The following is a 72,089-nucleotide window of genomic DNA, read 5'->3' as shown; positions in this document are numbered from 1 at the left end:
ACTCCATTCAATTGATTTAGCAGGGTTTCAAGAGCAGCATTTGTAAATTTCCAGAGAACAGCCAAGATGGTGGAGTAGAAGGACCCTAACCTCACCTTCTCTCATGAGCACACCAAAATCACAACAATCTGTAGAACGACCGTCATTGAAAAAGTCTGACACCTACTAGAAAAGATCTTCTACAACTAAAGACATAAAGAAGGAACCACAACGAGACTGGTAGTAGGGGCAGATTCATGATATAATCAAATCCCATACCCCAGGTGGGAGACCCACAAACTGAGAATAATTATATAACAGAGGTTCTCCAACAGGAGTGAGAGTTATGAGCCCCACATCAGGCCCCCCAGCCCAGGGGTGCAGCACTGGGAACATAAGCACCCAGAGCATTTGGCTTTGAAGGCCAGCGGGGCTTGATTACAGGAGCTTCACAGGATTGGGGGAAATAGAGACTTCACTCTTAAAGAGCACACACAAAATCTGACACACTCCAGGACCAAGGGCAAAAGCAGTAATTTCATAGGACCCTCAGCCAGACCTATCTGCTGGTCTTGGAGGGTCTCCTGGGGAGGCGGGGGGGGGAGTGGCTGTGGCTCACCCTAGGAACATGGAGACGCTGGTGGTGGACACCCCAATGTTCATTGTAGCACTATTTACAATAGCAAGACATGGAAGCAACCTAAATGTCCATTGACAGATGAATGGATAAAGAAGATGTGGTGTATGTATACAATGTAACTCAGCCATAAAAAAGAATGAAATAATGTAATTTGCAGCAACATGGCTGGACCTAGAGATAATCATACTAACTGAAGTAAGTCAGGCAGAGAAAGACAAATACCATATGATATCGCTTATATGTGGAATCTAAAAAAAAAAAATTATACAAATGAACTTATATACGAAACAGAAATAGACCCACAGACATAGAAAACAAATTTATGGTTACCAAAGGGGAAGGGTGGGAAGGGATAAATTAGGAGTTTGGGATTAACATATCCACACTACTGCATATAAAATAGATAACCAACAAGGACCTACTGTATAGCACAGGGAAGTAAACTCAATATTTTGTAATAAACTATAAGGGAAAAGAATCTAAAATATATATATATATATATATATATATGTGTGTATAACTGAATCGCTTTGCTGTATACCTGAAACTAACACAGCATTGTAAATCAACTATACCTCAATTAAAAACTAAACTTATAAAAAAGAAAACCATAAAAAATAAAATAGAAGAATGGAAATATGTTTAAAATATATTACCAAATGAAACAAATTTTTAAAAGACTAACAATAATAGGTATAGTATGCTCTATTTGTGTAACTGTTTTAAAAGAAGATGCCTGCATACACATGGGGGGATTTTAAATATTTTTAATGTATAAAAGACTACATGAGAAACTGTTGAGAGTGATTCCTGGAGGAGAGGAATAGATGGAGAAAGAGCTTTCTTTTTCTTTTCATACCCTATTGTACTTTTAACATATGTATATATTAATTTCAGCTATATTATTTTTATTTTAAATAAGTTTTTGATTGTTTAGAAATAAGTAGCTATTATTGTGTTTTTTCAAATACCTGTATAGATATTTATATGTACATATGTACATACCTATGTGTGTGTGTATATATGTATATATATTATATATACACACACAGATTATATATATGAAACAGACAAAAGAAGTATCGCTGGATCTGCACTAATAGAGGCATACAAATATTACACAGCATTATTGTGGATTAAATGATACTGACTTTAAACACTTGAAAATATAATTCTGTTTCTTAAACACTTTTTTCACTTCCCTTCCTTCTACCTCCATACATTTTGTTTGTGCTTTTAATTAGAATGGCAAAATATTTCTAGTGGTTAATATAAAGCCCAATGCAACTACTGTAAATTTCAAATAAATAGTCTAAATTAATCACATCTTAGAATGTTTCCTTTGTTATCCCACAAAATACCTATTATTATAGAGGCTTCTTGAAGGCTCCATATTATTATGGAGGCTTCTTGAAGAATATGAGTATTCAAAATAACAATTGATGACTAAGTGGGAAGGCAGCTGTAAGAAGAAGAAAGACTATTTGGGGAAGAAAGTGAAAAACTGAAAAAAAAAAAAAAGCTAGACAAGACAAGAAAACATTTCTGTGTCTGCTGGGGATAGCTGTGAGCATTAAATGTGATTACAAGGGAAGGGGTGTTTCTTTGTAACTGAAACTTGGCAGGAAGGACATTAAGATATGACAGAGTTTGAACAGACTAGACTTGGAAAGGTAAAATCATAAAGCTGTAAGAAACTCCAAGAGATTTCCTAGAGTGTTGAAAATAATAGCAATTATTTGATGATACAAGATTCTGAAGGGATCTCCCCGGTGTCCAGTGGTTAAAACTCCACACTCCCAATACAGGGGGGCCAGGTTCAATCCCTGGTCAGGGAACTAGATCCCGAACACCGCAACTAAAAGATCCTGAACACAGCAACGAAGATCCCATGAGCTGCAACTAAGACCCGGTGCAGCCAAATAAATAAATAAATAAATATTTTTTTAAAAAAGATTCTGAAAACATGTGAGGCAAAATTAAACATCATAAGAATATAAACCTATACCCTGGGTATATCAGTAAAAGCAATCTTAGTTAAAAGTAGAAAGAACAACTAAGTGAAGTGGAGATAGGCAAGCTTCCAGAAAAAGAATTCAGAATAATGATAGTGAAGATGATCCAGGACCTCGGAAAAAGAATGAAGGCAAAGATCAAGAAGATGCAAGAAATGTTTAACAAAGACCTAGAAAAATTAAAGAACAAACACCTAGAAGAATTAAAGAACAAACAAACAGAGATGAACAATACAATAACTGAAATGAAAAATACACTAGAAGGAATCAATAGCAGAATAACTGAGGCAGAAGAACAGATAAGTGACCTAGAAGACAGAGTGGTAGAATTCACTGCCACAGAACAGAATAAAGAAAAAGGAATGAAAAGAGATGAAGACTGCCTAAGCGGCCTCTGGGACAACATTAAACACACCAACATTTGCATTATAGGGGTCCTAGAAGGAGAAGAGAGAGAAAAAGGACCCAATAAAATATTTGAAGAGATTATAGTAGAAAACTTCCCTAACATGGGAAAGGAAGTAGCCACCCAAGACCAGGAAGCACAGAGAGTCCCAGGCAGGATAAACCCAAGGAGAAATACACCGAGACACATAGTAATCAAACTGACAAAAATTAAAGACAAAGAAAAATTATTAAAAGTAACAAGGGAAAAAAGACAACATACAAGAGAACTCCCACAAGGTTAACAGCTGATTTCTCAACAGAAACTCTACAAGCCAGAAGTCAGTGACATGATATAATTAAAGTGATGAAAGGGAAGAACCTACAACCAAGATTACTCTACACAACAAAGATCTCATTCAGATTTGACAGAGAAATCAAAAGCTTTACAGACAAGCAAAAGCTAAGAGAATTCAGCACCACCAAACCAGCTCTACAACAAATGCTAAAAGAAATGCTTTAAGTGGGAAAAACAAGAGAAGAGAAGGACCTACAAAAACTAACCCAAAACAATTAAGAACATGGTCATAGGAACATACATATCAATAATTACCTTCAATGTGAATGGATTAAATGCTCCAACCAAAAGACCTAGTCTTGATGAATGGATACAAAAATAAGACCCATATATATGCTGTCTACAAGAGACCCACTTCAGACCTAGGGACACATGCAGACTGAAAGTGAGGGGTTGGAAAAAGATATTCCATGCAAATGGAAATCAAAAGAAAGCTGGAGTAGTAATACTCATATCAGATAAACTAGACTTTAAAATAAAGAATGTTACAAGAGACAAGGAAGGCACAATATAATGATCAAGGGATCAATCCAAAAGAAGATATAACAGTTATAAATATATACATATATTTATATTGAGGTGCTCCTCAATATATATGTATTGAGGAGCACCTCAATACATAAGGCAAATGCTAAACAGGTATAAAAGAGGAAATCAACAGTAACACAATAATAGTGGGGGACTTTAACACCTCACTTACACCAATGGACAGGTCATCCAGACAGAAAATTAATAAGGAAACACAAGCTTTAAATGACACAATAGACCAGATAGATTTAATGGATATTTATAGGACATTCCATCTGAAAACAGCAGATTACACTTTCTTCTCAAGTGTACATGGAACATTCTCCAGGATAGATCACATCTTGGGTCACAAATCAAGCCTCAGTAAATTTAAGAAAATTGAAATAATATCAAACATCTTTTCTGACCATAATGCTATGAGACTAGAAATCAATTACAGGGGAAAAAACACAAACACATGGAAGCTAAACAATATGTTACTAAATAACCAAGAGATCACTGAAGAATTCAAAGAGGAAATCAAAAAATATCTAAAGAAAAATGACAATGAAAACACAACGATCCAAAACCTATGGGACGCAACAAAAGCAGTTCTAAGAGGGAAGTTTATAGCAATACAAGCCTATCTCAAGAAACAAGAAAATTCTCAAATAAACAATCTAACCTGACACCTAAAGGAACTAGAGAAAGAAGAACAAACAAAACCCAAAGTTAGTAGAAGGAAAGAAATCATAAAGATCAGAGCAGAAATAAATGAAATAGAAACAAAGAAAACAATAGCAAAGATCAATAAAACTAAAAGCTGGTTCTTTGAGCTTTAGCTCAATATTGATAAACTTTTAGCTAGACTCATCAAGAAAAAGACTCTTCAAATCAATAAAACTAGAAATGAAAAAGGAGAATTTACAGCGGACACTGCAGAAATACAAAGCGTCATAAGAGACTACTACAAGCAACTCTATGCCAATAAAATTGACAACCTGGAAGAAATGGAAAAATTCTTAGAAAGGTATAACCTTCTAAGACTAAACCAGGAAGAAATAGAAAATATGAACAGACCAATCACAAGTAATGAAATTGAAACTGTGATGAAAAATCTTCCAACGAACAAAAGCCCAGGACCAGATGGCTTCACCGGTGAATTTGATCAAACATTTAGAGAAGAGCTAACACCCATCCTCCTCAATCTCTTCCAAAAAATTGCAGAGGAAGGAACACTCCCAAACTCATTCTACGAGGCCACCATCACCCTGAAACCAAAACCAGACAAGGATACTACAAAAAAAGAAAATTATAGACCAATATCACTGGTGAATACAGATGCAAAAATCCTCAACAAAATACTAGCAAACAGAATTCAACAACACATTAAAAGGATCATACACCACGATCAAGTGGGATTTATTCCAGGGATGCAAGGATTCTTCAATATATGCAAATCAATCAATGTGATACACCGTATTCACAAATTGAAAAATAAAAACCGTATGATCATCTCAATAGATGCAGAAAAAGCTTTTGACAAAGTTCAACACCCATTTATGATAAAAACTCGCCAGAAAGTGGACATAAAGGGAACCTACCTCAACATAATAAAGGCCATATATAACAAACCCACAGCAAACATCGTTCTCAATGGTGAAAAACTGAAAGCATTTCCTCTAGCAGGAACAAGACAAGGATGTCCACTCCCACCACTATTATTCAACATAGTTTTGGAAGTCCTAGCCATGGCAATCAGAAAAGAAAAAGAAATAAAAGGAATACAAATTGGAAAAGAAGAAGTAAAACTGTCACTGTTTGCATATGACATGATACTATACATAGATAATCCTAAAGGTGCCACCAGAAAAGTATTAGAACTAATCAATGAATTTGGTAAAGTTGCAGGATACAAAATTAATGCACAGAAATCTCTCATTCCTATACACTAACAATGAAAGATCAGAAGGAGAAATTAAGGAAGCAATCCTATTCACCATTGCAACAAAAAGAATAAAATACCTAGGAATAAACCTACCTAAGGAGGTAAAAGACCTGTGCTCAGAAAACTATAAGACACTGATAAAAGAAATCAAAGATGACACAAACAGATGGAGAGAAATACCATGTTCTTGGATTGGAACAGTCAATATCATGGAAATGACTATACTACGCAAAGCAATCTACAGGTTCAATGCAATCCCTATTAAATTACAAATGGCATTTTTTACAGAAGTAGAACCAAAAAATCTTAAAATTTATATGTAGAGACAAAAGACCCTGAATTGCCAAAGAAATCTTGAGGGAAAAAAATGGAGCTGGAGAAATCAGACTCCCTAAATTTAGACTATACTACAAAGCTACAGTAATCAAGACAATATGTTACTCTGGCACAAAAACAGAAATATAGATCAATGGAACAGGATAGAAAGCCCAGAGATAATCCCATGCACCTATGGTCAACTAATCTATGACAAAGGAGGCAAGGATATACAATGGAGAAAAGACAGCCTCTTCAATAAGTGGTGCTGGGAAAACTGGACAGCTACATGTAAAAGGATGAAATTAGAACACTCCCTAACACCATAAACAAAAATAAACTCAAAATGGATCAAAGACCTAAATGTAAGACTGGACACTATAAAACTCTTAAAGGAAAACATAGGAAGAACACTCTTTGATATAAATCACAGTAAGATCTTTTTTGACCCACCTCCTAGAATAATGGAAATAAAAACAAAAATAAACAAATGGGACCTAACGAAACTTAAAAGCTTTTGCACAGCAAAGGAAACTATAAACAAGATGAAAAGACAATGGGAGAATGGGAGAAAATATTTGAAAATGAATCAACAAACAAAGGATTCATCTCCAAATATATAAACAGCTCATGCAGCTCAATATTAAAAAACAAACAACCCAATCAAAAAATGGGCAGAAGGTACAGATGAACCAGTTTGCAAGGCAGAAATAGAGACACAGATGTAGAGAACAAACGTATGGACACCAAGGGAGGAAGGGGGGGTAGGATGAATTGGAAGGTTGGGATTGACATGTATACATTGATTTGCATAAAATAGATAACTAATAAGAACCTGCTGTATAGCACAGGGAAATCCACTTTGCTGTACAGTAGAAGCTAACACAACATTGTAAAACAACTCTATCCCAATTTAAAAAAAAAAATGGGCAGAAGACCTAAATAGACATTTCTCAGAAGAAGACATGCAGATGGCCAAGAGGCACATGAAAAGCTGCTCAACATCACTAATTACTAGAGAAATGCAAATCAAAACTACAATGAGGTGTCATCTCACCCCAGTTAGAATGGGCATCATCAGAAAATCTGCAAACAACAAATGCTGGAGACGGTGTGGAGAAAAGGGAACCCTCTTGTACTGTTGCTGGGAATGTAAATTAATACAGCCACTATGGAGAACAGTATGGAGGTTCCTTAAAAAGGTAAACATAGAATTACCATATGGCCCAGCAATCCCACTACTGGGCATATACCCAGAGAAAACCGTAATTCAAAATGACACATGCACCCCAGTGTTCCTTGCAGCACTATTTACAATAGCCAGGTCGTAGAAGCAACCTAAATATCCATCGACAGATGAATGGATAAAGAAGATGTGGTACATATATACAATGGAATATTAGTCATAAAAAGGAACGAAATTGGGTCATTTGTAGAGACATGGGTGGACCTAGAGACTGTCATACAGAGTGAAGTAAGTCAGAAAGAGAAAAGCAAATATCACATATTAACGCATATATGTGGAATCTAGAAAAATGGTACAATTGAACCAGTTTGCAAGGCAGAAATAGAGACACAGATGTAGAGAGCAAATGTATGAACGCCAAGGGGGGAAAGCGTGGGTGGGGGGGATGAACTGGGAGATCGGGATTGACATGTATACACTAATATGTATAAAATAGATAACTAATAAGAACCTTCTGTATAAAAAAAAATTAAATAAAAAATTTTTTTAATAAAATAAAAAACTTCTGTTGGTTCCCTGTTGATTAAATGATAAAACCCAAACCGAACTTGGCAACAGGGCCCTTCACATGTCCTAGCTGACTTTCTTCTTGAGTTGTACACTCTCACACTGGCTAGGTTGAACTCTCAGACCTTAGTGCCCTTGCACATATTATTCATTGTCTTTATTTCTATGTCCTTCCCCCATCCTCATCTTCACTTGCCCAACTCCATCTCTCCTCCTGAGTTTGAGGGGTTGCTTCCTTGAGAAAGCCATCAGTGACAAACTCCCTACCCAGATAGCTGCCCATCCTCTCTACTCTTACAGCTTTCTTCAGATCTCTGAAATAGCACCTAAATATCTGTCAGTTCCCTCGGATCAGGAACAAGGACCACTTCTGGCTTCCTCTTAACCCCTGTGCAACAGGCATTGGATGACTAAGCAAACATGAAGCTTTCCATACTGCAAATCACTTTCCACTCTGTTCCTAAGAGCATCAGGGCAACTTCCCATATTTTAACTACAAGAGGCCCATCGCCCTCACTCAGGAGGCCTAAGAAATAGGTAATAAGAGTTCTGTAAGCCCATTCCTATAGAATTCCTATAGGAATTTCTATAGAATGAATGGTGTCCTCAGAAAGTATACTCTGGGACACTCCTGGGAGCCACTTGTCAAAAACATTCCTCTTGGATATCTCAAAACAAAATGTTGGGGGGAGGGGACAATAAAAAATATTTCCCTTTCTATTTTATGCAGTGATCCGTGGCCTGTTAGGAACCGGGCCACATAGCAGGCGCTGAGTGGTGGGTGAGCAAGTGAAGCTTCATCTACCGCTCCCATCTCTCCCATTACTGCTTAAATTACCGCCTGAACTATCCCCACCCCCCCTTCCATGGAAAAATTGTCTTCCACGAAACTGGTCCCTGGTGCCAAAAAGGTTGGGGACCGCTGATTTAATGCATCATCACAGAGCATAAAGAGAAGGTGAGAGAAAAACAGAGAGAGCTGGAGAGAGGAAGAGCAGTGCAAGGAAGAGAGAATGAGCTATTCAATGTCAGACTCTGCTGTCTGTCTGCCTATACCTCCTACTACTGCCTTTTCCTTGAGAAATCATCCCAGCCAATGCCTTACCCCTTTCCCATTGATCCTTCTATCTGGGATTTTCCACTGCTGACCAAAAATAAAAAGGAAAATTTGGGTTGTACCAAAAATCCAAATTGTGTGATTTTACTAGGATATTTACTCTATCTAGATAAATGTCTATCTTATTAATATAAGTGCCTATATTACATTAAGTAGTATTTATTTTGTTCTGGCAAATAAGAATAATGCAGGGTTTCTCTTGTCTCTGTAACCAGCAACATCCAACAAGTCAATTTGGTTTTTCCTCAGATTCTTTGAGAAATACTCTCACAATAAGATGGCTTATCTTTCTAATGTTTTAAATGTAGATTGTCTGAAGCTGCTTTTCCTTTCTTCAGCTGTTTACTCTAATGTTTGGCATCTGTGGATTTTAGTCCCAGAGTTAGATCAGCCTGGAGAGTTTCTAATTTCTTGATCTCTCAGTTCTGGCCTGATTCCTGCCCCCTGGGAAATATAATGCTGCTTCTGGAATCTTTCTAAATCACACAAGGACTGTTGTATAACAGCATATCAGTGATCAGAGTTTATGACTCAGAGCTTTTGAAAGTCTAAATTCTAGTATCTGTTCTTACACTGTCTCCTGGTCAGGGTTTAGGCCTCCCAGTTTTTCCCCACTTCACCTTATAGAAACTAGATCCAAGAACTGATGAGACAAACCACATTTGCAAAGATAATGTGAGATTATGATAAGGGCATAATTTAGAGAAGACAAGAATAGACATAAGAGGAGAGAAAGGTTAATGAATATTTGGCAGTCATTTATAAACTAACCCAATATTGAGTATCTACTATATGCCAAGTAATTTCACATATATTCTCCCATTTAATCATTAAAGTAACCCTGTGGCATAGGCATTAGTTGTCTCATTAAAAGAGAAAACTGAAGCTCAGAGGGGTTAGATGCCTTGCCCAAGGGTCCCACTGCTACTGAGTGTCACAGGATTTGAACTTATGTCCTTTGACTCCTGGTACAGAATTATTTTCACTGCACCACTCTGTTGAAAAGACTAGTACCTTCCACAGTTGGCAATTTGTCATCCTTTACCTGTGATTCACTTTTTAATGTAAGCTTTACTAAAATAAATTCATTTTTATTCTAGTACAACCTCAAAAGGTTACCTTGTCTAGAAAAGTGAAACTGAGAGGTTGTCCCTATTCTTAGAATAGTCTAAGCAAGAACTGGGAAAGGTGGAATTTGTAGAGAGTTGATACCATTCCCTGGATCCTTTACAAACAAGAATAAACCCCTATCTAATGCAGACTACTCAATGCTGCCTCCTTTTAGACTAAGTGGGGCTCTTTTACTGAGGAAGCTGCTAATATGGCATCAGGCTATTAATGGGAAAAGCATTTACTTTAGATTAAGAACAGTGTAAAGTAGAGCGGGGGCCCTCTATGACTGGCTATTAGGGATGTTAATTAAATATTTATAATGTCTAAATTAGCATAGTGAAAGCTCAATTCATCAATTTGTTCTGGTCTGTAAGGGGGAAAAAAATAACTCCAAATGCCCCTGAAGAAAGATGCTATGTGAGTCAATAGGAAGATGACTGAACAATTTATTATGATTGTGGTAAACTTTTTATTTTGATTTTATTTAAAGGTACTTGTTGCAGCACCTTACCTTAAAGACCATTTACCACAGTCAATATACTGGAGGGCCATGTATTATTCATTGTTATCCAATGAAAAATTTGCTAAGGTGCTTCAATGCTGAATGTCTGATTGATTAATTGATTTCTTGATAGTTACTTCCAAAAAGTAAAGACTAGGTTTAATATTGAGAAGTGGGGCTGGAAGCCAGAAGCCCCAGTTCCTTCCTCTATTACTAACTAGCCTGCTGAAGGACCTAGTTTTCCAAGCCTTGAAATGATATCTTGCTAATAGAGTTGTTTTCAGGCTTCATGGTTAATAATTGAGAGGAATAGTTGGAACTTCTGCTGAAAACTGCTAAGTATGTGGCTGCTTCTCCTGTCTAGTGTAGGGAAGCCAGGAATATTAACACCTAAATGCCCACAGCCTGTGAATGCTTAATGAATGTATTTTACGAATTCCTTTTAAAATTATTTTAACCTCATTTTATTATCAGAAAGTCCCAACCGTCCAATGTATTTTCAACTGTAGATGAGGCTGGCTGCAGTGGAGACTTCGTCACCAATACTTAAAGGAAGTTGTCTGTAGCTGGCTTAAGACTACAGGTTGTCTGTAGTGGCTCATCACCACTCACACGTTTGGGTAAATACACTTAATTATGGGTGGAGTTTGGAATTTTTTACAAATCCATTCTCCCCACACTGGCCCAGTAGTTCCCTGATCATATTTAATGAATGTACTTCTCCCCCAAAGCTAAAACTTAAAAAATAAAACTATTAAGATCTTATAGTTTTTTTTTGGCTATAATGAACTGTTTTCCTTCTACCTTGTAGGTTTTCTTCTCCAATGAAGAAGTGACCCGAAATACAATCTGACCCCTCTTTATATGGGTGCATCTAAGCGCCCTCTTTCTTTCCTCCATCAGACAAGCTGGCCTTCCCTAGAGGGCGGGCTGGCGTGAAAGGGTTAAAGGTTCTCTGGTCAAAATGACCCAACAGAAGGAGCCCGGCCCAGAGCTGAAATCTAAGTGCTAATGACCGCTGCCCTTCACCCTGCTGCTGTCCACCGGCCGAACCTGAGGCCGGGTGGGGGCCGGGACTGGGAGAGGGCACAATGTTCTGCATTTAACATTTGAACTTCTCCTATCCAAGGCAGCAGGCCGTTTTGTCCTGAGGTCGCTGACCCTGGCTCCCCCATCAGCTGCCCTGAAACCTTAATTGAATGACAGATGGTCATCTTCTGGGGCGCCAGAAGCTGCGGGCTGCCAGCCGCGCGGGGGCTGCGGCCCCAGGCCCCAGCGGTCCTGCCCCGGCCCTGCCAGCAAGGGGCGGGCCGGCAGAGGCAGCAGGCGGCCCGCTGGCGCGGCGGGGACGGTGGGCTTAGGCCAAACGCGCGGCTCCGCACCCGCTGAGTAACCAAGGGTCTAAGTGGCCGCGCAGGCGATAAACCTCTGGATCCTATAGCGCCCTTCCCTGCCTCCCAGGCAAACCGCCCGACACAGGGTAGGCCCAAGTTAGGCCTTGGGCCTTGGAAGGCGGCCGAAAAGGGTCAAAACTTCTCGCCGTCTGTGCCGGAAGGCCCATATTCCAGCAACCGGGGGCCCAGAGCGTCGAGGTCTGGGATCCGTGCGGCCTGAGACCGATAGGGCAGCGTCCAAGCCCAAGATGCCCACCCACAGGCTTGCCCATCCGCCTGGGCCGGCGATCGGGCCCGGAAAAGGCCGGATTCCACGCCGTATGCCCTGCCGTACGCGTCCTGCCCTGAGCCACCACGAGCGCCTTCGGGCGAGCGCCATTCCCTGCCTGAGGCCACACGAGCCACGCTGATGTTCGCACGCTGGGGTCCCGGAACTACCCCATTGCGAGGAGCTTTCAGGGCTCTAGGGTAAAAGATGGGCGCCCCAAAAGGCGCCCGGAGGCACCAAGGTACAGCCGCCCGCCCGCGCTCTAGTGTCCTATTTCTTTAAAATAAAAGCTGCGAGCCCTACAATTACTGGGATTACAGTGAGCGGGTATTGATCCGCAGCCGGCATTGTAGGATCAAGCAGGCGGGCGGAGGCAGACGTCGCCGCCCCCACCCCTCGCCGCCGCCTAGTCCTGCAAAGCGCTAGAAAACCGTTTCCAAATGTTTGATTTCAAACGCACCATCAACACCTGCTGCAAAAGAACGACCACCCCCCTCCTCCTCTTTGCCCCCACCTCCTCCCCTCCGCCCGTGGGCCTCCCAGGCCCGAGCCAACTACACAGCCACCTTAAGCCCTTTTTCCCCTTCTTTCTTTCTTTTTCTTTCTTCTTTCCTTCCTTCCTTCCTTCCTTCTTTTTTTCTTTCTTTCTTTCTTTTTCTTTCTTTCTGTCTGTCTTTCTTCCTCCTTCCTTCCTTCCTTCATTCCTTCCTTCCTTTCTCTCTTTTTTCTTTCTTTCTTCTCTCTTTCTGTCTTCTTTCTTTCTCTCTTTTTTTAAATTACTGAGGGAAATATACACATAAGCAAAAAAAAAAAAAAAGAAGAAGAAGCCTCCCCGGCAGGCGCGAGCGGGCGTATTGAGGAGGCCGGCGAAGGCGGTAATGCAATCCTAATGCATAGATAGCTGACATCAACTTCCGTCAGGCAGCTCCTGGAGATCGAACCTTTCGATTGTAACTGGGACAATTTGCATAGTGATTCCCTTTCAGTGCTTTCCCGGGTCCGTAACAAGCCCAGGCAGCTATTCAAATGCAAGATGCAACCCCAAATGCAAGACTGGCCCGACCAAAAAGAGCCATACGGCGCCCGGGAGAAGCGAGACCGTTGCTCTGGATCTCATCCTTCTCTCTTCTTCTTTCTTCTCTCTTTCTCTTCTCGGGTTCCTGATTTAGCTGGGAGCTGTTTATTTATGGCTGCAAATGTGTGCGTGCGAGAGAAAGGGGGAATTGATCTTTGCCTGGACTTAAAGATGGAGCCGAAGACGCTGGAGGGAATTTGGGTTTGTGCGCCTAGCTCAGACCCCGGGCGCCGAAGGGGGCCGTTTGGCACGAAGCCCGAGGTCTCTCTTTTCCGCACCCCTCACCTCGCGACCTTGCAGCAATCTGTGGGCCCTGGAGCTGCCTGGTTGACCCACCTGCCCGGGGCCGAGCTGCCGAGAAAGGCTTCATGGAGGGAGCCATCCCGTCCCTGTCTTTAAAATGAGAGCAATAAAAGGTATCACCGGCGACGTGTGCGGATCACTTTTTCTTACTGTGCGTTGGCTGAGGGCGGGGGGAGAGGGGTGGCTGATAGGATACGTGGGAGGGGGAAATTAGGGGACTAGAAATTGGGCTCCCCCGCTTCGTTTCCCGGTTTCTTTCTCATTTGAAATTACGCAGATTGACTCTCGCTTCCCTTCCTCCTAGGGGTCAAATCCTTAAACGCGAACCTGATCACTTGTCACAGAAGCAACTTGCCATGAAATCCGCTAATGCGCAGCGACTCGCCCACCAGGGTAAGCCAGTCTCACAGGCGCTTGCGGGGGTGGGGGTGGGGGGTAGGACGGGGCAGGGGCTCCAGGGTCCCGGCGTCGCTGGTCCTGCTGAGCCTGTAGCCACGCAAACAGGGTGGGAGCCGAGGGAGGAGGGCAGAAGCCGCGTCACGGCCAGCGAGCCGAACGAGGGCGCCCCCCTCCCAGCCTGCCCTCATGGCCTCGGCCGCTAACAAGTCCTCCTGGCAAATTTAAAGCAGCAAATGAGGGCGGGGAGGAGGCCTCCCAAACAGGGTGTAAATAATCCGGGCGTGCCCAGCGTGGTGGCGGGTATGCGAGCGCGCGTCTGCGGTTTGTGCGCGGTTCTCCCGCGAAGCCGCGTGAAGCGGCAGAACCGCACCTGCTGTCGTGCGCGTCGTAGAAGTGCAGCTAGCCAGATTCACTGACCCGAGGAAATCCCCAAATTAGAACTTGTCTACACTTCCCTAGGCCGGTTGCCGCTTTCTAAATCTCCCAGGTTGCTTGGCTGTCTCTCCAAATCCAGCCCAAACCTGCTAAGGATGATCACAGGCCACTGTCCTTGCAGCACTGACCGTTATCTCGATGGCAGAAACAGCTTCTCTGGTCAGACAGCTTAAAGCAGCAGCTAAATTCGTGTCTTTTTTTTTTTTTTTTTTTCCTTTAATGACGAAAAGAAGCACAGATTTCCTAATGTTCTTTGTTTATATCGGCTCGGGTGCTGCAAGCTGTCTGACCATGAGCTTTTTCGTTGTGCCTGTTTCATGCAGAGCACTCGGGATGTTTTTTAGTCTTGTATCTTAAAATATATATAGAGAGAGAGAACGCTTTCCCGATCGTCTTGCAATAGGTTTCTTAAGAACCAGACATGTAGGGAAGCTTTGGGGATTGGATGGTGAGAAAAGCAGACTGGAATGTACAAATAAACCCATTGCAAATTGAAAACAAATTGAACAGAGGAAATGATTACGAGAGAAGATGAGGGAATTAACTGGTCTGGCAAGAGCAATTTTAAGGTCTGAATTTTTCAGATTTAATGGCCACACATAACAAATTGAAAGGAATTAAATCTATTCTTTTACCGGTGTATTTTTTATTCACAACCAAAGAACACAGGCACTCCTGGGTTTCTCGGTCAAGTGCACATTCTGAGGCATTTCAAAGGACAAGTCAGCTTTGGGGTGCTTTCCTACTTTTTCCATAAACTACAACCAGTTTAATTCTGATGGAAAACAATTTAAGATTTACTTCCGGTTGTAGAAAGGAAGAAAAAATTTTAAATCCTGACAGTTAAACTATTACCAGATTCTAAGGGGTTAATTTGATGTAAATAACCTACTTGCCTGTGAGCACAGAATCTGGAAGTTAGAGGCCCTGGTGGCAAAAAGACTCTGTCTGGTGGTGACAGAGCTTTGTGCGTCTGAGGGGGTCTGGAGAGGCTCTGAACCTAGCTTTGGGTTTGTTGCATCCCTCTCACTCTCTTAAAACAGTAACTCAAGATGTAAGTAAAAGTGTTTTCATTTTTTATTGATCCCACTAACATCTTTCATTATCCAGCATGTAGCCACAGCAAATTATTGCTCATTTGATACCGAGAATTCTATTGACCATCGCTTTCGTTGGAGAGAGAATTCTAACTACTCTGGCTTCTCTGTAGTCAGAGCTGAGGCTGAGGACATTCCTCGGCTAAAACCCAAGTAAATTGAGCCCTCAGCCTCCAGGAATTGATGGAGATGTGTTCATTACATTGAGCCACATGAACATGCATAGAGATCTGCTTTTTACTCTGCCTGCCTTGCCCCCACTCATGCAAAAGGTCGGCCCCTTTGGAACAGATCTGCCTTCTTAGGAGGCTGGGCATTCGTTTCCCTCTCCTGGACCCCTTCTGGCAACTTCTTTCTAGCTCTGGCCAGGGTTAAGGCAAGGGAAATGACACAATGAAAGCCTGCTCTTGTGATCAATCCTGTGCTCAAAACCACCCCAATGTGGACACCTGCGGAAATCATTACCCCCACCCCCCCACCAAAAAACTCCTAAAATATCCAGATGAGTGACTTTATAGTCTCGATATAATTTTCTAAATTAAGCTGCCATCCCCTTCAAGACCCCATGTCATCAAAGAGGGCTAAGTACAGGAGGAGGGAGCTCTGAGTTCAGCGTCCGTTCTCTCTTTAGTTGGCAATGGGCGTCCAGCCCCGAATGATAGCCCGGGCAACTCACGTACTTGGCCAGTGCCTGAACGAGGATGTGCCCTCTCCCACCCCGGCCTGGTGAAGGCCTGACCTTTGACCCTAGGGCTAGCAGCTCCAGGGCACTCAAGGCTGAAGAGGGACGAAGGTAGGAAAAAGAGGCTGGAGACATGGTCCGGGAGAGGAAACGAGAGGCCAGGTTTCTTCCCCGAGAAGTTAGTGGCTAAATCTGCCTTCACGCCGAAAGGAACCCGAAGCTGCCCTACAGCAGGGGCCACCCGACGTCTCAACCCTCGGGCTGCCTTCCGCCTCCCCAGGATGGCTTCCTCGGACCTGCGTGTCTGGACCCATGCGCCTTCGCGGCCTCCCTTTGGGCGTCTCCATGAAAAAAGACTTGAGGGTGCGCTGACCTGACACTACCGGGGGGAAGAGGGAGACGTCGAGCCCGGCAGCAGGTGGGGCTCAACCACCGCTAGCGCACCGTCGGCGCCCAGCCAGGCCTGTCACATTTCCCAGTAATACATAATCCACGGCTGCTACCCCATAAGCCCTCGACCCCAAGAGAAGGCAAGGACGACCTTGGAGAAGCCATGCCCGTGGGGACTCGGTGGAGGAGATGGTTCGGTTGGGTTTCATTTCCACAACCACCAGGAGATAAGTCCCCTCGGTTCCAGAACAAAATGAGAACCAATTACCGACTTTAACAAATGAGTCGGCGTGTGCAACCCACCAAACAGCTCCAACTCCAAAGGTGAAGGCACAATTGGGGCTCTAAGGGATCCGTCTTGGCAGTTATTTTCCTAACGGTGCTAAGTGTGCGTGAAACTGTTTGCACTCTCTCGAGGGCCGCGCTCCATGAACCCTCGCGCGTTTGGGAGCTACTTTGTTCTAGAACAAGGTAGTAACGGGGTGGCAGCATGCTCTGCGCACGCTGGACTCTCACCCAAGAGCAGCGGCCTAGAGATGAGAGTAGATTCTAACTCGGCTTGTGGGGATGGGGGGATAGGGGAGGGGTATTTACGCTGAGAGTCACACAGTGGATTTTTAGTTGCTGTTGTTTTTTTTCTTTTTGTTTTTAACGTAGATAGATAACCCTGGCGTTGGTGTAACCAGCGCGCGCGCGCAATGCAATCGTGTTCCTCGAATGCGCGCCCCGCCGGCCACACTTGGAGAATCCAGCCCACAGTGGTTTCGGAAACCCCATTTTCCTGATTGCATCCCAGGCTCTGGAACCCCGCGAGCCTTCCGGGGGAGGGAGCCCCATCTGGGCCAAGTAGTGGATCACACACACACACACACACACACACACACGGAGGCAGTGCTTCGTAGGATCGAAGATCCAGGGTGGCTAGATGGGGGTCTGGGAGGCTACGACTGAGGGAGGCCCTGGCGCTGCCGGAGTTGTGCAACCACTAAAGCAGCGCAATCCTGATAATTATTTTGGGAAGAAAGACCTGGGACCTAGGTTTGAGCTAAAGAGGGTAGAGGCAAGTGACAAATGACCGAGCATTTCTTTGGAATGAGGGGGAACTGAGAACTACCCAGCTGGCCCGGAGTTGCCGCAATCTGGACATTAGGAAATATATTCTCCTCGCACACACAGCAGCACACATCTCTGATGGCAAGATCACCCCTGCCCAGGGAGCCTCTGGCTCGGCCACTGCACCTCCCAACTGCTTTTTCAGCCTCCTTCAGGTTTTACCAGGCAAATGAAACAAGAAGAACTCGATAGTAAATTATTTTATTCAGACTTCTGTCTTTTTATGAAAATAAAAGGCAACACTTTGTCATTTTTAATCATATAAGCAGACAATAAACCTAATTTCGATATTGATTTTTTCCAGAATCAAGTGATTTTGTGCAGTGTCTGTTGTATTTCCTTTCCGAGGAAGGGCCATTTGCTGGTAGATTGTGTGGCTCTAAGACTTCACTACATATAGTTGATTGTGGACTTTGAAGCCAGGTAGCTGAGAGGGGGCTCTTCCTGGGTGGCAGGAAGTTTGGTTTTTGTCTAATTATCTAGATAATGGTTTCAACTTGGCCTCGCCTGGTGCCCCAGGACAGATTTAAGGCTCAACTGGTGCTTTTCGGAGTTATGGCCTCAGAAATTCACTTTAATTTTTTTCAAAATCAAAATCAAATAAACAAAAATAAAAACAACAACCCCAAAAATCTTGATAATGTCAAGGGCCCAGACAACACCATGAGGAGCATTAGCAAGGGGAGTGCACTCTCCCAGCAGCCCCAAGTTCAGGAAATGGGCATGACCCCGAGCTGGCCAATCTTGGACTGCTGCAAAGGCCCAGCGGAGAAGTGTCAGGGGATGCCAGTTACTGCCAAAGGGCTCAGAGGCATGGATGATTCCTCCAAATTCTGATGCTCTCTTTCTTTTTTCAAAAACAATATTATATTTGATGTTGATGCCAAATGGAGTTGGCACCTCTCTTGTGAAAGTCTCGAGGTGCAGAGAGATCGGCCAGGCCTCCACCTAGCTCTAGAAGGAAGAGAAGGAGGGAGGGAATGAGAGGAGAAAGCTGCAGAGAAGAAAAGAGTGAGGTGGAGAGAGGAAGGAAAGAAGAAATCAAGAAAAGAGGTGGAGAGGAAAGAAAAACGGAAGGAAGAGGGGGAAGATAGAAATAAAAGGGAAAAGGAGAAGTGAAAAGGACGGTGAAGGAGAGGAAGAAAGGAAAGAAAAAGGAAAAATAGATTTTAAAAGACCTAATAAAAAATAAAAGTACCCCATCCTTAAGAGGGAAACTGTTTGCTCTGTGGACTACCTGGGACTTTTCCCGCAGCTCCGGGTGGTTTCTCCTCCCCACTGGAACACAGAACAAATGACAGTCCCGAGCATAAATTCAAAGACCCTCAACTCCTACTCCAATCCAAAAGGCTGGACTCAGGGCACACGGACCGCTGGGACCCACCTACTAACCCAGCGTCCGCCGATGCCCCCCATACCCCCCGCGGTGAATGGCAAAGGTCACCCTCTCCCCCCTACCCCCCGACCCCTGCCGCTGCTTCCAAGGGCCTAGGACCCTGGCTCGGGGGAGGGGACCTGGCGGTTCTATGCCTGGCAGAGGGGGATGGAACCTAGGGCCTTCGAGTGACCCTAGGGCTCTGACCTTTTCCGCCGTCCTCCAGGGTCAGTAGTTAACCTTTCGCTCCCCGCCCCCGCCACTCAGTGGCCCTCGGCTAGGGAGAGTGGGTCAATATTTGGGACCAGCATAGGAGCGGGCGGCGCCCAGGCCGAATTGCAAGAGGATGGGGCCCAAACCAGCGTGCTCATTCTGCTCCCCACGCCCAGAAAACCCAGCTTCATGGATCCCTCGGTTGCCCGGCGCTGGATGCCAAGGCCCAGTTAAACCCCGTACCTGGTAAAGAACCCGCTGAGGCACGTAGAAGAGAGTGGACTTCTTTCCCATTTTTCCTGCCCTGTTTAGAGCAGTTTCTCTTCTTTCAAAGCGTCACGCACCCCTCAGACACCAGCCACCCGTTTGCATTTTGGGGATACGAAGAGCTTTGGTCAGGTGGGAGGCAGTGCAGAGTCAGACTTGTGCCCCCCTCAAGCCCGAAGCATTTAACTCCTCTGTGGGAATAGGTGCCAAGAGAACCAGTGAAGAAATCGAGCCAAAGTCCGTGCTGCCGGGCCCAGCTGATTGCCTCACCATCCCTGCCGGGACAGCAGGAACCAGCCTAGCGCCTGCCCCGTTCCACTAACTTCCGAAAGCGCCTGCGACCGGCGCCCCAGAGGGCTCTCCCGGCGGGGACCGGGGGAAGGTGGGCGGCAAACCGGAGGCTGCAGAGGCTGGCGGAGCACCCCCCGCCCCCAGCTCCCCGCGGCTTGGGGTTTTCGCGGTCTCCCCAGCTGGACCCGGGGCCGCCAGGAGCCGAGAGCGTTAGGTTCAAATGCATCAAGGCTCTGAAGTCATTCATCCGGTTTCATAAATAATTTTCTTATTACACTTAAGCCCGATTCCTGCCCCCTTCCCGTTTTTACTGCGGGGTTTCAGCGGCTAAAAAGTTTCTAAGTCGCGTGGGCCGTTGTTTTCCTTTTTCCATCATTAACATCTTTAATATAAGCTATCAATAACCCTGTCGTTCGGAGCCGAGTTTCACGGTATTGATCCACGCGGCTATTCATCTCTGCCATGCAAGACACGGAATAATTTTCGCATTACAGTAGCTTGGATTTGCTTTTAATTCATATTTAAAGCTGCAACCGGCTCGGTGGAGCGCTCTGCGAAAGACTAGAGGCGCCTAATTAATAATAAGTTAGAAACGAAGGAAGGCACCGGCGAATAAATAATTAATACAGACATCTATGTCTCTTTGAATATTGCTCCTTTAAAAATTTAGACTTACCAGGACCATACTGTAAGTCTGCAATTTATATTGCAGGGATGATTTAAGAAAGCTATTTTTTTTCCTTGAAATACAATACTAAATTATTTACAGTGTTTTTGCAAACCTAAGTTCCTTCATTAGCCAGCCCCTCCGGTTTGTTCCTTCCAGGTGGAAAACACTAATTTTAAAAAATAATCATAATAAGAATCATAATAAACTCCCAGGAACCACTGTCTGCAATTAGCGAAGGGTGGCAAGGGTGGGGGCTGATTGGCTGGAAGAGAGGAGTATGGGGTCTTCAGCCCTCCGAGGGGCTGAGAGCTGCCCCGTGGTGGTGGGCGGGGGCGGGGGGTTGTTAGGAAGAGAAAACAACAAAATCCAAAATCATTGGGCAGTGACTTTGGGCATTCGATGGTTGCAGAAGAAACAAAGTTTTAGGTAAACTCAGAGTCCTCAAGGGGACTCCAAGCGGGAGGAGGCTATGATTGGGAGGGTCCCAAGTCCTTCCCCCTACACCCCATGGAGGAAAAAAATAGAATTTTTAGAGAAAAGCTATTCAAAGCCAGGTCTGGATTCCAGGCTATCCAGGAGCTGCCAGTGGGCTAGAAGAGATAACAAAATTCAAGTGGGTCAGAGTGACTGAAGATCTGAGGATCGGACGAGGTTTTGTGTGAGAGAGACTAGGATTTGTTTGCCATATTGTTAGCAATATTGATTTTTTTTGTTACTTGGATTAATGTATGTTAAACAGGGAAATGCAGGCATTAGTCAAGTACATTGTAATCATCTATTGTTAAGACCGACCTTTCTCAGGTGAGTGCTGGAGGCTCAGGACTATGAGGCACTTCCAGGGGCTGAAGACCATCCAGGCCCAGGTAAGGGCATCCGGGATCCCCCAGGGTCTGGCAGAGTAGGGAGAAGACAACCTCAACTCCAGCTCGCTCTCCCTCCCCCCTCCTTTTAGAATTACAGGTTTATTTAACCAACCCACTACCCCGGTATGTCGGGCTCAATCTGTTGCTGGGTTAAATGATGATTAGAGAAATTGAGAGGTGGAGGCATTCTTGACACCCAAAGTTCCTCACTTCTCCCCCACGCATCTTCCCCCACAGCCTCCTAGCCCCGCCTCCAGGTCTATTGGCCCTGGTGACCATCCCATCAACCCCCTTGGGTCTCGACCAAGAGTCCCCAGGGCTGGGGACTCGCACATGCCAGTCAGTGGCCTGAGGCTTGGAGGGGAGCACAGCCCCTGCGCCTACACAAGTACATCAAGTACATGCATAACATGCATCTACAACCTTAGGCCTGAAAAAAAGATAAGAGGTGGGGAGGGAGACGCCTGGAGACCCTCCCGGCCTGACTCAGGACCTTGGGTGCTGGCCCGGCCCTGAGAAGCGTGCTCAGAGACAACGCCCCTCCCCCCATATCGGTCCCCAGGGTCGTCTTCCCTCACCCAATCCCAGCCCCCGCCCTCCACCCCCGCAGGCCTTGCCGCCTCACCCTGCCATTGGGGGAGAGGGGTTCTAAGGTCACACACTCTGCTTTTCTTCCCAACCCCCCTCCCGCGCCCTGGGTCACCGCATTTATGGGGCAAGATACCTTCACGCACGAAGGTCCTGCCGCATCAAGGTGAAGGTCTTTTCCGAGCTCCACCGACCCTGAAGGGCTTGCACAGAATCCCTTGGGCCTTGGACGGTTCAGAAGGGGGCAAGAGGGTGAGCTTCAGGGTTAAAGGGCGGGGATGGGGGTGGGGGAGAGACTTCTGGGCGCCTGACGACTCCATAATCCTTCGCCGGAATGGCGCTCGGGCAGGCGCTCGCCCAGAGCCGGAGGGTCCCACAGCCAGAGGCTGCATCTCGTGCCAGCCACGAGGGTGAAGGGATGAGGAGGCCGAGACATGCAAGGCGGACAGGGCCGGATGGGCAAGAAAAGAAGGAAACGTGTGGAAAGTGTGAAGGGGAAAGGAGAGACGAAGGTTGGGAGGGAAAAAGGAGGCTCGGTCTGGAGAAAACACAAGGCCCGGCGCAGCCCGGGAGGGAGGCACAAACAAGGGATGGGGAGCCCAGAACACCGGCGTTTCATTTTTAAATCTTCTAGGTGTCTGCGGGTCAAATAAAGACAAGGGCCGTAACGATTATTCTGTTAAATCTATGGTACTTGACTTCGCAAACACTAATTGATTAGACACCAAAATGATTTGTTTAAAGAGTTTTCCTTCCCAAGGGCAGCTGCTTTCGGGCCCGGGTCGGCGTTATCCTGCGAGGCTGCGGAAGAGATCGGCCAACGCGCCGCGCGCCAGGCCGCGGAGGCCGCAGTCGGCCCGGGGCTGTCGGCGCGGGTCCACGCCCCTTCAGCCTCAGGCTCCCGGCTGGCCCGCACCCCGCTACCTCCGCCCTTCCTGTCCTCCGGGTCCGGAGCTTGCTCCACCTGGGGACCTTCTTGAGCCCACTGTGCCTTCTGCCCGCCCCCTTTGCTCTGAGTTGTCCACACTTTGGGTCGCTTTGATCTGCTCCAGAGAAAGGGCCCCCCTCTCCCTTGCCTCTGGCCTCCCCAGCCTCCAGCCCTGGCATTCTCTACCTCGGCGGCGCGCGGCTAACCCAGAGTAGAGCCCCAGAAGGGAGGCACTGGAAGAGCATTAACCACCTCCCCAAATCTGGTCAATTCTTTGCCCCTACCCTACCCCGCAGCCCGGATAGGTCTCCTTTGTAATATACTTCAACAGTACAAAGATAAGACCAAGAAAGAAAATCCACTGAAGGGTTGGCCAGAGAAGGTCACCTGCCCCGGCATCTAGCTGGCTGCGTCCGCAGCGGGGTCCTGAAGCCAGCGTGTCCCACCTGGGAGCCTTGGACCCCACCCGAAGCCCCACGGCATCAGGACACCCCTTATCCCTTCAGCACTCTCAGCTGGAGACCTTGAAAAGCCCTCGCCGAAGTGGGCAACCGTTGGAACGAATCTAAGTCCAAGAGAAGCCGCCTCTAGCTTATCGGATGCCCCAAGAATGGAAGTAACCGGAGATGCTCCCAGAGGGGTCTGAGGTCCTAGAAGCGCTGCCCCGACCGCCCTGTGCACCTCCTATAACCTGGAGTCCTCTGGGGTTGGCACCAGCTGTCAAAGAGCTCTTCACCAGAGCGTCTTCTCTGGGATGTGGAGGGTGTGGTTAGGAGATGGAACAAAGGAGAGTGCAAAACACAGAATAAAAAAATATATTGTTATGAGCAAAAACCGTAATTTACATTAAAAAGGAACAAAGGAAACCGAACAGATGAATAAAAAGTATATGAAGGTCAAAGGTTGATGAAGAGGGTTAGAATAATTGATTACTGCTTCCTTTGGCCCCCATAAAGTGGAGAGAAGCCATTGACTAATTTTTTTTAACTGTTGTCAATAATGAATCATCAGGCCACCCTCTTCTGAATTTTTTGGCGTTCCATTGTAAGCCAATAGCAATTTTCTGGGGGGAAAAACAAAAATCTGCAGAGGTGGGAAGAAGACAGGAGAACCTGGCCAGAAGCACCCAGGACCAAATCCTTCACCCACAGTTATCAAGTGCCCTACTGTGCCAGACACCAAAAAAATGGTTCCTCACGGAGAGTTTAATTCTAGACTTGCTACAGGCATCAGAAATGCTGGTGAGCGGACTTCCCTGGTGGCGCAGTGGTTAAGAATCCGCCTACCAATGCAGGGGACACAGGTTTGAGCCCTGGCCCAGGAAGATCCCACATGCCGCGGAGCAACTAAGCCCGTGCGCCACAGCTACTGAGCCTGTACTCTGAAGCCTGCGAGCCACAACTACTGAGCCCACATGCCACAACTACTGAAGCCTGTGCGCCTAGAGCCCCTGCTCCGCAAGAAGAGAAGCTACTGCAATGAGAAGCCTGCGCACAGCAACGAAGAGTAGCCCCCGCTCGCTGCAACTAGAGAATGTCCATGCGCAGCAACAAAGACCCAACGCCGCCAAAAATTAATTAATTAATTAATTTTTAAAAAAAGAGAGAGCTTTAAAAAAAAGAAAGAAATGCTGGTGAGTTACATTCTGAGGCCCTGGCCAAGGTGTCAGACTCTCCGTGGAGCCCTGGGTGAGGGAATCTTCCCTGACACCCAGGTTTGCTGTTTGTGCGGTCAACAAATGGGAAGTTAGCATTTGATGGCTCAGAGGGGCTAGAAACAGTTTTTTGGAATGGTCCTGAAAACTGGGACTGGGCCATATGTTACATCTCTGTTACTCACAAAAAGCACTAAAGCAGTAACTCTGAAACTCACGGAAGGTTCTCAAAGAACCTTGTGTGGCCAGCATTTGGAGGAAAGACCTTATTCTCATTCTCTTTTCTAAGCCTAGTGGGGTCACCTGGCAAGCTCTAGCCCACCCAGCATAGGAAGGATTGCACCTGTCTCACCACCACCAGCAGCACCCCAACATCTACAAAATAAGTAGTCTAAAATATTTGTTTCCACATTGAAAACATTGCCAGCCACAAGCATCCAGCCCATAGTCTTATTTCCCTTTTTCTTAAATATATACATGTATGAAATGGGGTGGTGACTGACATTATTTTTTTCTTTAAGTTCCCTGCAGCTACTCAAAATCTAACCAGCTGACAATGAGCCCTCCCCTCAGGCTTCTTGGCTGTGATAAAGAACTGTACAGTATCCTGTAATCACATACACTAGACCCACTGAGTAATTTCAAGAGACCCCTCCCTGGCCTCTTTAATCCTCCGTAGTGCACCTGATGTTATGCTGGGCAGTGGAAGAGGGAAGGGAAGAGAGGGACAAAATGACAAAAAGCTATCCTAGCCCTCCTGTCCTTCCCCCCCACCCCGCCACACACACACACACACACACACACACACACACACACACACACACACGCATACATGTGCATTCACCCTAACTAGGCCTAAGAGCATCCATCCCACCCATCATACATTCTTAGTATAGGAAAGTTTTCCAAGACATTGAATAAGAATAAAATGTTTCTGAGAAATTACTGCAATTCAGTCAACTACAAGAAAACAAAGGTTAAATGAAAGGAATGAACAGCCAAGAAAGATTAGGGAGATTTGCAAACTCCCCAAGCAAGTCCTGCACTCACGTTAGTCCACCATATACAATACTTATCCAGATTTTTACTTTGGCTACTCCTTTAGGGACCAGCACTGAACCAGACCCCCTTTTCATGGGGGGGTGGGGCTGGGGGGACGGAGGGAGTTAAGCTCACCTGATCCCAGCCCTCTTCAGGTAGACTCCAGGGGCTCAGTCGAGAGCCTCACATGAAGGAGCGTTTCCAGGATCAAGTCCCTAATTAGTTACACAAATAGAAAACCATGAACAATTTGTGCATTTGGTGGTATTTACTTCTTTCTTTTAACAAACTGCCTTTGGGAAAGAGAGTTGTCATAAGGGCAAATCGATCACTTCAGGGGGATTAAAATATGGGGGGGGGGGCAAACGGTTTAGCTCAAAGTCTGCCTTCTACGTTAACCCATTGTTTGGTCTCATATAAGAGCTACATGCTCTATGTTGTAAGAAATGAGAACAGAAACAATAAGGAGCCAAGAATTCAGCTTCCCACCAACATATTGTGATCCACTAGGCAGAAAATATGTTTTAAGTTTGCGTATATGTACTTATGACTAGAGAGATGTAGATACAAGAGTAACTTTAAATAGAGTAATTTTGTTTTCTGAGTTCCTTTTTGTCACTGTATTTTCCCCAAAGACCTTCTACTCTCTGGAGGTTTTAAATTCCTAAATATTCATTGTGCAAGCTGATGCTAAGTCCACTGAGATGGACCCCCATCTCCAGGACCTCCATAGGCATTGTTTGGACAAAACAGGAATGTCCGTGGTGATGAAACCAACCAGGTTAACCGATCTCAGGACATGACCACTTTCAAGGAAGGCAAGTTAGAGTAACCCACTGGCCTTGACCTACCTTGATCTTGATGTTGCCCAGGCGGTGGTAGGGACCTGGGCAGAGATTGGCCTGCTCATGCCTTAGCTGGTGAGAAGTTTCCCCCAAGGATAGACTGGCCCAAGCTTTTGCCTAAGGGACTCAGCCACCACTACTACTACCATTCCACCACCCTGACCTCTCCTAGAGTCTGGGAACATTCCCAGCAGAGACACCGGTGGTGGGCTCCGACCCGGTGCCCTAGGAAAGGAACATACAATCTGAGTTTGGCCACACTCACTTTGTTCCATATCCGAACCCATATACCCAGGTTCTGAGAAGCTGTCCCCCATTGTGACCACCACTCGCCCGGGGCTGAGGCTCGGCGCTGACCGGGTCATAACTGCCAAGGGCTGGACAATGGGCACATCTGTCCTTTCTCTGAGGGATGAAAGCACCTAAGCAGACACGCTCTGCCTTTTGTTACGGTTTTTTTTCCCCTTTCTTTTGTAAATGAAAGAAAGCCGCGGCATGTGGCGGCCGGGTATACGTCCCACACTGGGGGCCTCCCCACGCGTCCCCACCAAGCCCAAGGACCAGGTTCGATTCTGGATTGGACCGTGATTGTGGGAAGCGAACAACTACGCCCGAAGCTGAATTGATTTTCAAATCTGGAGGCTTCTCGCAGGGACGCCGGGAAGAGGGCGTCCCTACGGGCCAAGAAGAGACCGGCGCGCCTGGTCCACCCTGCCGGCGTCAGTCCTTCCCGCAAGCAGCGGCCTCTTGGTGTTTTACCAGGAGGGCCATGAAGAAACCGCAGGAATAGCCCGAGCCTCGGCGGCCCCACCAGAACCCACGAGTTAACATAGGAACCCACCAGGGCACTCAACACACACACACACACACACACACACACACACACACACACACACACGCGCGCGCCGAGTCATTCACGAAGCGGCGCGCTAATTATCAGCTGAGCCGGAGAAGGACCCAGGCGGAGGAGGACAGCGAGGTATGGCCGGGGCTGGGACTCTTGGCACTAAGCTCACCTCTTCGCAGAGCATGGAAGAGTCAGGGTGGGCAGAGAATTATCAGGGAAGACAGAGGTTGTTGGGTCAACAGCCACCAGGTTGACCAAGTCCTTTAAAATATTTGCTCCCCTCCCCCTCAAAAGGCCAAGCACCTGAAGATGGGGAGAGCGTGGACTCCCAGAGGCCCTCCCGGGAAACAAGCCAGGGTGGAAGGAGTGATGACACCAGCTGAGGCTCCCCGGGAAACCTGCACCGGGAGGCAGCAACTGGAGAGAGGGGCGATGGCTCTCCAGGCATACTGCGCCACCCGGGAGGCGAGCCCAGCAAGTGTGGCCGAGGGCTGGGAAGGGAGCCCACCCGAGCCAGGGAGCCGAGAGGGGCCCAAGTTTCCCAGGGTTGCGGTAGCAGCCCCAGATCGTGCTCTACGTTAGACACTCGCACGTGCGCACCGCTCCCCCGCAGCCCAGCGCCTTACGAGCGGTGCTGGGACCCCCACCTTCATTTGTACGGGGACGTCACCGGCCGCGCGCGCGGGGACTGAGGGGGCGGGGCTGATCCGCGCGCCTGCGCGCTGCGCCCGGCGGGCGTGAGGGCGGGCCGCGGCGGCGGCGGCGGCGGAACAGCGGCCACAGAGTCTGCAACAGTAACCGAGCCATGGCTGGAGCTGGCCAGCGGCGCGGGCAAGCAGCAGCCGCGGAAGGCGCAAGGGGTGCGTCAGGGGAGCCGGGGGCCTCACAATTCTAGGAAGGAGAGGGACGTGAGGGGGCCGGGGGCGGGCGGGCTGGGGGCACCGCGCTCGCCCAACGGCGCGGATCCTTTCTGGAAATTAATATTTAAAAAAAAAAAAAAAGCCGAGGACGCAGAGGGGAAGGTGGGGGCAAGAGGGAAGGCGAGACACACTGAGAGGGAGACAGAGCCCCACAGTGAGAGGAAGGAAGGAAGGAAGGCAGCAGTCGCCAGCAGCCGATGTGAAGACCGGACTGCGTGCGCCCTTCGCCGCCTCTGCCCGGCCTCATCGATGTTGTGTCCGCCGTCCGCTCGCCCAGATCACGATGAACGCGCAGCTGACCATGGAGGCGATCGGGGAGCTGCACGGCGTGAGCCATGAGCCGGTGCCTGCCCCTGCTGACTTGCTGGGCGGTAGCCCCCACGCGCGAAGCTCCGTGGCGCACCGCGGCAGCCACCTGCCCCCCGCGCACCCGCGCTCGATGGGCATGGCGTCCTTGCTGGACGGCGGCAGCGGCAGCGGCGATTACCACCACCACCACCGGGCCCCCGAGCACAGCCTGGCCGGCCCCCTGCACCCCACCATGACCATGGCCTGCGAGACTCCCCCAGGTATGAGCATGCCCACCACCTACACCACCTTAACCCCTCTGCAGCCGCTGCCGCCCATCTCCACCGTCTCGGACAAGTTCCCCCACCATCACCACCACCACCACCACCACCACCACCACCCGCACCACCACCAGCGCCTGGCAGGCAATGTGAGCGGTAGCTTCACGCTCATGCGGGACGAGCGCGGGCTGGCCTCCATGAATAACCTCTATACCCCCTATCACAAGGACGTGGCCGGCATGGGCCAGAGCCTCTCTCCCCTCTCCGGCTCCGGTCTGGGCGGCATCCACAACTCCCAGCAAGGGCTCCCCCACTATGCCCACCCGGGCGCCGCCATGCCCACCGACAAGATGCTCACCCCCAATGGCTTCGAAGCCCACCACCCGGCCATGCTCGGCCGTCACGGGGAGCAGCACCTCACGCCCACCTCGGCCGGCATGGTTCCCATCAACGGCCTTCCTCCACACCACCCACACGCCCACCTGAACGCCCAGGGCCACGGGCAACTCCTGGGCACGGCCCGGGAGCCCAACCCTTCGGTAACCGGTGCGCAGGTCAGCAATGGAAGTAATTCAGGGCAGATGGAAGAGATCAATACCAAAGAGGTGGCGCAGCGTATCACCACCGAGCTTAAGCGCTACAGCATACCACAGGCCATCTTCGCGCAGAGGGTGCTCTGTCGCTCCCAAGGGACCCTCTCGGACCTGCTGCGCAACCCCAAACCCTGGAGCAAACTCAAATCCGGCCGGGAGACCTTCCGGAGGATGTGGAAGTGGCTGCAGGAGCCAGAGTTCCAGCGCATGTCTGCGCTCCGCTTAGCAGGTGAGCGGGCCAAGGAGCTGGGCGCGCGGTGAGATAAGGTATTGGGGAAGCTGAAGGGACCCAAGGAGGCAGGGAAGGAGAGAGCTCTGTGCACGCTTCATCCCGTCCTCCTTTCACCGAGAGGGGGGTCCCTAGGCCTGGAAGAGCCAGAGCGTGGCTCCCGGGAGCAGACAGCCTCTTCCAGGACTCAGTGCATTGGGCTGTGGAAGGCTCCGGGAACTGAGCAGCGCGGCCTGGGTGATTGCAGAGGAGCATTTGTGCTGGGAGACAGCGCAGGAAGCTCGCACCACCGTAGGTGGAAAGAAATCCCAGCACCTGGCTGGATACGGTCTGTGCATCGCTTCTGGGTTTGGCACTCCAGGTTTGTGGGGCGAGAGAGGCGACGCGTGCGTGGAACTGCGCGCAGGTGCTGCCAGCCAGTATCCCTGGCACATAGCCGGGCGCTGTGCTGGAGCGTGCGGGAGCTGCCCGCCAATGTTTAGCTGAACTCGCTGCGGTGACCCCGCTCCCGCGCTCACTTTAGTGGCGCGGGGTGGGGTGGGGGGCTGGAGGGTGGGGAGCGCACTCTGGGAGTTCCAGCAAAGGTTCCGAAGCCGCGCGGCGGTGGGTGTGTGGCGCAGACGCTCCGTTAAGGTTTAGGACGCACTCTGCGCTTGTGACCGGCTGTAGAGAGGGAGGCAGATCGTGCCAAGGTCCAGGTGAGGGCGGCCGAGCAACAAGGGAGCTTCTAGCTTAGCCCAGAGACCGATTTCGCTGCCGACTCGCTTAGGGCTTCGCATTTTGTTTTATTCCTCTGCATGAATTTTCGTCTGAATCCCATGCAGGGGGTGGGAGTGTGAGGGAAAAAAACAAGTCTTCGAGCAGAGGTCTCCGGGCCCAAACACCCCGAGGGCCTGGTGTTTCCGAGTTGAGCGGGAAGGTCTTGGCGGCGCTGCGTAGACACTGCGCCCAGTTCCCCCAGCCTCTCTAAGCCAAGGTAAGGGGAAGGCTCTGGCCGGCCCACCGGCGGAGGAGACAACTGACCCCAGCCTGAATCACACGGGGGATTTCAAGCAGATTCAGCGACCCCCTAGGGCGGAGGACAAGCGGAGAGGTACAGCCAAGGGCAGTTGAGGGTGGACTCGGTTTGATGAGACCCGGGCTGAGTTGATTGACTCCTGGGGTACATGCTGCCACACCCCCACCCAATCTCAGCCCGGCGACCTAGCCTGAGTCCTGGCGAAGAAAAAGGTAAAAGCCGGAATGAGGGTTTGTTAATTAACTGATCGTTCTCCATTAATTCGTCCCTGGAGAACGAGAGACCGTCAATCCGCGCAGAGCCGTGGGCACTGAGCCGTTTCACAGTCTAAAATCAAAGCAAGAGGCCAGGGCCCCCTCCCCCACATCGTGCGGGCCAATGAGAAGCTAGAGGGAAGCGGGTGCCGGCGTCCCCGCGAGCCTGCGACTCCAGCCGGATGCGACCCAAAGCAGTCCTGGGGTCTGGGTTCTTGTGGCCTCCCTGCTGGAGCTCCGCACCGTCTGAGCCTCTGCCCCGCCAGGTTTTCCAGTCCAACCCCGCGCTCGTTGGCTCCAAAGTCCCCACGAGGACTCTTGCAGCCTGAGCCCAGAAGCCAGGAGAGGCTGGGGTAAGGGGACGGCAGGGGGAAGAAAGAGGTTGACAGGGTACCCTCTGGGGCTCCCGCAATTCCACTCTCTAGCTTTGTGTGCAGCCACCAGATCGCCCCATCCCATGGGTAGACCGAGACCCGAGGGCAGCTGAAGTTCTGGAAGGGACGGCCGAAAACGCTATTCCTCTCCCAGACTGATATGCCTATGCCGGCGTCCAAGGTAGTGCCTTTTCACACGCACACGCCAGCCTCGAGCCCGGCTTCAGGACTTTTTACCGAGGCAGTGCACACACAGGCAGGTTAGTGGGGCTGGGGGAATGGAGGGAGGGGATGCAAATGGAGAGCCGTTCCCCCCCACCCCCAGGGAAGCTCGTTCCAAACACCCCACCTCCTGAAGGCGCTTGCTCAGGACTTAAATGACTCTCCTTCCCCACTGCCTCCTATTGTCCCCCGGAAAGACAGACTGATAAATTAGGTTCAGGGACGACCCCGGAGCCCTGGATACCCGCCTTAGCGCCCTGCCCTGTACGAGCGCCCTCTCACCTCCTCGCATGGGCAGCCCTAGTACTGCTACCTGCACACGGGAAGTGCGGTGGACGTACCCGCCCGGGCTCACGGGACCCAGGAAGTTATCGAAGGGGCCGCTGCCTGGCACCCAGCAGCGCGTAGAAAGTCCTGCCCAGCCTTTGGACGGAGGCGCGTGGCCTTTTCCTCGAGAAAAAAAAAAAAGAAAAGGAAAATTGGAGACCCTGGCGGGACGTGAGTTTGGCGCCAAACCCCCAGCGAACTCGTTATCCTAAGACCCGGATGCGGGGTTGTCTCTCCCATTTTCCTTTCTTTAACTTCATTAAAGGGGTGGGGCGGGCTGGGATGAGCGCGCGTGCGGAGCCAGCCGGGATCAATCCCATTACGCAGCAAGAGCCAAGACGTGTTTTTAAGTCACCGAAGAACGACAAGACCTCCCGTTAACATTTTAATTTGGTGGTGGGGGCGAGGGCGGGCGGAACGAGGCCGTTTCCTGAACCGTTCAAGTGATCTCTGGTAGGCCCTGACTGCAGGTGACTAAAAACGGATTGCAGGGCATGTTGGACGCAGCTGTGAGACATTGCCCCCTCCTCCCCACTGCCAGCTCCCGTGCACGGAGGGAGGTGCCACTTGCAGCTCTTGCTCGCCGTTGCACTCAAAGACCCCTTAAACTCGTTTCTACCCCATGCGAGGCAAGGCCCATCGAGGTCGGCTCCTTCGCTGGGTAGCGGGAGAGTGGCTTCTTCATGCCCTCCTGGTACCCCGGGTTCCGTACAGCCTGGTGTGGAGGGTCAAAACCCTCCGCCCGCCCGCGGCTGCGTGTTTGGAGAGGCGCTTTCTCTTCACGAAATTACATCGGCTGGCGGACGACGGGAGACAGGAGGAAATTCTCACCAAATTAACTACCTTTAAAAAATCAATATATGTTCCCTCAATGTAACACTTGCTGCTTCCCCATTAAAGTGCAGCGCAACCAGGCTCACGCTGCGTCTCATCCCAGGTGGGGAAGGGGGGCTGGGCTGTGCCGGTGGGTGGGTGCCCCGCCTCTGACGTGGGCGCCTATTAAGACGCGGGGAGATTAGCTTCCAATTAAAGATTCCAGAAGGCTCCGGCCTCAGTAGGGGAGCTGCCGGCGCAGGAAGAGGCTGCCACTGCACACCCACCAACGGGTGCTGCAGAGACCCAGCAGGCGAGGCCCGGGGTCGGGCAGGGGTGGGTGGTGCGCCGCTTCGACCCTGCGGTACCTGGAGGCGAAGAAACCTCCCAAGAGCGGCGCCAGGGAGCCAGACGGGTCTCCAGCACCCGGGACTGCTCCTGTTTCCTGGACGGGATTTGCCCCAGGACCACCCGGGGACCGGGGGGCGTGGGGGGGGCAGTCTGACCAGGAGGTGGCCATGAGAAAGTCTCGCCCGGACCAACATGGGCCATGTTTGCCATAAGTGGCCTTGCTGCCTGGTTGATTGATAACTAACTGGCTCCCGCGCAAGTCCATTTGCTTTTTGTTAATATTTATACCAACGGGCGACGTTTCAACTGTCCCTCCCTTCTCTGGGCCATGGGAGCCAAGCAGAAGGAGTTCGATGCTGGGCCCTGGGAACTCCACTTCTCCAGTCCTCGAAGACTCTGGGCCGGGAGAAAAGCCACAACTGGGCGTGTGGAATGCAGGAACTGGAAGGGTTCCTGGGCCCAAGAGTCGGAGGAGAAGGTGCCAAGTGGACTGGTTCCCCGCCACGCCCGGCGTCTCTGCGGGGCGGTTCTCGGGCAGTGCAGCTGCTCTCAGCCCGCTGCGGCCCGAACAAAGGGCCCGCGGGGCGCTGCCGACAGCGTCCGCCTAGCAGCCTGGGGGCCATGGGGGCTGGCTGCCCCGGACGAGAGCCACCTCCGAAGCTTTATGCTAGACTCCTCCCAGCGTGGCCTGGGGGCCAGCCAGTCGTCAGGCGGAGGCCGAGGAGTTCCAGAGTCCCCTCACCAACTCAGGCCTAAGGGTCGCCCGTGCTCCTGGAGAGTTGGCTAGGGACCCCCGCCCACACATACACACACACACGCCAGCCGAACAGATCTGGCTGTTGGGGACAATCCCCAGAAGGCTATGCGTGGGCCTTTCTCACAGCCCATGTCTGACCCCTGGAGGGTGTGGAACAATAGTTCTCTCTTGCGGCCCCCACTGGGGAGCACAAACCTCAGGGAGGAGAGGAAGGGGCGCATGGAGTTAAGAAGTGTGCACGTGGTGAAGGTTGGAGCGGAGAGTTTGACTAGAGTGGAGGAGACCTGCTGCTGTGGCTTGAGGAGGCCTGATGGTTATTTTGTGGTGACCTGGTGTCAGAGCATCGAGCCCGGCTGCCTGAGACAATAAACCCTGCGGCCTGTCCCGAGGGTGGTTGGCTCTCCCGCCAGTGGGTGCAGCCCCAGGCCCTTTGGAAGCACCCAGTGGGCAATCGGGGTCAGTAGAGACCCAGTCCTGCCGTCGCTGTTTTGCAGCTGGCACTTGGGACAGTCTGTGCCAACAATAGCACCGTTGTGTTGTAGCAGCAAAGCAACTCAAAGCCCAGGCTGCATCTTTCTTTATCTTCAAGCGCTCAGCGCACCACAGGAAGCTAAGCTCGTGCCCTCACTGATGCCCTCCTTGTGGACTCATCTTCCCCAGTAGCTGCGCATGCCCCCTGCGGGCCGCGAGGCCAGGCACCCAGAGAGCCTCTGTGGTTCAACCCGCTGCGGAGAGGAGAGGCTTTGTTTTTAGAACATTGATGTCTTAGTGATTTTCAAAATGAGAACTATTTTGACAGGTAGAGAGTGTAGTGGAGGGAGAAAAGGATACCTAGCGGATCTGTCTTGCTCCTAAACAATTCCTGGGTATTACCCCACTGATGAGACAAAATTGCCATCCCCCCAAATTATACCCCAACTCTAACCTCTCAGGATGCATGTTTGGAAATTATATCCAAATTATACTTTTGCTGGCATGTTTTAGTTTGAGACTATCAGGGTCACAGTAGAGAAGGTGACCCTGGCAGTCTGAAATGGGAGGTTGGGGCTCGGGGTGTAGTGAAGGGAGGGTGGATTAGCGTTCCCTTTGTTGTTTCCCCTTCCAGCTAACTGATGGGAGTTAGAAGCCTGCCCTGAGGCTTTGAGCTTGAAGGTCTTTGTTTGCTGTCTGGTGGGCTGGGTGAAGTGCTCTGGGAGGCCTAGCGGCCTGGAGCCCTGGTGCGGAGTCAGGACCCTGGACAGGGCCTAGCCAGGCCTGTTGCAAGGGTTTCTCTTGCCCCTGGTGAGTGGCTAGGATGGCTTTGAACAGTTGTGATGAGGAAACAAAAACTAACAGCTAATATTTCGAAGTTTATGAGAAATCGTGAGGCCCCACCAGTAGTACACACGGGCACGGTCAAGTAATGGAAAAGATCAAACCTATCCTCGTCGATCAGGTGGTTGATCTTTTTCCTCCCTCTCCAGCAGCTTTCTGTGTGCGTCTGAGTCCATGGGCACACCTGCTTATACAATCGGAATTCGAGTCCCTATGGGTGTGACAGGGGTTGGATCATTAAGCTAAAACGTTCAATTCAGTCCCTTTGATCCGTGCTGGGGAAAATCTATAGTCATCTCTAATCTACAAGGTCTTTGAGGAGGTTGTTACATGAGCTGTTTTGATGTCATCATTTCCACATTCATGGCAAATTCAGCTAATCAAACAGACGCTGCTACCCAAAGTTCTCAGAAGAAATAGTTCTTACGGTGTATATCGGTAACATTTATTCTTGATTTCCTTGTAAGAAAGAAAATCCTCAAGTCTAATGAAGGTGGGTAATTAAAAAGGAGGTTCTCAGGTGTCTTGCTCCTCAAAATCCATAGTTAGAAGCCTCGCCCTTCAAGTAAGAGTGCTCAGTGTTCTTTGTAAATTCCATATATTGGAATAGTTAAACACCAATTTACTATTTTAAGCCAACCAAGGAGCCTTGACGGATTGGATGAGAAGTGACTAGTCTCATTTCAGTCCCCTTGAAAACAGCAGTTTCCACACTCTTGGCAAAATTGAATGGTCCCCAACCTAAAGTAGCAACAGAAGGAGGGTCCTATTGAAGTCATAGTAGTTAGAGGATAGATTTCCTATAATCTTAGATAAAGGATTCAACAAGTATTCATTAAATACTATTTTCATTTTGTGTGTATTTAAATAAGATGGGTAAGCACCTTTGGGAGAAGAAAGCCACATTATTTTTAAATGAAAAGTGTCAGCCTCACAGAGTTTAGCAAAAAGGAAAAAACTGATTTCTAATGTGAATGAATTTAGTGCATAATCGTAAATTACTGTCTTCTGTCAACAGATTTGCACAGACTTTTATTTTAATACAAGTATGTTAATACTAATGAAACTTAATTTTCTTCTGAAATTGTAGGATTGGCTTAGATGACCAGACCAATCACAGGGCAATCTTATTATTTTGATACAAACATATAAATTTATGTCTTATCACAGGGTCTTGCTATAGAATCATCCCCATTATGTTCCTCCCAAAAGATGTTACATGATCATAAAGTTGGAACAAATTAGCTTCTAGAAATTTTCTTCTCCTTTAGGTGAGACAATTTGATAACAGCTGAACAGAACCAGACCTTGAAGTACAACCCTCACATTTGTCTTGGCAAGTGATAAGGAAGGAGTTTGTGTCCGTTGTGTACATTTTATTAGTCAGGTACTGTGCTAGGCACATAGATGTTCTCATTTAATACTCACTGTCTGTGCTAGTGGCTCCCAAATCTTGCTATGCATTGGAATCATTTAGGGATCTTTTAAAAAAAATGATTCCTGGCTAAAACCTCAAATATCCTGGCATTAGTAGTATAGGGCATGACCTGGGCACTAGGATATTTAAGAGCTCTGAGGTGATTTTAATGTGCAGCAAAGTTTGGGAGCTGCTAGTTTACAGGGCAATTACCATTATTTTTCCTGTTTCTCTGTTCAATGAGGTTGAATAACTTACCTATGGTAACAGAGCTGGAAATCACTGAGACCCTGAACTCAGCTTTCCCAGCTCAAAGCTCAGAACACCCTTACCCTCCACCCTGTGCCTCGATTATGGGTGCAAGTCCACTAGGTCAGTGGACCCAGAATGTGGAAATGTCTGATCCACTGTCATAAACACCAATCTGGAAAGTCTCTGCATAATAAGATCTCGAAATTAGAAAATGTGTGTCTTCCCTCTGGGACTCTCAAAGAGAGTTACTTGTGGAAACTTATTTCTTTTTTACTCAAGACTTATAAGAGAGACTTTTTATTGCTCTCTTTTGAGGAAGCAGCCAGAGGGAATGTGAGGCAGTCACAGACCAAGTCTCTCCATCCATTTGTTCACTTAAACAATTATTCACAGGCAAGACCCATCTCATTAGATGTTTTCTGTGGGTAGGACTGGTCCATTGGGAGCCAGCCTGGAGGAGGGCCCAAAGGCCCAAACCTCCCATTCTTTCAGGCATTGGTGTTCTGATCTGCACTTGCACAGCAGTTATATTTCTTGGCTTCACATCAGTGCCTGTCTTGCTATTCCAAGCTTGCCTGTTACTCATGTTTTAGGACTCTGCACTAAAAAATAATAAATTGACTTAAACTCTGTATATATGTTGGCAATCATCCAGAGGGCAACTTACAATTTCCCTCAAGCACCGCAAGTTTCCAGTTACCCATGCGTTTCTCATCTCCCTTTGCATATGCCATAGGGTACGCAGAATCGACAGTTTCTGAAATCGCTGCTTTCATTTTGCATCTGGCGATGACCTCGTAGTCCCAAAGAGAGGTTATCAAAGGAACATAATAAACTCTATGCTTTTCGCTTTCTTTCCTGATGTCTTCTAAAACAGATCAATGGGGGAAATTAAATAAATAAACGAGCGAAGCGCGCCACCTAGTGACCCGTCTGCTCACTGCAGGTGAAGTGCGTGAGAGGAGTGGCTAACGCGATTCAAGTATTGATGGAGTCACAAAAATCGTTCATTAAGGCAATTTAATCTTTACTATTAAATGTCCTTTCAATTCATTTAGGGTAATTAAGATGCAGTTAAAGTGATTAAATTCTAATTACTTATGCTTCACAAAGACATATTTGTCACACTAATGCGGTTAACTAAGGACTCAGAAAGAAAGTTAACATTTACTTCAAATGATGCAACTGGAAAAATCAGTTCCTCTTTTCGTCATTAATCCAGTGAGCTGGGTGATTATGTAATGGCACTACAAGCTCATTAAATAGGGGAAGTGCTGATTAAAATGACTGCTGGGAGGAAAACCTGAACCAGGAGTACCTCGGTGCAGTTTGGTCAGCATTCCTAGCAAAATTACTTGGTGTCCTTTCCCTCCAAGCCCGCCCCCCGCCCCAAAGCAATAAGCAGCTCCTGAGTCTTATCTTGACATTAAAAGAGGGATGCCGGGCTTCCCTGGTGGTGCAGTGGTTGAGAGCCTGCCTGCTGATGCAGGGGACACAGGTTCGTGCCCCCGTCCGGGAAAATCCCACATGCCGCGGAGCGGCTGGGCCCGTGAGCCATGGCCGCTGAGCCTGCGCGTCCGGAGCCTGTGCTCCGCAACGGGAGAGGCCACAACAGTGAGAGGCCCGCGTACCGCAAAAAAAAAAAAAAAAAAGGGATGCCTCTTGGAAAGCTTTTATTGCCAGCCTGCCGACATTCTTAAACCAAAGATATTTTCAAATGGTAAATGGATTCTTGGGGTAGAGAGGAGCAAGGCATTTGGACAGGGGAGGTGGAGGGAGGGTTTCCTGTAGGAAACAGCTCCAGGATGAAGATTTCCACTGCAGGCTTTCGAAGCCACTCTCCTCCACACAGACACCCTTCCTATCAGGCAGTCTTCCTCTCCTCCCCAGTTGCATTTTTACTGCTTCGTATGTGGGGACAGATTCCTTTGTACACATCATGCTTCTTATGCACACTCTGAAGAGCACTAAGTACCTCAGCTGCAAACTGGTCTCTTTTCAGTTTTCCGACATTCACAAGTAAAGGCATCTAAGATTATATACCATCGGATTACTGAGGCTCTTTTGCCATAATATCCACAAACAGTTCCCAGCCTCCTACGATAGGTTAATTTTGAGTACTCAGAAGAGGAGGATGAATTGAAATTTCACTGCATTTGAAGTTGGCCTTCCTCATAAAATGGCTTCTTAAGCCCACGCCTATCATTTGCCTGGGGGGATGATCCAAGGATGAGGATGATCCGTCAAAAAATTGGGAATTAATTTCCCCAGGGGATCAGTGTCTTTTAATACTGTTAAATTTGCCCATTGAAAACCATTACTATGGAGATTGCATCTTTCCCCTATTTATCCCATTGAAATTCAGTATTACTGTTTACTTCACAAGAAGCTGAAGTTATCAAATTCATCAGTCACGGAAGTCAAATAACTACCTTTTAAAGATAAGTTGGCAGTTATTTGAATATTTACGGAGTCATTTTTAATTTACTAGGTTGTGTTATCTTAAATTACTAAACCAAATAAACACATTTAAAAAAAAAAAAAAAACAACCCTAGACTAAGCAATGAGAGCCCCAGAGACAGGTTCTTGTACTAATTAGCTCTGAGACCTTGTCATTTAACCTTTCTGGGTCTCAGTCTCCTTAAATGTAGAATGAAGGATTTGGCCTTAGGGTCCTTCCAGATCCCACATTCTATGAATGATTGCCTTCTATGATGACTGTGTATCCATGACAGTCTCTCTTCTCAATTTAATGCTCTGTCCCAAAGTCAGGATTCAACAAGGTGTAAGTCCCTGGCGCGCGCATCTCTTGGGCAGAGTCTCAGATCAGGCTCTCCTATCAGATGGCCAGTAGGAAAGAGCCTTTCCAGTCAGGAGCACTGCCTTCTGGCACAAAAATATTTCAGCTTGAGGTTACAATACCTGCGTTGGTAAGGATATGGATCATCAGGAATTCATGCACTGCTGGTGGGGATGTAAATTGCCACCGTTGCTTCAAAAGATAATTTGGCTTATAAACCTGAACCCACAGCTGAATGAAGTCTACCCCTTGGTATATACCCTAGATACCCCTTGGTATATACCCTAGATAAGCTCACAGGTGCTCCTGAAGATGAGTACAAGGATGGTCTGTAACAGCGTTGCTTCTAAGAACAAATAACCAGAAACATCCCAAATGCCCACTGACGAGGAATGCAGGAATAAACTGTGCTGTATTCATATAATGCAGGAGTATATTGGAGTGATGAAAATGAATGAGCCACAGCTATACACAACAGCATAGTTGAGTCTTAGGAACAGTGTTGAATTTCTTTTTTTTTTAAAAAAAAAAAAAAGAACAAGCTATAGAAAATCACACCAGAACAATACCATTTTTACAAGGCTTAAAAGCAAGAAATGCTAAACAACTTATTGTTTAGAGATACGTAAGTATGTGGAAAAAACAAGTTAATAATAAACTCAAGTTCCTAAGAGTGGTACCTCCAGTAGGGAAAGGCTAGAGATAAAAGGAGAGAACACCCTTGTAGCTTCACAGACAGCAGATGTTCTAGTTCTTTTGTCAGGTGCTGCCTTCACCAGTGTTCATTTAGTTCCTGTGCTTCCTATCTTAAATATACATGTTTTGTAACAGGTAAATATTATTTAATTTTAACTTTGGGGAGGAAAAAGATTGTTTCTGTCTGATTCCCCAACCCGAACAACTTGGACCAAATAAACCCCAGGACATTTCAGTTGTCATTTACACAGTTCTTAGCCCTGTACTAAATGTCAGCTCTCTTAGGAATTATATCTGGCCAACTGTGGACAGGGCATAAGATGTGAAAGAGGAAATTTCATTAGATATGGAAAGAGTGGTTTTTTCTTTATTCATTTGAGTACAGCCATGACAGTGCTGTGCTCAGTACTGGGGATGTACTGAGCACAAACAAATCTTTTGGAGCTCATAGTCTAGGGGGGAAGAGAGACAAATAGCTTGGTTGCTTTTTTGTGCCAAGAAGGAACGGTTTAGGGTGTGATGAAGGAATAGTTTTGAAGCTCTGGAAAAAAAAAAAAAAACAGGACTTGGTCAGAAATGGGGAAAGAGGTTTTCAGGCAGAGGGAACAATAGCATGTGTGGATGCCGTGGGTAAAACCCCTTTGCAGAAGATTTCTTGGATCAGAATTATTGTATAGCTGGAAGCTTGTTTCTTCCCCAGCACGGCTGAGTGAAACGATGCCTTCCCATCAGTAACAAAAGCTTTCTCCAAGGCTGTAGTTTTTTGTAGTGGGGAGGGGTGGGCGGAGAGTTTCATATTCCTCAAATCAGGTTGGTGGCAGAGAGGTGGCAAGAAAATATATGCTGATTAAAAAGCCTCCCAGGTGATTCTACTATAACTCCAAGTTGATAATTAGAATATTGATATTGAGCACTACTATGTATAAAGTAAACAACAAGGACCTACTGTATAGCACAGAGAACTGTATTCAATATATTGTAATAACCTATAATGGAAAAGAATCTGAAAAACTATATATATATATATATATATATATATATATATATATAACTGAATCACTTTGCTGTACACCGGGAACTAACACAACATTGTAAATCAACTATACTTCTATTAAAAAAAGAATATTGATATTGAGAATTTAAGAGCAAATGACTTATATTTTTGCCCCTTTGTTATTTATTTTACCCTTTTTCTGGAATAACCTATAGTTCCATAGTTTTATGTATATTTTTTAATGATATATAATATATATAAATATTATATCATTATATAATATTTTACTTCTTTTATCTCTTTTGAGGTTAAAAGTTCACTCAAAAGTTCAATATTCCTAATTACTTAGCTATAAAAAGAAACAAAATTGAGTTATTTGTAGTGAGGTGGATGGACCTAGAGACTGTCATACAGAGTGAAGTAAGTCAGAAAGAGAAAAACAAATACCGTATGCTAACACATATATATGGAATCTAAAAAACAAAAATGGTTCTGAAGAACCTAGGGGCAGGACAGGAATAAAGATGCAGATGTAGAGAATGGACTTGAGGACACGGGGAGGGGGAAGGGTAAGCTGGGGTGAGGAGAGTGGCATGGACATATATACACTACCAAATGTAAGATAGATAGCTAGTGGGAAGCAGCCACATAGCACAGGGAGATCAGCTCAGTGCTTTGTGACCACCTAGAAGGGTGGGATAGGGAGGGTGGGAGGGAGACGCAAGAGGGAGGAGATATGGGGATATATGTATATGTGTAGCTGATTCACTTTGTTATACAGCAGAAACTAACACACCATTGTAAAGCAATTATACTCCAATGAAGATGTTAAAAAAATTCAATATTCCTATAAGAATGATTGTATCCATACTCTCCTCCATCTGAAAAACTCTTACTGTTCTCTGGGTCCTTACTACTCAGTGTGGTCCCCAGACCAGCAGCAGAACATTAGGAAATGCAGTCTCTCAGGTTCCACCCCAGACCTACTGAATCTGAACCTGCACCTTGACAAGATCCCTAGGAGATTCATGTGCACATTCAAGTCACTGAGGGTCATATTACATCATTCAAAAGGTCCATTTTCCTTCATTTGCCCTCAGGCTGATGGAGTACCTCCTATGTGAAGGGTGCTGGGCCAAGTACTGGGGCTCAAAAGAGGCACAACGTGCCGTATCCTGGAGGAGCTCACGGGAGGATGTGTGCGGGGAAACAAATACGTACAATGTCCTTGATAAGTGCTGGGATAGGCAGGAAAACAGTTATGTGGGAGCAGGGAGGAAACTGGAAAGAAGACTGAAAAGAGAGTACATAGAATCTTGTATGCCTGTGCCATCCAAGGGACTTGGGTCTGTAACAGCAGGAGCTGAAGGAAGTTGTGACCTCTAGTAGAGTGAAGTTGTCAGGCTTGTGCTTTTGAAAGGCAGCATAGTGTGAGCCGATAGGAGAAGTAGCAGCAGCAGGGGACTAGCTAGGAGGGTGGCAATAGATGATGAGGGTCGGATTGCCTGCCATTGTCAGCAGAGATGGAGAAAATATATATTCTTTTTCAGATTCTTTTCCATTATGGGTTACTACAAGACACTGAATATAGATCCCCATGCCATACAACAGTTCCTTGCTGTTCATCTATTTTATATTTTGTAGTGTGTATCTGTTAATCCCAAACTCCTAATTTATCTCCCCCTCCCACCCCACTATCCCCTTTGGTAGTCACAAATTTGTTTGCCATGTCTGTGAGTTTATTTCTGTTTTGTAAATAAGTTTATTTGTATCATTTTTTAGATTCCACATATAAGCGATATCACATGATATTGTCTTTCTCTGTCTAACTTACTTCACTTAATATGATAATCTCTAGGTCCATCCATGTCACTGCAAATAGCATTATTTCATTCTTCTTTATGGCTGAGTAATATTCCATTGTATATCTATACCACATTTTCGTGGTTTTTGTGTTTTTTTTTTTTTTGTGGTACGCAGGCCTCTCTCTGTTGCGGCCTCTCCTGTTGCGGAGCACAGGCTCTGGACATGCAGGCTCGGCGGCCATGGCTCACGGGCCCTGCCGCTCCGCTGCATGTGGGATTCTCCTGGACCGGGGCACGAACCCGCGTCTCCTGCATTGGCAGGCGGACTCCCAACCACTGCGCCACCAGGGGAGCCCCTGCACCACATTTTCTTTATCCATTCATCTGTCAATGGACATTTAGGTTGCTTCCATGTCTTGGCTATTGTAAATAGTGCTGCAATTAACATAGGGGTGCATATATCTTTTCAAATTAGAGTTTTCCCCAGATATATGCCTAGGAGTGGATTGCAGGATTATATGATAACTTTTTTTTTAGTTTTTTAAGGAACCTCCATCTGTTCTCCATAGTGGCTGCACCAATTTACATTCCCACCAACAGTGCAAGAAGTTTCCTTTTCTCCACACCCTCTCCAGCGTTTATTATTTGTAGACTTTTTAATGATGGTCCAGTGCCTTTTAAAAATAACTTCTTTGTAAAATTATTACTACTGATCAAGAAAAAAGGCGACAAGGATCACCCATAACACCCCCAAACAGAGATAACCCCCTTTTTGTGAATATCTTTCCAATCTCTTCTCAATGAGATGATCCATACATACTATAACTTTTTAAATTAAAAATCCCATGTTATTAAATTTATGATAGAATATTTGAAAATACATAAAAGAAAACTGGAGACAATAAAAACCCCTGGTAATGCCACCATTCCTGACCCCCCCCCCCCAAATACCTCACCAGTAGCACTTATTCATTTAGCAGATATGTATAGATAGGGTATTTACAGTTTGCAAGACAGCAAAGAGGTCAAAGCCCTCCCTCTGCTCCTGGAGCGCTCTGGATCAAAAAGCTTTCTGCACATTTTATGTTTTACAGCTATGCTATAATTTAATGAATCCCCTATTTTTGGATGCTTAGGTTGGTCCATAAATTGATTGGGCAAACATAAATTTTATGACTATATAATATTTCAGAAGCATCATAATTTACATAACCTCTCCAACAACCTTTCATTGGACATTTCAATGATTTCAAGTTTTTGGTTTTGTTTTGTTTTTGCTATTATCAGTCAATGGCACAGCAGTCAGCAACATATGCAGAACTTTTCTGAATATTTGTTTTCCTCTTTCAAAAATAATTTTTCTCTCATAACTTTGGAAAATATGAAACACTATAAACATACGACAGGATCAAATCATCCATAATCCCATAACCCAGAGATGGTACCTGTTTATGTGTTGGTTTGTTTCCTTCTAGCTTTTTTAAATTACGTAAATAAGATACATTTTTAATTTTAATTTTTCACAAAATTGAGCTCATAAAGAATTTACAGTCAAACTTATCTCAGTGTCATTAAATATTATTCAAAAGCATGATTTAAGAAAATTTTGTTTGGAAGTTTTTTTCAAATTTTTCAAAAGGTGCAAAAATAAAATAAGAACATAAACCATTTACCCACCAGTTGACCAGTTGTTAATATTTTGACCCATTTGCTTTATCATCTGTGCACACATGCATGCTCGCTCTCTCTCTCTCAATCTCTCTTTCTCACTCTCAAATGCACAGAATTTTTTTTCATGAACCGTTTCAGAGTACGTTACATACATCATGGCCCCTCATCCCTACATACTTCAGAATGTATTTCCACGAGTATGAACCTTCCCTTCTGTAGCCACAGTTCACTTTTGTCCGTTGACCCAGTAATGTCCTTCACAGCACTGTTCTCCAGGAGAGGATCCAGTCTGGGATTAAGTTTTATATCTCTTCTTTTCTTTAATCTTAAACATTTCCACAGCCTTTTTTAACCTTTTATAACATTGAAATGTTTGAAGAATACAGTCCCTACTTTAAAAAAAATATTTCTCATTTTATGTTTATCTGATGTTTCCTCGTGATTAGATTGAGGCGGTGCTTTCTTGCCCAGAAAGCTGCATGGGTGAGGTGTGTCCTTCTCTGGGGATCACATTTGGAGGCCCATGAAGTCTGTCTGTCTCCCACTTAACTGGAGAGTTAATTTTGATCACTTGGTCGAGGTGTTGCCTAATTTCTCCACTGTATAATCACATATTTTTTTCTCTTTCTCTCTTACAGCTAATAAGCAGTCTGTGGGGAGATACTTTAAGATTATGCAGATATCCTACTCTTCATCAGAATTCCCCACAGATTTAGCATCTATCGATTCTTGCCTGACCTGTTTATCACGACGGCTTCAAAATGATTTTCCATCTCCGGCATTCCTGCCTTGTTTGACAGTCAGCTCTCAGCTTTCTTCTGTGAGCAAGAGCCCCTTCTCTCTCGTTTACTTTTCCATTTGTTATTGGATAAGATTCACACATTCCTTTTTTCCCAATGGTTTCTAATTCAGGTCTGTACTTACCTATTTTGGTGCTCAAGCTGTCTCACATTTGACAGTGGGAGCCCCTTTAATCTGGCTCCTCTGTTCTTGTGACTTGTTTCCATCGTTCTTTTCTTCCTCCTTCTCCTCCATTTTTTTTTTCTTTTACTTTCTGGCATCATAATAAGATGTTCCAAGCTCATCTGTTACCTACCCTGTCCCAGCCCTAGAATCTGCCCTTTCCTTGATGAGCCCTGGTTTTTTCTGGTGGGGAATGGTATGAGAGACCAAGAAGGCCTGGTCACTAGGTGTGCTCATGGCTAGTAGCATGACTTTGTTTTTTGGCCTCCTCAGAAAAATCCAGGAAAAATATGCATGTATATTTACACACACACACACACACACACACACCACAAATATACATATGCACTCATACATATATAATATACACGTGCACATAAACATGCTTACATACATATTTTTAAAATCATGAGTTCGCACAAGTACCTCCACATCTAATTGCAATATATCCCCGTAGGATTTCTTCTTGCCTACCCTCATTCCATAATTGTGTGTCCCTTCCTCTACAGTGAGAACCCTGGCACTCAATAACATATCCAGCCCCCAGCACACACACACACTTACTCATTTGCTCAATCCTAAAATACATCTAAAGTAATTTCAAAATTGCTTCAGCCATACCTGTAAAATAAACAAACCTGCTAAAAAAATTTTCTGTAACATTCATTTTCAATTCTTCCCCCATTCATATGCCCCAACATCACTTGGGAACTTGCTAGAAATCCTGCTGATTCAGAAACTCAGGGGAAGAGCCCAGTAATCTGTCTTCTTACAGGCTCTCTAAATGATTCTAAAGCATACTAAAGTTTGAGAAGCACAGCCTGAAATATGCAGAACAGGTTTGTGCTGTGTGTGTGTGTGTGTGTGTGTGTGTGTGTGTGTGTGCCTTTGTGCCAACATGTTATTATGTAAAATAATACTTTAAAAGATCCTAAATGTAGCAACCATAGAACAGGTGCAGTGCAGACTAATCACAGTCCTTTTGTCAGCATGCGTGTGGAGGTGTGATGTAAAAGAAGATAAGCCCCCAGTTATTTGTTTCTGTTCCGTTGCCAGCCTGGTGGATAATCAGGAGGAAGAGGGAGGCATGGGTGTGAAGTACCCTCATTTGCCAGAGGGGGTGCTCTCCAGCTCCACAGCGGCCGCCCCTCTGCCCCTTGGCATTAGGAAGTTCTATCAGTTAATGATAGAATCTCCTCCAACTTTATTCTAAATTACCTGGGAAACTTGTTTAAAATGTGTGTTTCTGAATCCCATTCTCTCAGAGAATCTAATTCAGTAGGGATAAGATAGGGTTCCGGAATATACGTTTTGAACAAGCCTCCCCGTCATGCTCCCAGGTGATGTTGATGTGTTTGACCCACGCCTTACAATTTCTGCTCTGGACTCTAGACCCTGTTTACTCAGAGTGCCATCCTGGACCAGCAACTGAGCAGTGAGCAACTGGGAGCTTGTTAAATGTGCAGAATCTCAGGCTCTGCCCAAAGCTGCTGGATCAGAATCTTCATCTTAACAAAATGTCCAAATGACTCAAGTTTGTACACTCAAGTTTGAGAAGCACTAATTTAGAATAGTGGTTCTCAGCCTAGCCTATGTGTTAGAATCACCCGGGGACTCTAAAAGGACTGTGTCTCGAATGTCTCCCCATGTTCTCTGGGGCCACATCTGACTTATTTATCCAACAAGGATGCTGAGTATGCCAAAGAAATAATCCATGGTCTACTCTTACAGAATCCATGGATTCCTAGTGAGAGAGATGGGTAGGTAATAACTAATTATCTGGGGAGCTCTATGGGCACAGGAGACCACAATTCACCCCAGATGAGAAGGGATGGAGAAGCCTTAATAGAAAATGAAATGCTTGAGCTGGGCCTTGATTACATAGGGACAAGAAAGAGAAGGAAGGACATTCTGGGTGAGGGGACAGCTTGAGCAAAGGAATAGAGGTGTGAACATTTATAATGTATTTAGGACTGACTTCTGAACAGTGTGGCTCAGTGTGGATGGTGGGTGAGCAGTTGTGGGAAGTGAAGTGGAAAAGGTGATTGGGGTCAGAGGGTCAAGGTCCTTGAATATCTTAATGGAGCGGCCAAGAAGGGCTTTCCTCTCAAGCTTACTAGAGACCCTTGTGAAGCCAATTGTATACTACATGTGTCATTGGGAGAACAGCATCTACAATTGACTCTACAGATGACTTTCCAGAAATGCAAACAAGGAAAACCACTAATTTGAAAGTAACTGTGAAAAACGTCTGATGACTTGGCGAAAAGTCAAAATTGTAGGTTATTTTTTAAGGAGTTCCATTTTATAACTTCCAATTGCTGTGAATATTATAAAGTGTTATATATGGCTATTAATTAAAGAAATGGGATCAATAAGCTAAGACTTACAATTCACAATAGGCCTGCATGAGATAATAATGCATAATAAGCATGTAATTCATCAGGTCTGCCATTTGTTTTGACTGTTTTGCAGAATCAACATCATAACTAGGGCATCGATATCACATATTTCCAATTATTATTATTATAGCCCAAACTATTGAGGGGCTCTTTAAGATGAGGGAGACTGATGTGATAAAACCCCAATGGATCAGGCATTAACAGAAGTTTAGGAATTTAAAAATCAGAATTCCTGAGCCAACCTTTCATTAAAGAGCCACATTACCTTTTGCTACTGACTGAAGGAGCAGGTGCGAGGCAGCAGCTTTTCTTCCCACCGGTTCTTCTGAAGCTGAAATGCAGGGAAAGAGCTTCGAGGAGGGAAGGGTCTGGTGGTCATGTCTCTTCTGATGAGTCTCAAAAAGCTTGGGCCTGTGCCCAGGAAAATGTGTGCATGTGACAGTGAATGGCCAGCAAGAGGATGGATGCAGGTATCACAGGGGTATGAAAATGCATTCATTTAACAGGATTCTCAGTTCACCTTTCTGTTTCATGTTCAGCCTGTACCACAGGGAACACTGAAAAAATGAGAGAAGACAAAGCAGAACTAAGATAGTCTAGAATCACACAAAAAGGGCTGTTTCAGGAGCCATGGAAAGTGAAAGCTGGTGTGATTCTCTGATGTCCTCCCAGTCTGTACCTGAGGAATACCTGAGCCCCAGCTCCTCCACACCATCACCACCTCCACACCATCACCTCCTCCACACCATCACCTCCACACCATCACCACCACCACACCATCGCCTCCTCCACACCATAACCTCCACACCATCACCACCACCACACCATCGCCTCCTCCACACCATCACCTCCACACCATCGCCTCCTCCACACCATCACCACCACCACACCATCGCCTCCTCCACACCATCACCTCCACACCATCACCTCCACACCGTCACCACCACCACACCATCGCCTCCTCCACACCGTCACCTCCACACCATCACCACCACCACACCATTGCCTCCTCCACACCGTCACCTCCACACCATCACCACCACCACACCATCGCCTCCTCCACACCATCACCTCCACACCATCACCACCACCACACCATCACCTCCTCCACACCATCACCTCCACACCATCACCACCACCACACATCACCTCCTCCACACCATCACCTCCACACCATCACCACCACCACACCATCGCCTCCTCCACACCATCGCCTCCTCCACACCATCACCACCACCACACCATCGCCTCCTCCACACCATCGCCTCTTCCACACCATCGCCTCCTCCACACCATCGCCTCCTCCACACCATCGCCTCCTCCACACCATCACCTCCACACCATCGCCTTCTCCACACCATCACCTCCACACTGTCACTGGACCCTGCCCTGGCACTTTTCTCAGATCCACCATTTACTATTAGGGTGACCTTGGGCCAATCCCTTAACCTCTGAGCCTCAGGCTGTGCATTTGTAAACAAACGTAAACTTTTTTTTTAACCACCACCACGATTTTATTCTTAAATAAATGCTCAGTCTAAAGCCAGGTTAGGCAGACAGGTGGGTGGAGATCAGAAGAGTGCAGATCGTGGGCACCTGTGAGCAGTGGGGCTGCCCAGGGAAGCAGCCTACAGCTGTAATAGCACCTGCTTCCCACAGTTGTTGAGTGACATCATAAGGTGATACATGTGTGTGGCTTAGCACAGGGGAAGCAGCTGTACATTTCAGCTGATCCTCTTCCATCCCCCCCAGGCCCAGGCAGCCTCTGCCCTCCTTTGATCATAAAGTCCAGTAGCCCTGCCTCTTGGGCTACAGCTGTGGAGCTGTCCCTAGAGAAGAGAGGTTGATGGAAATATGTTATATGCTGTCTCCGGAAGGACTCCAGGCAGCAGATGGGAGGGAAGGCAGGTCTCTGTCCTGGACAGCTCAGTTATAGAAGCAAACCGGGTGGGGTTGTGAGAGCTTCGGGCGACTCTTCCAGCCTGTGTGTGATGCAGCAGACCTCTCTTGGCTTTAGCTGCTCCCCATCTTTCCTTCTCCTTTGGGTCAGCTCAGTTTTCTTTTGCTTCCTCTCAGAGCCGATATCCACACGGAGACAGCGTCTAGTGCTCCTCTGTCCCCCTACTGAAACTAGACTCACTCTGGTCCCCCTCCCAGGCCAGCGTGGGTCTTCCGTGCCCTTCCCGGCCTGAGCTCCCTTCATGCAGTCCGATTTCCTGAATGGGCCAACTGCCATCCTTTCAGCCAGAGCCTTCTGGCTGACAACAGGCCTGCCGCCTGGCCGGCTACCTGCTCCTACCCCACGCACTGTGGCTCTGGGTTCCCGGGCTCCCCTCACCAGCTACTCCTGCCCGTGTAACCATCCTAGGGAAAGTTTTCACGATGTGTCCACCATGCTGGCATCTGCCTCCAGGACACAGTGGAGTTGGAGGTCACCCAATGAGCCAGCCTGCGTGCCCATAGGTGAGTCTCCTGACCTCTTTGACATTGTTTCTTCGCCTACAGAAAAAGACATAATACCCATTTCTACCTCACCTGAGTTTTGTGGGGATCACGTGGGAAGGTTTAATGGAGGTGATTTAAGTACCATAAAGCAAGATACAGGGGTGAGTTATAGTGATCATTCTTGACTAAGAACGTCTGCTCTTTGCATGTTTTTATTAGGTCTTTCACACTCATGCCCAGATGAGTTTCCATAGGTGCTTGAGCTACCCACAAAGTCACAGATACCAGAAAAGCTAGCTTGTGTCCAGCAGGTTGTATCGGCCCCACCTCCCTCTCCTGGGCATCACTGTTTCCAGATAGTCTGTGCAGGAGTTCCCTTCCCATGTAAAGGCTGCCCGTGGCCATATCAGTTAGAACTCACCGGAGTAGCTTTTCAAATTGTACTTTATACTGTGTTCTCCAAATTTGCTGCTTAAGAGCTGACAAAACAACTGGGGGCCTGGCTTATAAAAATATGCACAGGACAGCACAGTAAGTCAAGGCAAAGCAGATAACACTATGACCCAGCACTCCTGGAGTCTGAGCTCTAATCCTGAAGCTGTGGCAGCCCACCCACTGGCTCTGTGATCTCCACAGGATGGGTGCTGGCCTGTAAAATGGGCTTGGGAACCTGCCACGTTCACTTCCATGGTTCCTCCATTCTTGTTTTACTGAAATCTGTTTTATTTGTATGCTTGTTCCTCCACGAACATGTATTGTCTTGTAGAGTTTACTTTGAAAAGCAGTTTCAGCTGTCAAGAGACAGTGTTTGGGGGCTCAGTAGACATGAACAGCAACCCCCCTTGTCCCTGCCCCAGTCCAGAGGAGGTTTCCTCTCGGTGGCAAGTGGGAAGTGAGAGCAGAGGGCTCACCCTGTATGCACGCCCAGCTACTTCTTTCTTAAATAGTTTTACTAAGAAGTAATTTACATACCATACAATTTACCCATTTAAAGAGTATAAGTCAGTGGTTTTTAATATACTCACAGAGCTGTGCAACCGTCACCACAATCAATTTTAGAACCTTTTTATCACCTCCCCCAAAAGAAACCCCATACCCGTTAGCAGTCCCACCCATTTCCCCCCACTACGTACTCAGCCACAGGCAACCACCAACTTCTTTCTGTCCCTACGGATTTGCCTATTCTGGCCCCGCTGCTTTTTTATCCTTTTTCTCTGTCCCCGAAGCCCCAAGCTCCCCAGAGCAGGGTGTGCAGGAATGTTACTACCAAGTCGGTCAGGAATCTGGGTAGAATTTCAGAGTGTGCTTTGTGCCTTCCCAGTGCACCCTACCTTCCCTGGAGGCACTGGAGCAGCAAAGGAGCTGAGGGCCCTAGCAGCTGCCTGGACCCGCCTCCTCCAAATCCAGGCCGGACCTCCCCTGAGTGACTTGGGACATCGCAGGCTTACCTGTTCAAGAGCCCTTGGCCCTGCAGGTTGCAGTTTTCAGCACTGGCACCGGCCTTCAGGGGGAAGACACTGCGTCGCTAGCAGGCCCCTTGAGATGACAGGGCAGTTTCACCATGCCCTGGAATCCCAGCCCTTTCCCTTACTGCTCCCTGGCCCACCTCGCCTCAATCACATTAGGACAGCAGACCCTGGAGCAGTTGTATGGAGGAAGTACACGGCCATAGTGCAAGGACTCTCAGGGTAGAAGCCACATGTGATTGGGGAAGCTGCAGGCATACAGTCTCCTTCCTCAGTCCCTTAGAGTCAGACCACCAAATAAATGTGATTTGAATCACCCAGGCCTGGCTCTGTCTCAGCCCCGCCCGCGCAGGCCTTTCATCCTGCCTCTCTAGGACTCACCATCCAGACCCTGAGGCCCAAACTGTCCTCTCCTCAGGTTAAATTCCCAAATTTCCTATTAGATTCGATGCCTCACAGAGCTGTTGCTAAAATTAAATAATGTCTCTACAGTGACAGACCCATGGCTTACCATTCATCTGGCTGCATCCCCATCTTATTCTAGCAGATACTGTGGCTCCCCGGTCACTTGTCTGTGCATCCACCACACACACACATTTCTCCATATTCCTCTTCAGTATAACTAAGATCAGTGAAATTGTGATTACAGTTTATGAAGTTCAATTTTCGGGTCTTACCTGGTAGTATTGTTTACTAAGCACACAGGTCTTGTTCCCTTTCCTACCTCACCTGCAAGTGTTCCGCCCCAAAAGTCTTCTCTCCCCACTGCCTGCCAGGAGGGAGAAGGAGGTGGTGGCACAGGGATGGCCTTACAAAAGGGGGGAGGGGGCCCGGGAGGGGCCAGCTAGAGTGAACCGTTCAACGCTCACACTTCTCTGAGTGCCCATTTATGACATAGAAATCTGAACTGTACATCTTCCCTCTGGAGTCATGTTGACTTTACATACGTCAAGTCATAGAGCTGCACCTAGAAGGGGTTGTAAGTTATTTAGTCAAGTCCCTTCATTATACAGTTGAGGAAGCTGGACCCAGCCTGGTTAACGGGTTTAACCCAGCCATTCACCTAATTAATGACAGAGCCAGAACCCTAAACTTTTGACAACTAGAGCAGTGTTTTTACAGAACCTTCCTCCCTCATAGACTGGGAATATAACGTACACCCTCATTCTACCTGGACCCTTGGCGTTCCTTCCATAAGGGCATGTTGAAACATACACTACTGCCCCCAGGAAGACAGCCTCTTCTAATCCACAATTCCATCCTATGTGAAGCAGCCAACTCTGGGACAAATATGCCAAGAACCTCAGGAAGCAAGTTAAGCAAATTTTCCTACATTTTTAATGAAAAAGTAGAAACTAGTAAAAATATAGAGTACCTATTGTTTAATGGCTCAGAGTCCTAGGAGTGCAAATGCATAACTGTTCACAGGGTCTGTGGTAGTTGCTGTTGTTATTGTTTTAATCTCTAAAGCTTATGAGGTCGAAACAACTGTGAGGAATGTGAGTTTGTGTTTGATCACCTTCATTCAGGTGAACGTGGATCTGGATTATTTGCAGGACTGGCTGGTGTCCCTGCAGAGCCATTACCTGCTCTTTTTGAGAAGCCATAAGGATGGAGAAGGCGAAATGGAATAGTCAACATAGTGGCTATATATTCTAAAAGACAGAGTAAGGTTACCTTGGAAATTTTTTAACTGAGATAATATTAGACTTTGGAAACCAGGAAAGACACTACAGGGGTGTATTCATTGACTCACAGGGCTTTCAAGCCTGCCGGGGCCTTAGAATACTGCCTGCTCATTGAAAGGATGCAGAAAAACAGATCAAGTCATGTGTCCAAGTTTATACCACAGGCTAGAGACAGAGCAAAGACCTGAGCCTGCTGTGTAAATTCAATGTTTATACTTGCATCTTGACCAAAGAAAAAAGGAAGGATCTGAAAATTAATTTGCAAACATCTAAAACACTTCTTAAGCGTTTATAGTTTTAACAATCACTTCAGCATAGCTTATCTTATTTAACACTTATTATAATCCTGTGAGGAAGGAAGGCCATTGTCCTCTGTTTTGCAGCTGGGTAAACTCAGGCCCCAGAAGGCGATGGGCTTGCCCAAGATCACACATCTATCAGTGGCCACAGAGCTAGGCCTTGAGCTTGTGTCCTGTGAGCCCAGGTTCATCTAAGAAGTTGTATTGTAAGTCCGTCTGGCTTTATAAATGTCTCCCAGGCCCACATGTCTGTGCCTACTTATTTTTTTTTAATTTGGTACAACAGATCTTTTTTTGGTAATTGTTATTGAACTATAGTTGATGTACAACGTTGTGTTGTTTTCAGGTGTAGAGCAATGTGCCTGCTTGTTCCCAGACAAATTCTTGGCAGACTTTTGCATAGTTCAATCAGCAGTTTAGATGTTGTAATGTGCTTTGTGACGTTAAATCAGGAAAATGAACATAAGTTGATATACAAATGCTTGGCTGACAGCCGATTCTAGGATGTTACTGTATATCATGTTTTATAAAGTGTATTCTAAGACAGGGCTTCTTAAACAGTGAAGGAGTAGTTGTTTGTTTCCAATTTCCATCTGTTCTGGACCAATAGTTTTGATAATACAATAAAAAATGTATTACTAAAACAATAATCAGAATGTTGGAGCAATGTCAAACTGCCACAAAACTTTCTAATTGCTTATTCTCAATTTTCTGATCTTGCCGCAGGTCAGTAACAGTTTACAGACCAACATAGGTCTGGCAACCACATTTTGAGAGACACTGTTCTAAGCAACACCATTCCTGAGAGAAATTCCCTGAATAAAGAGTTGCTTAATCAAATAAGTTTGGGAGACCCAATACGCTAGAAAGTATCAGTGCACATTAGCATATTAAAGGCTCTGAGAAGTCCTGCATTAAAGAAGCTTGCTTAATCATTAATTAACTCAGCATTTCCCAAACTGCCTGACCTTGAAACTCAATATTCATGGAATGCCTTTCAACATCCTGCAGAATTCATATTTCTTGAAATACCCTTGGCTCTGTCCTGCCAACTATGGGCAAAGCATAGACCCCAGTCATGCCTGAGATGAAAGCTTGTCCTTTGCCCACAGCCTCATGCATTGCTTTTTTAAAAAAAAAAATTCTTTATAATCTTTTATTCTTGTGGTGCACAAAATCATTCTCTGCCTTTTACCGTATTCCACGTCTGCTTCTGTCTCCCATATAGTACTGACTGTAGGTGACCTCATTCCCAGAGAAGATCAAAGTCACCTGAGACAGCCCCACTACACTTTGCCACTGCATCCTGCAAACATCTGCTTGCCCACCTTCATGGAGGTGACTCATGACGGGTCTTCTTCCTCTTCAGTACTACCTTACACGTGCAACAGGAATCTTCTTCCCTTTAATCCAGTTCTATAATAACTATTCTATCTTTAATGAAAACTGTACACCCACACAAAAAAGTATAACTTACCCATAAAACACATGCAATGCTGTTCCCTAAGCAGCAGTTCCTGTTGTCAGACTTTGCTCCCACTCTCTCTCTCTCTCTCCACTGCACACTTGTGTGGACCAGTTGCTGATTTCCTACCTTATAATGGGTAATCTCTACCTTGAAATGAATTCCATGGGAATGCCAAAGCATTGCTCTCATTTATATTCTCTTAACAGGTCTCACAACTATAATTCTGTAGAAGCTTCTAGAAGCATGATTTTATTTCTGTGGGTTGCTTCTCCTGGGCACCTTGTTGAGGTTACCCACTGACTGTCAACAAGCTTTAGTCCACTCTCCATTCTACAGATATCTCTGCTTCCTTATTCAGCCACTCCAACTTCTGCACAAAGTTCTTTCCAGGTAAAACCACACACATTTAGTCACAGACACCACCCCATCCAGCACCCATATGGGTACTGAGCTTCCCTTATAGCCAGGCACTATGCCAGCCTGCCCTGGAGAGACAGTCTCCTTGCTCCAGGAGAATCCCACTTTCCAGGTTCTAACATTGAGAGCTCGGGTCAGGAACTTCCAAACTGCATCTCCACAACATTAGTATTATATGAGACACTGATAGACAGTCTCTACCAAACAAGGTTCTGGAATTAAATAAATTTGGGAAACAAAATTATATTTGTTAAACACATATTACACTTTTCTTTTTTTTTTTGCGGTATGCGGGCCGCTCACTGCTGTGGCCTCTCCCGTTGCGGAGCACAGGCTCCGGATGCGCAGGCTCAGTGGCCATGGCTCACGGGCCCAGCCGCTCTGCGGTATGTGGGATCTTCCCGGACCGGGGCGCGAACCCGCGTACCCTGCATCGGCAGGCGGACTCTCAACCACTGCGCCACCAGGGAAGCCCACGTATTACGCGTTTTGAGGAAGAGGCTATATAGTAGGTTTTTCTAAATGTACTTGGCCTGCAAACCGTCTTTTCAAGTAACTCCTATTTGAGGCAATATCATGCCTCTGATGCCGTTTGGGAAAGGGTGGCTCTGGAGTAGCTTCAGCCCACTCAGTCCTGCCAAATGCTAAGGACCACACTGAAGTCATTCAGATACCCTAGTTATGTAGAAAGTAGATATCTCTTTGTGATTTCCCTTAGTTCTGCCTTTTTTTAAAAGATTTATTTTGATGTGGACCATTTTTAAAGTCTTTGTTGAATTTGTTACAATATTGCTTCTGTTTTATGTTTTGGCTTTTTGGCTGTGAGGCATATGGGATCTTAGCCCCCCGATCAGGGATCGAACCCTCACCCCTTGCATTGGAAAGCGAAGTCTTAACCACTGGACCACCAGGGAAGTTCCTGTTCTGCCTTTTGAATGATAAATAAGTTGAGTCTGCACCCGATGCTCAGTTATTTATTTTTCCATAGGTATGTGTTCTGTGCAATTTTCCATCTAGGTCCCTAATGACTTCCCAGTCTGTATTCCTAACCCAGATCTCTTCCCTGAGCTCCAGGCCCCATATATCCTGCCGTCTGCTGGACAACCCCCTACTGGAGATCTTTAATAGGATGTCCAACACGCATTTCAAATGGATTTGTCCCACATAGAAGTGATTACTGCTCTCATAAAACTCATTTCTCCATCTGCATTCCCTAATGGCCTTATTACTACCATCCAATCAGAAACCTGGGAGATGTTCCGAACTCCAGCCTCCCAGCCAGGTTGTTATTACTGATTCCTCTTGATTCTACCTTCCAAGAAGCTCTTACATTTGCTTCCTATTTTCCATCTTCAACTGCCATTGTCTATCTTGGGGTCCTCGTTACACTGATTTTCTAGTTGGCTTCTGTCTTAGGTCAGGTTTTCTGAGAAACAGACTCTGAGGCTTGCATGCAGGAACGTTATCGAAGAGGGCTATGGAGATTAACCCCTGTAGGGGGAGTGGAGGAAGTAAGACCAGGCAGATGGATTTGAACTTTGATGTAGCTGCAAAAATAGCCTCAACCAATCCTACAGGGTGCTCTGGAACTAGATAACCCTTCAGAGTTGTCCCCACTTGATGCAAGGGTTTGGGGTGGGGGAGCCTTAAACCAACACATCCCTACTTTCTTCAGCCTCCACCATCCATACTCCCATCCCCTACTCCCCCCATCCCCCACTAGGTGTGGCTAGTCCCCCAACTGCACCCCAGGGTGGCATAACCTTTGGCCAAGGGCAATTCCCAGTATGGACCTCAGCTGAGAGCCACCAGCCTCTTCCAGCAGGTACAAGAATGAGTGAGTGCCTTAGTCCTGAAGGGGGTCAGAATGGCATACACAGCGTACTGGTCCTGAATCTTCATGCTTTCCAATTCATCCCCCACACCACCACCAGAGGGGTTTTTCTAACCCCACATTTAATCACACGACACTCTTACTCAAAACCTTACCTACAAGATAGTTCAAATTTGATCTCTGTCTACCTGTGAAGTATGTATGTGCTTGCGTGTACTCTTGCCCCACTACCAATCTACTACTACTTATCAGTCCTTCACGAATGCTGTTCCCCCTGCTGGGAATGAGTTTTTCCCACTTTTCTCACTAGCAAACTCCTATTCATCCTTTAGGGCCTAGTGTAAGCACCCCTCTTGTGTGATGCCTTCCTTAATATCCTGAAGCAGAGATAATATCCCATATACTCTTTTCATGCTTTTGCAATTATTTGCTTACATAACCACTAGACTGACCTCCTTAACAGAAAGGCTTGTGTTATATTCATCTTTGAATGTAAGTGAATGAATCAACCAGCCATGTGTATCAGTATTATATAAAGCTGTGTCTACATGGGCTGACTCAAATTAACTAGGCTTGACTTCAGCCTAGTCAGCTTTTATTTTCAGGGACTTAATCTAGTTGCCCAGTGAAGGCTATGGGTTCCTGGTGGGGAGGGACTGTATTTGGGGACTCTCACCTAGTTTAGTATATATAGCTCAATGCTCTGAGGGAGCTGGGTGTTTAATAAATCTTTCCCATTATGTTGATGCTTTCCATCATGGTGGGCAAAGGGCATAGCCAATGATCTATGGAATGTGTTATAAAGGAGACCTGACTAGCCTAAAAATCTCTCTTTTATGACTGAGGTCTCCCCTCATGTCCATTCTGAAATTCTTATTCTTATATTTCCTGATATATTGGACCTGTGGTCCCTGGAGTTAGGCAAATGCACTCTGGGGCCTGGGCAAGCTGATGCACCTGTAGAAGAGAATTTCTATATCTATTTATGTTATTTTACCCCTTTAAAATTTTCTATATTTTGTGTATGCTTTTTAATTATACTACTGTATAATAATACAGTAGTATAGTAACACATGCATATCATTTATAAAGAAATAATGTAAGGCAATGTAATACTCAAAACATTTTTTACTAAATAGCACATGATTAAAAAAACCTGGAGGGCTTCCCTGGTGGCGCAGTGGTTGAGGGTCCGCCTACCGATTCAGGGGACGCGGGTTCATGCCCCGGTCCGGGAGTATCCCACATGCCGCGGAGCGGCTGGGCCCGTGGGCCATGGCCGCTGGGCCTGCGCGTCTGGAGCCTGTGCTCCGCGGCGAGAGAGGCCGCAGCGGTGAGAGGCACGCGTACGGCAAAAAAAAAAAAACAAACAAAAAAACAAAACCTGGAGACTCCTAGATTGAACTCCAAAGACTGGAGGCTTCTTCAACCTTTACCCCTTAGCTTTTTAGCTGCTCCGATTGCCTAGGTAATTTGTGCTAACGGGCACCTAAGGCCTTAGGGGAATCCACGATGTGGAGCAACTGGGAATGAAAGGTAGGGGCAGGCTGAAGAGCAGGGCTACCTGGGGAGAGTACAGAGGCTGAATCTAGCCAGAGCTGGTGAACCATCTAAGGAGGAATTGAGAACCTGGGATACAAAAGGACGGGGTGGGGGGTGGGGGCGGAGCAGGAGAGAGCAGTAGGCAGGGCAGCCAGCTGGAGGCGACATGAAAGAGCGACAGTCCCTGCCAACGCCAGGAAGACGCCCTGCCCTGTTTGCCTTTCGCTGTGGTTGGAGCGCACATCAGAGTGTAGCCAGCCAGGTGTGACGGTAGCCACGGCTGCTCCAGAACCCCTACACAGGGGAGCTGCGGGACAGGAAGCTGATTGGAGTTAGGGCGTAGTAGCTAACCAGAGCACTGTTCTTACTTGAGTTGCATGGTTATTTGGGGATGACTGGCAGGGATCCATTGATGGTGGAGATTGGGGACGGGGAGTGGGAGGGAGTCATTAGCAATTCAGTGCCCCTTTGGCAGGTGGAAGCTAGTGATCTACATTAGGCGAGAAAGAGGAGTACAGCACCTGAGGTGAGGAGACCCTGATCCGGCACCAAACCCTGCGGACGTGAGGACCACACTGAGATGATGCACCAGAATAGCTCTAGCAGCCTAGAGGCAGCTTCATGATACAGGACCAAAAGGCATGCGTAGGGAATGGGCCTTCTCAGTGGAGATGAGGTGAGGGAAGAGGGGGACTCCAAGAGTAAGACTCTCGTGAAGAACAAAAGAGAGGCACACGGAGACCCCAAAGGTGAATGAGGCTAATGTCACAGGTTTTGCCTCAGTGTCGAGGAAGTGGGTTTCACCACAGCTCCCCAAGTCCTGGTTCCACTGAAGAATCAGTGGAAAACTGTTTGATGGGCATGGTAGGACACTCTGTACAGAGTTTTCTTACATACAGTTTCTTAGGAAACACAAAAAATCAGAAAGGGAGCAAATGCAATTCCTTTTTATTTGGTTTTTACACCCTCACGTAAGCTCTTAGTATTCCACTAGCAGCAGACCGTAAATCCTTTGAGGGCTACAACCACGTCTAGGTGATAAAACTTTGCATTTGTAAAGCACTTTAGTTAACATTATCTTTTACATATTATTTCATATATGCTTAGCACACCCAGCAAGGTAGATGTTCTTATATCCACTTTACAGATAGTGATATAAAAATTCAAACAATAAGTTCATTTGTCTAAAACCCAACATTCTGCAGATGAGAAATCAAGGCCCAGGTGTCGGTTAATTGATTTACCACCAACAAAATACAGATACTCATCAAAGCCAGGACCCATGCCCAGGACTCACAGAACTCCACCTTCTTCTCACTCTCCATGCTTTTGGTACACTTCCCTCGCAGACCACGATGGTGCTAAAGTCAGAGGTCAGCAGATGTTATGGGCTGTGCCTTTCTACTCTCGATTCTCCCAGGCAGTCTCTTCTAACACCCTCTGTGCTTCTTTGCAGCATGCAAAAGGAAAGAGCAAGAACACGGGAAAGATAGAGGCAACACACCCAAAAAGCCCAGGTTGGTCTTCACAGATGTCCAGCGTCGAACTCTACATGCAATATTCAAGGAAAATAAGCGTCCATCCAAAGAATTGCAAATCACCATTTCCCAGCAGCTGGGGTTGGAGCTGAGCACCGTCAGCAACTTCTTCATGAACGCAAGGAGGAGGAGTCTGGACAAGTGGCAGGACGAGGGCAGCTCCAATTCGGGCAACTCATCTTCTTCATCAAGCACTTGTACCAAAGCATGAAGGAATAACCACAAACTGAAACCTCGGTGGAAAAGCTTTAAATGAAAAAAAAAAAAAATTTTTAAAGACCAGGACCTCAAGATAGCAGGTTTATACTTAGAAATATTTGAAGAAAAAAAAAAGTGTTATTTATAGTCCAAAGAAACCAAAGACTTAGCTCACCTGCATTCGGACATTGTTTGGAGACACACACTTCAGCCAGGTGATGACTTGGCAAGAAAAATTACTAGCGGGAAGACACCACTGGATCTTACAGCTTTAGTCCACGATCATCCTCGCTGTGCTTGGCTGTTTCGTGGTGTGGAGCATAGTGATTTTGAGCCATTGAGTGGACATCTTTAAGATCAGACTTTCTCATCCACTCCACTGCGCCACGACGGTGTATGGTGTCTCAGTACTGTGTGTGGGTATGTGCATGAATATACACACATACACACACACACCACCACCACCTCCACCACCACCACCATCACCACCACCACCATCACCACCACCACCTCCACCACCACCAGTGGTTAGGGACTTAGGCAGGGCTGGTCTTCAGGAAGGGTTGTGCTGTAGGGGTGCAACCAACATAGTGTGGGGTTGTCTGAGTTCATTGGCTTAGGAGTGTGATTTTGCTCGTCTAGCCTAGCGTTTGAACCTGCAGGCCCGCGACCTAAATGCAGATTCAAACTCAGCAAAGAAATTTGAATGACACCTAAACCAGTGCATTCTCTTTGTTTGTTAAGGACTGTTCAGATATTTTTTAAGAAATGAAACAAGAGTCCATCCATTAAAAAACAAAATCACCTAGGTACCAAAGAACACAATATTATAGTGCAGGTATTTTATTGCAATGATTTTAATAACCAAAGCTATTTTTACACAAGATACTATGTAAAGTTATACGTATGAACTGATCTAGCTGTAATACACATACCACGTAGAATCATGACTATTATTTATGACTCCTGAAGCATTTGAAATATTACTTTGCAGAACTGGCAAGAAAGAATGTAGCTTCAGGGAAGCAATATCATAACAGAGAGGTCAATGCAGTATACATATACATCCAGATGGCTCCCTCCCTTTCGGGATCCATAAATGTCACTTAAGTAAACATATAGACATGATTCCATGGTCTGTTCATAGCTGAGAAAACCTAGGGATTCTTCTGAAGTAGGACTGATTTGTAAACTCAGAAAACTAAGTTTAACAGGACAGGTAGCTAAATTAGAAAATTCGTTCAAAGTAATGCTCTTTAGTAAAAGGCCACTGAATAAAGGACCCCATACTTAGGTTAATTCGACTTAAGTTTGCTTTATGCATTTGACACCAAATACCTATTTGAAATACTTTACAAACACACAAAGTAAGCAGACCAACATTATTGTTAAAATGAACTATGCAGTTCATTATATCCTGAAAATATAATCAACTGATTTTATTGCCAACCCCAGACATTTTGTGACTTGGACACCAATAAAAATAGCAAGTGCAACAGAGAAATGGTGGAACTGAAGCAAGAGTTCTAGTGGAAGACAAGACCTTGGGTTCCATAGGTATTAAGCTATTTATTTCACTAAGCATAGCCTCTAAAGAATACTACATTCTTTCTTGCTACTACATTAAGCTGGAAATTTTATAACATAGATTCCACTTTCTAACAGGGACAGATTAAAAACTAGACCTGAACTTACAAATAGAAAATTTTAAATTTCTATTTTTCCAAATCACTTAACCAGGGCTATAGAAATCAAGGCAAAAATAATAATAATAATAATAATAGTAGTACAGTTGTTCTGGTAGTACCCAAGTGAATTGCTTGATTCCCAGGAAAATTCTCTCTGGATTCAGTTGAACTGTAACTCACGTAAGTAGATGCCTTTTGTACTAATAGGTAAAGAATTGGGTACTCTTAATCACCACACCTAACTAGAAATATAAAATTAAATATTATCTCAACAGTAAGCTGTTTATTGAGATTTTTTAAAATGCTAAAGAAAAAATTAAACTATTTTGACACAAAACCTAACTCCTTAGGATCAAATCTCAGCATCTTGTCCAGGTCTAGAAGCAGCAGGCACCTGGAGAGATGAGGCTAAACCCACAGGCCATCTGTGTCTCCTTCATGTCTGCTGTGGGATGAGAAAAGGAAACCAAGACATACTTCTCCTTTGATGAAATAGTGCATTTGCCTTGACACGTTTTGTCTTAGTATTATTTTTAATCTCGCCCCAAATTCCATCTTTAAATTTTCCCTTCTAAATATGGCACAATTATAGTTCAGCTATTAAAAGAGATCATTTAAATGGCCACCCTTCGAGATTTGCTAAAAATGTAATCTTGTCAATGACATAAATGAAAAAGAAAAAAACTGATGAACTTTTTCTCTCTCTCCAGGAAAGGAAGGGGCCAGGGTACAGCTGTATAATGTATTTATCTTGTAGGAAGGAGGAAAGCCTTATTTATTTAAAACATGAGCATTTTAAATGCAGGGAAATTCAAGTTGTGTCTACACACAATCTTACCAAATTCAATACCCCAGGAAAAACAAAAGTTGAATTCAGACAACCATGTCTTTTGCTTTGTTTTTCCTATATAACCCCCTCAGATTAATCTGTGATTTACATTTTCAACCAATTATTTTGGTACTGTGTAGACACAGTCTCAAAGAATATTGCTACATTTTTAATATTCCCACCATAATGTGGTTTTTTTTTTTTGGCTCCGCCTCCCAGAATTCAGGATCTTAGTTCCCCAACCAGGGATCAAACCCGTGCCCCCCGCAGTGGAAGCATGGAGTCCCAACCACTGGACCACCAGGGAAGTCCCCATAATGTTTTTCTTTCTTTTTGAAAAATAACCAGTGATCCTACTTGCTAACACCAAAGATAATTTTCATACCAGCATTGAATTTGCACCCATTATGCAACTTCAGGGCCTAGAGATATATTTTCTCATAAACAGATGCACAAATCAGAGCCTGAAAAGCAGTTTTTTTTACTTGACTGTTTAAGCATACCCACAACCTTTGCTTTTTAGAAATCCTAGTGGACAAACTCAGCTTCTCACAAGCAATACATGTATTACATCATGTATGAGTGACTCTTTATTGCTTCTGACTTGGCACATAGAAAATGCTTCTATTCTTGTTTAGTCTAGCGTTAATTTATGACTCAGGTTTCTTCACCTACCACACTCTACAGAGCAGATCCCGTGCCATTTGTTCATGCATCGTTTCTCAATCCTTTAGCAAAATTCACCTAAAAAGATATCTCACTCTTTTCTTTGTATGCCTGTTTATTCCAAAACTGCACTCCAAATAACACATTTTGGGTTTTTTTGGTAGAATGGAAGTTAGACTGGTTTGGGCCATAAATCATTCAGGTCCTCTCATGACCGGAAGCTTCCCTGAAAGGGGGCCAAGAGAAAGAGTGGGAGGTGTGATGTCTGGACATTCCAAAAGCCCAGACATCAGTAAATGTTCAGGTAAAAGGATTCTGCATGTCAGACACTGAGTATTCCTGTTCCTGGGTGCAGCTGGAACAGACCCCCAAACCCAAAGGAAATGTGTGGGGAAATTTAGAAGTTCTAACTGAACATGTCACTCACTCTGCCCCTCAAAAGCATAATTTTCCAGGAAAAAAAGTAAAATCTCTGTGCTGTTTTTGGATTCATGCCACTCCCATTGCTACCCCAGGTGAACGACCGGTCTTTGCAGGTTAAATGCAAACTTTGCTATACCAAAGAGTCCTAGGACATTTTCACATGAGCTATAAAGGCATTTTCCCTAAGAAAGGTTCTCCCTTCTTTGTACATAAAGGATGAAAACTATGCATTTAGCAAACAAAGAGAAAGCACTTCTCCCTTTCCTATCTAGTTGTTTAGGGTGCGTTCAAACACCAGAGGCCGTTTTGAGATGCGACTGGCCTTCTGGATTATTCTTGTGGTGTGGTTAGCTTTACAGTACATTTGGTAACTATTTCCTGAATAGTTAAGGACAAAGAAGCAGAAGGTAAGAAATAGCTACTTCCATGTGTATTAAAAAAAAAAAAAAAATGTGTAAAGATCTACTATTTATAGTGTGAACCAAAGACGCTACCTCACTCGATTTCCATTGGTGATTTTAATCACATTGATGATACCAAAGAATACCAAAGATATTTTCATGCACGGCCTTGGTCTGCAGAGGGAACTCCGCCCCTTCTCCTCCCCCGCCTCTTCTCCCCGCCTCACTCTTCACTCAGTGTGTAATCTTGTCTTCATTCTTAATAATAATAATACGATAATGATAACAACAACGTTAGGAGATACTACTCTTATTACTGGTAGCTCTACTTGTAAATCTCTAGGCAAACATGTTGCAACCTTTGTAAACTCCTAGGACGAGTGCCTTGCTTGAACCAAAGTGTTAAACCGCTGTTGACCTCTCTCACCTTATACTCTTTGAATACCTCAGCCTCTTAGAAAGGCCACTAATGAAAAAAAAAAAAGGAATAATTATTCACCGTGGTGCTTTTTCCGTGCAACCATGCAATGAAACTTTCTTTGATACCAAAGGATGACTTTTTTTCCCCCCAATTTCTTGCTGATAGACCAAAGCTCCTCCTCCTTGCTCCCTCTCAGAGTTCCCCCCACTTCACCGAGTCCCTTCGCCAGGCAGGCCGTGCATCACTTTTACCAATTCCTCCAAATACCTCATAGTAAGAAAGTTTTAGGGTTATGTTGTATAGAGAGTCTATGTGATAAGGCAGAACTCACTAGTTTGATAACTGTTAAGGTTACTTTTAAAAAAACTTTATAATTCTTATTTATTTTGTAGTTTGTATGTTGGGGATGTCCCCCGCCCCCCACTTCGGTTTGGGGTTTATTTTCTCAGAAGAACTGCTCTGTTGCTCAAGGAAGACTTAATTTCTGGAAATGTTCCCCAGGTGGGTTAAGGGTTGTGTAAAAATGCAAGAATGGAATAAGAAATGATTTTCATTTTTATGGTTACTTATGAAGTTTTGTGTTTCGTAGTAAATTTGTTTCCACAGGGTAAAAAAAGTATGTATAATCTCTTTTTTGTGAAACTGGTTCCTATTTTTCTCTATAATGTGCTGTGATTTTTTTTTAATTTAAATTACACTTTATATGAGCTTATTTAATCACTGTATTAATTTATGACTGTGTTGTTTTTAAAATGTATATAGTAGAATGGAAATGGCCAAAGCTTTACGTTACAATCTTTTTGTTCTCGATGCTAAGATAAGCTGAAGGCAAGAGCTTCTCTTAACTGCAGGGTGTATCTTTAGCTCTTCTTAGCAGGCACTTCAATGTGTGTTGTGAACACTGCCAGGCCCCCCCCCTCAAAAAATTTGTACATGCCAAAATGGGTGTTTCGAGGTAGTCTTTTTTTTTTGTCACTTAGAAGAAAGGCATTATTCTTGTTCTTCCTTTAATTTATTAAGTTTTTTTTTTTTTTTTAAGAAAAGATTACTTTGCAGGTTAGACCTGAAATTCCAAAGAATTTAAGACTTGTTTAATGTTTCAAAGCACCGGCATTTGTGAGAAGCTTTGCTACTTTTTTTTTTTTTTTTAACCATTCCCCCGGGTGTGAGAAGTAAAAAGTGTAAAAACCCAAAGAGACAAGCTAACTTGAATTTGGAAATCCTCTTAAGTTTCACCAAGTTTCTGAACTGCTTCAAGGCAGGGGACAGGGCATGGAGACACAGTTCCTTTCACAGAGCTAAGAGAGTATCACGGTTCTGTACCATACAGAGAAAGTCAAGCGTAAGGGGCAGCTGACCTGGCCCCTGCCTGTCTAGCCAACCCACGGAAGAAACAAAACACGATTGCTGAGCCCCAATGAGCAATCAAGTTTAAGAAAGATGTTTCAAAGCTATGTATTCCTCCCCACGTTTTTTTCTTGGAATCTACTACCCACAATTACTCCCTTCTCACCCCAAACCACCTCCCCACAACCAGAATTAGAAGAATTCTCAAATGTCAGAGTCCCAGGGGTGAATGAACTTCAGACTTATTTCAGTTCTCACTCTTCATCTTCCCACTAGTTTTCTTGTCCACACTAAAGATGGTCCCTGCCCCAGGCCCCCTTAATTGAGGCTGTTCAGATACTTGGCCCTGCTTCAGATCAGCACACATGAAGAATTCTCAGCTGACTAGGGCATCCTCAGAACACCCGGTGCCCACTATTTCGTTTTGTTTTGCTGAAATAAGTTGCTTCAAGTACATGGCATAAATCCATAGATGTAAATACTTTTTCTCCCAATACAAGAATTTTACCTTATTTTCTTTTGCAGGGGTGTTTGGGGTGGGGAAGGAAAGGGAGGGTTTAGACTTTGGGTCAAATGTTACATTTTCTTAGAAACATTTTTATACTCGTTATGTATTTTAATAGGGCAATAAATCTGCTCTGAGTTGCAGGATCATTCAGTGCTCTGTTGGTAAGCATTGATTAATTACTTGTTTTTAATACAAATGCTGTGCAGTGAATTATAGAAAGCCCAGGAAAATGGTTGAGGGAGTAGACTTTTACCATCAGCAATGAAACGCTGAACAGAGTTATATTCACAAGGTCGTATTTTCTGTTTCTGTGTGAGTCTCGATTTTTTCGTGGTATGTTCTGCATTTATTACATAATCATTGTGGGTTCATTTTACATTTGCCATCTAAACCAAATGACAAGTATTTTTTAACAAAATAAACTTTAAAACATTGTCTTCCACTTGCTTCGGTAGTTGTCTTCATATCTCCCTGTGTTTCCTGTCTCTTCTGAAGTCAGCCCATCTGTCACTCACTTAGACCTGTCCTTTCCCCCTCTTCTATTTTCAGTACCTTTGACCTTAGCTATTGTTTGAGTGTGACTCAGTTTCCCTGTTCAAGTTAGCTTGATGGTTTATTATGTAAGGAGGGTGCCTAAGACAATCATCAGGTAAAAAAAAAAAAAAAAAAATTAAATTAAAAAAAAGATCAGTAGAGTAGAAAATCTTCCAAGAGCAGAGGGAGTTCTTCCTTAGCAATGAAAAAAAGAAAAAAAAAGGTAAATACATAATTAAATAATAATTTTAAAACCTAACCATGAGGGGCTTAGAAGATTTTTGATAAAAGACAAATGTTGCTGTCATTTTCTTTGTCAATTAGAAAGCAGTGGTAGTTTCTACGTTGCATCTACATTTCAGACTAAATGATTATTGTATCCAGTTATGGTTGTTTGCTGATATTTTGTCTCTCTTTCTCTCTGTCCAATGCTTCTTCTGTATTTTTGTGTGTAGCAACAAAAAGTGTAATGAATTAGGCGTTATTCTGGTTTATGAGTATCTCCTGTACCGCATTAAGGTTTCTTTCATTTGTTTTAAGCTTCGCTACTGTTCTCACTTTATGCCGTGCAATATCAGCTGTGTTTGCTAAGCAAAAAAGAAAAAAAGAAAAAAAAGCAAGTGATGATGCCATCATGCTTTTCAGTGTTAAAATGTTTCAGCATTTATGTAGTCACCAAAATGTAGTAAATAAAATGTTGGATTTTCCAGCACTTTAAATTTAGACAATTCTTGCCTTCTTTTGTTTTTATTCTCTCTGCAATCCTCAGTGAGTGGCTTGTGGGTTTTCTTTGGAGGAAGGGTGAAGTTAAGAGGACAACAGGCTTGAGAACTCAAACCAGTGCCATGATTTAAAGAAAGATTAATTAAGGGGGAAAAACAGAAAGAGGTGTTCTCTAGTGGAGCTGGAGGACGTTTTTAAATGGAAGCGGGACGTTCTATTTATAGATGTTAGCCATTTATATTAACCTGATTGACCCTCGGAAGAAATGAAAATTCTTATTAGAGAGGATGGCCTTTAAAATCCTGGCCAATAAAATAACTTGTGCATGTGTGTGTTGTATGTGTGTGGAGCTAGGAGAGGGCTGAGAAATTAGGACCCTCTTGTATTTTAATAGAGTATATACTGACTGAGTAAGAGGCCTGGCTCAGGGAAAAGAGAAACTGGGTTTGGAATTCCTGCTATACTGATTACTAGCTATGTGACTTTGGGCAAATAATTTAATTATTTAACATCCCTAAATCTCAGTTTCCTCATCTGTAAAATGGGGATAAATATCTATATTACAGGGATGCTGTGAGAATTAGAAATTTGAAGTGAGTTAAGGTTAGCACAGTGTCTGGCATATGACAAATCTTCAATAAATCTTAGCTATTTGTATTATTTTTGGTAAATATCTTAAAATGCAGATTTTTTCCAATTTAAGAAAAACACTACTTTCTAAGTCAGGTTTTTTCATTTTTTAAATATAAGAGCAGGGCTACTTGATTGACATAATCCCAGTAATTCCATCATATTCTCCAAACGTAGGTGGGGAAAGCTGTAGAATGAAATTGTGAATGTGGCCCCTCTCAAGTGGTCCAGTGGGTTGACCCTGAAGAGGTCTCCATCTTAATGTCTATGTACCAGGACACTAGAAAGGAAAAAAGAATTACCTGTTGGGTGGACGTTTTTGAAGGGCAGGTGACTTTGAGCCTTACAAAGGAGGGGGAGACTTCTGTAGGCATCCCAAACACCATCCCCTAAAGGCCTCAGCTGTAGAGTCCATAAGAGAGTGGAGTTAATTTGGGTAGATTTAGGAAGCTCCACAGGGAGGACCTAGGGGGATTAAAAGTCCCTGAAGAAGGGTTATAAATAAAGCCCAGGGGAGGGAAGCCAGAAGAAACATGGAAGTCTCCAGATGGGGTCAGTATTTCTCTTCGGTTTCACTGAAGCGCTGAAAATAGTGTGTGTACATACTGCTTGCAGATGGCAAACAACTATTTATAAATTTTAATTTATTTAATTTATTTCAATTCCTTCCAAAGCAGTTTTTCCTCTTTCTCCCCTCCTGGGCAGGGTCCTCACTTCCAGTGATTACACTTGTCAAGAGTATGATGCACTCAGTAAATGGGTTCACAGGCGTGAAGGAGGTGATGGGAGAGAATGTGCCTTGTTCTTTTCTCAGGTGTTTAAACTTTACCCAACCTCCAACCCTCTGACATGTTACTGAATCCGTGGGTAATCTTTAGTCAAATCGTTTCACCTGCCTTCACTAATCAAGGTCATTTCAATTGTTGCTACAAAACACTTTCGTGTCCTCTAGGGGCCGGTAGCCTAAAAGGTAAGATGTTTGCCTGAGTTGTTTTCCAGCTGTGTCTAGTTCAAGCTGAGCTGGTGAAGACTGGATAGGACCACCGACCCTCCAACTGGGTATGCAAGGGCGTCCACTCACTGACCTTTTGACATCAGAGAGCCGAAAACTCCACCTTCAGATCATGCCAAGCACCTCCATTCGTGAAGGTGCCGAGCCCTGTAGTTTAGTTAACGCCTATGCAGAACCACAATTCCCACACCTTTTTCCAATCACCTCTTCCCATGCTACCCAAGCCTCAGACCGCCCTGCTTCTTCATTCTTTATCCCATAAATACCACAAGCCCCCTGCTTTCAGGGAAGTGGGTCTGAAATTTGCTTTCCGGTCTCCTAGCTTGGCTGTCTTGTGAGTAAAACCCTCTCTTTGCTGCAAACTTTGGCATCTCAGCCCATCAGGCAAACCAAACTTGGTTCAGCAACAGAGCCACAAGAAGTTTCCACTACCAGGTGGAAACTTTGCTCCACTTGAATTTTAGTCAAGTTGCTGTGGTCAGGACCACAGTGTTTATTACATCAGCCAGTTCCTTAGAAAATGTTAAGCGGGAGTATTTTTGCCTTTGGTGTCTTCTTTAAGGTGTTTTGATTTGGAGTTGGGGGAAGGGATTAGGTCTCAAAAGCCACCTCAAAAAAAAAAAAAGAAGAGGGGATTCCCAGGTGGTGCAGTGGTTGAGAGTCTGCCTACCGAGGTAGGGAACACGGGTTCGTGCCCCGGTCCGGGATGATCCCACATGCCACGGAGCGGCTGGGCCCGTGAGCCATGGCTGCTGAGCCTGCGCGTTCGGAGCCTGTAAAAAGAAAAAAAGCTATCTTTCCAAGACAGCAAGAATTTTGGTCATAGGATATGGCATCTTTTTTTAACCAGCAGCCTAAGAAAACAGCTTTTGAAACCAACACCTGGGGAGTGACATCAGCAAGATGCCCAAATAAGAAGTTCCTCACTCATATCCCCTCTTCAACAATAAAAATTTGGCATCCATCCATGGAAAAAAGTGCCTTTGTGGGAGCTGTGGGATCCAGCACCATACACCAAGGAACCTGGGTGGAGTCTCGCCCACCTGTGCATTGGGTAATAGACATACAGACTTCAGTTGCAGCCGCGGACCCTCAATGGACTGTGAGCTGGCTGCACCCCCTCTTGGCTGTGGTCTAGGAGCCCCTGGAGAACACTGTCTTAGGCAGTTACCCATGGACAAGAGAGCTTTTGCTGAAGTCCAGGAGTCCAGCAGAGAAGTTCCAGCACAACATTAGAGCAAAAATAAATGAGATTGGATGCATTGGGGAAGGTAAGAGGTACCGTTTGACTTTAGTGCATCACCCAAAGCAGCAAAGCTCAGGGCCAAGAGATACCTTCTTGGCCTGTGATTTCTTCCACAGGGGAAAATGAGAGTATGTGAGTGAGCACCCATTTTCCCCAGCTGTGCAGGATGCTGCCAAAGAGGTCCATTTCTCTCTCACTCCATCCAGAGTACAGAATTGTGAGCTCACAACTGGGGTAAGAAGTGGCAGGAAGAGTGGCAGATAGGACTCTCAGTGGGCATTAAAATGATGCAGACCCTACTAACTACATCACAGACTCCATCAAGAAGCTCACCCATGATCTACTGGGGATGTCTTGCAGACAGATGGATCCCCTCCAACTGGCCATGGGCACCCCCAGCTTATTAAGGAAAAAATGGCTAAAAACTTACCAAACCTGGGGAGAGATTTAGACATCCCAAGTTCATGGAGCTCATAAGTCCCCAAACAAACTCAAAGAGCTCTTCTCTAGGACACATTATAATAAAACTGTCAAAAATCAAAGACAAATAGAGCATCTTAAAATAGCCAGAGAAAAGCTTGTAACTTACAAGGGAACCACCAGAAGGCTATCAGCGGATTTCTCCACAGAAACCTTACAGGTCAGGAGAGAATAG

At 45.8% G+C, this 72,089-nt stretch overlaps 1 protein-coding gene and 1 long non-coding RNA gene across 3 annotated transcripts; both read left to right on the top strand.

Moving 5' to 3' along the window:
- Positions 1-13,095: 13,095 nt before the first annotated feature.
- Positions 13,096-18,081, top strand: LOC137229493 (uncharacterized). Its single transcript, XR_010945701.1, has 3 exons — positions 13,096-13,784; positions 13,976-14,064; positions 17,332-18,081. It is a non-coding gene; the product is annotated as an uncharacterized lncRNA (long non-coding RNA).
- Positions 18,082-28,118: 10,037 nt separating this feature from the next.
- Positions 28,119-68,052, top strand: ONECUT1 (one cut homeobox 1). 2 transcript variants are annotated; one of them, XM_067747513.1, is made up of 2 exons: positions 28,119-29,680; positions 60,727-68,052. In XM_067747513.1, exons 1-2 carry the CDS (start codon positions 28,573-28,575, stop codon positions 61,017-61,019), a joined length of 1,401 nt encoding a protein of 466 aa, XP_067603614.1. In that variant the 5' UTR covers positions 28,119-28,572; the 3' UTR covers positions 61,020-68,052. The 2 variants fall into 2 exon arrangements, with proteins under 2 accessions (XP_067603614.1, XP_067603625.1); XM_067747524.1 differs by lacking the exon at positions 60,727-68,052 and adding an exon at positions 45,385-46,273.
- Positions 68,053-72,089: the final 4,037 nt, after the last annotated feature.

The sequence above is a fragment of the Pseudorca crassidens genome, chromosome 1, assembly GCF_039906515.1.
Source record: "Pseudorca crassidens isolate mPseCra1 chromosome 1, mPseCra1.hap1, whole genome shotgun sequence".
Classification (NCBI taxonomy): Eukaryota; Metazoa; Chordata; class Mammalia; order Artiodactyla; family Delphinidae; genus Pseudorca; species Pseudorca crassidens.
This window is presented reverse-complemented; position numbering and strand designations above follow the sequence as displayed.

Coding starts and splice junctions, on each gene's coding strand:
- ONECUT1 (XM_067747513.1), top strand. CDS start 28,573: ATGAACGCGCAGCTGACCATGGAGGCGATCGGGGAGCTGCACGGCGTG. Junction 29,681..60,726: donor GTCTGCGCTCCGCTTAGCAG/GTGAGCGGGCCA, acceptor GCTTCTTTGCAG/CATGCAAAAGGAAAGAGCAA.